Source organism: Antechinus flavipes, chromosome 1 (assembly GCF_016432865.1).
Source record: "Antechinus flavipes isolate AdamAnt ecotype Samford, QLD, Australia chromosome 1, AdamAnt_v2, whole genome shotgun sequence".
Lineage (NCBI taxonomy): Eukaryota > Metazoa > Chordata > Mammalia > Dasyuromorphia > Dasyuridae > Antechinus > Antechinus flavipes.
This window is the reverse complement of record NC_067398.1, coordinates 334,618,630-334,690,718: the sequence shown is the minus strand read 5'-3', so window position 1 is coordinate 334,690,718 and position 72,089 is coordinate 334,618,630. Positions and strand designations below refer to the sequence as shown.

The 72,089-nt window shown below is 37.9% G+C and overlaps 1 protein-coding gene and 1 pseudogene across 1 annotated transcript; both read left to right on the top strand.

Annotated features, from left to right (window-relative positions):
* Positions 1-50,280: 50,280 nt before the first annotated feature.
* On the top strand, positions 50,281-51,485 carry LOC127559760 (phosphoglycerate kinase 1-like; annotated as a pseudogene).
* A 765-nt stretch (positions 51,486-52,250) lies between these two features.
* LOC127542671 (serine protease 27-like) lies at positions 52,251-69,702 on the top strand. The gene is made up of 5 exons (XM_051968431.1): positions 52,251-52,432; positions 52,625-52,787; positions 57,031-57,305; positions 62,796-62,962; positions 63,212-69,702. The coding sequence occupies exons 1-5, from the start codon at positions 52,306-52,308 to the stop codon at positions 63,476-63,478; spliced, it is 999 nt and encodes a 332-aa protein (XP_051824391.1). The 5' UTR covers positions 52,251-52,305; the 3' UTR covers positions 63,479-69,702.
* The last annotated feature ends 2,387 nt before the right edge of the window (positions 69,703-72,089 follow it).

The following is a 72,089-nucleotide window of genomic DNA, read 5'->3' as shown; positions in this document are numbered from 1 at the left end:
ATTTTTAAATTGTGGCTTTTAGGTAGTCCAATGGTTCTTCAATTATCTCTCTTTGATCTGTTTTCCAGAACAATTTTTAACAATGGCTTGTCTAAACTACTTACTGTCCTCATTCATTTCTCTAGAACTCTTCCTATTATTTCATTTTTTATCTCTTGCTTCATTTCTTCTAGGTGTTTATATCAGAAGGGGATGGAAAGAAGAAGGGAGAAAGGGGAAGGGAAGGAATGAGGAACTTACCAAACAGCAGAATAGAACCTTAGGGAAGAGATTTTTACCAGGATGGGAAGATAGTTAACTAGGAGGAAGAAAATATATTTAGCAAAGGAAGTCACAAATTTAAGATGCTCTAAGCTGCTTTTAGGCAGCCAGCAGTTTTCTGTATTGGACTTTTAGAAGTAGATATTATTCATTTCCCCTGGTAGAGGAAGGGAAGGTAAACCATTAAGAATTAAGAAATTCCTCCTCATTCTCTGCTTTCCCATCCTAGAGAAATCTCTAGGTTTTTTCGACATTGACCTTTACATAGCCTTGTGTTTCAAATTTTCCCTTTCTTTCCCCCACCCCCTCCCCTAGATTGCAAACAATCCAATATATGTTATACATTTAAAATATATGTTAAATCCAATGAATGGAAACATTTATACAATTATCTTGCTGCACAAGAAAAATAAGATCAAAAAGGAAAGAAAAATGAGTAAGAAAACAAAATTCAAGTAAACAACAAAAAGAGTGAGAATGTTATATTGTGATCCACATTCAGTTCCTGCAGTCCTCTCTCTGTATGCAGATGGCTCTCTTCATCACAAGATCATTGGAACTGATCTCAATCATCTCATCATTGGAAAGAGTCACATCCATTAGAATTGATTGTTATACAGGGACACTGATACATTGTTGGTGGAATTGTGAACACATCCAGCCATTCTGGAGAGCAATTTGGAACTATGCTCAAAAAGTTATCAAGCTGTGCATACCCTTTGATCCAGCAGTGTTTCTACTGGGCTTATACCCCAAAGAGATACTAAAGAAAGGAAAGGGATCTGTATGTGCCAAAATGTTTGTGGCAGCCCTGTTTGTAGTGGCTAGAAGCTGGAAAATGAAAGGATGTCCATCAATTGGAGAATAATTGAGTAAATTGTGGTATATGAACGTTATGGAATATTATTGTTCTGTAAGGAACGACCAGCAGGATGAATACAGAGAGGACTGGCGAGACTTACATGAACTGATGCTGAGTGAAATGAGCAGAACCAGGAGACCATTATATACCTCAACAATGATACTGTTTGAGGATGTATTCTGATGGAAGTGGACCTCTTTGATAAAGAGAGCCTTAATTGATCAAAGATGGACAGAAGCAGCTACACCCAGAGAAAGAACACTGGAAATGAATATAAACTGCTTGCATTTATGTTTTTCCTCCTGGGTTATTTATACCTTCTGAATTCAATTCTCCCTGTGCAACAAGAAAACTGTTTGGTTCTGCACACATATATTGTATCTAGGATATACTGCAACCCATTCAACATGTAAAGGACTCTTGCCATCTGGGGGAAGGGGTGGAGGGAGGGAGGGGAAAAATCAGAACAGAAATGAATGCAAGGGATAATGCTGTAAAAAATTACCCTGGCATGCGTTCTATCAATAAAAAATTATTAAAAAAAAAAAGAATTGATTGTTATAATAATAATGTTGTTAACGTGTACAATGATCTCCTGGTTCTGCTCATTTCACTAAGCATCAGTTCATGTAAGTCTTTCCAGGTTTCTCTAAAATCATCTTCCTGATCATTTCTTATAGAACAATAATATTCCTTAACATTCATATGCTATAACTTATTCAGCCATTCTCCAATTGATGGGCATCTACTCAATTTCCAGTTTCTTGCCACAAGGAAAAGAGCTGCCACAAACATTCTTGCACATACAGGTCCCTTTCCCTTCTTTAAGATCTCTTTGGGACATAAGCCCAATAGAAACACTGCTGGATCAAAGGGTATGTACAGTTTAATAACTTTCAAATTGCTCTCCAAAATGGCTGTATCCATTCATAATTTCACCAACAACATATTAGTGTCCCAGTGTCTGATGAATTATTAAGTCAGTAACCTACTATTTGAGAGAAATTCCCTAAGTTACTCAGAGAGGTTCCTGAATCTGGCTATAATGTAAAAATTGTGACTGCACAATTGCTTGCCAACTGTGACTATTATGTGCTCTCATGCTGAAGCCTGAAGGATCAGTTTTGATGCTATTATAATCATGCCCCTGCTTTTTCCTCTTATAGCAAATTTCTATAGAGTATGCAGTCAATAGAATCCATGAGCACAATTCAAGTATATATCTTTCTGCTTTCAATCTGAAAATATGTAATCATTATATTTTAATAATGAGGTAAATGAGTATTTGGCCTAGTCATCTATCTGTTACTAGATGTATACAACTCTATGAAATAAAGTCTTTAAAGGTTTTAAAATAAGGTTAAAAATAATTGATACAACTGTCTGTGGGACCTAAATGTTATTTTATTGATTATTAAAACTAAAGCTGAAACATCTAATAGTATGTAGAAGAGAATTTTAGTATATTCAAATTGGCTTAGAAGAAAGTAATTTATGGGATGTTTTGTTATATCAATGGGAAAGTCAATTTTATTTGAATTTGTTACTAATGTGGGAATAACATTTGTTTGTACTATGCATCCTATGACACAAACATGTTTCCGTTTAAATAAGTTATTTAATATGAACAGCTACTGGTCAATCTATATTAGCCTCTCCATTTTATAGCAGTCCTTTGTGGACTGGTCTTTCTGTCTCAGACGATACTAACTCCTGCTTGTTAGGTTTGTTTTATTCTAGGTTTTAGTCAAGGATAGCTTCAGAATTTATTTGGTAAGCTTCAACCAGCTTCAGGGATCTGATTCAACCCACTGGATGCCTCAATCAGCTCCAGTTTAGCATCCCTCAAAAATGGGATGCTGCAGAATAACCCAGCCCTATACTCCAACAGACTCCATTGATTTGGGGAGGAACTAGAACTGGTTGGTAAATGGACCTCAAACTGGTGGGTCCTCAGCAAGGAGTTTGCTGATCCTGTAAAGAAAGAGGTTACATAGTATTAATGCTCTTCCCCTGCTACAATAGTGTTTGGGACTTAGAATGGGGAACATCAGGTTAAGATTTGAGTAAATATTACTAAAAAAGGATACCCTACAAACAATTCAAGTTGACACTTGTCAAATTATAGAATGTAGAGACTTGACTGGCCACAGTTGAGTAGTTACAATAAGTGTCTTTGTCCTGATGGAGAAAGAGGATTTTATAGAACTGTTTATCCAATTTGGAATAATATCTGGCTTGCTACAAGAGTCAGACATTTAGAAAATGTGGATCAAAGAGCAAGTTGAACATGTGGTTTGGGAATAGATATAATAAAAAGGGGATAGATCTCTTTAAAAGATTTAAAATCATGGTTATTAAACCCTAAGTAAAGTCGAGGATTTAAGATAAATGAGAGACCCCAGTGCCTGGGTAGAATTGGCAAAGTACCTGAAAAGTCTGAATAAATGCAATTTCAATGCTTGTGCTATTAGTTGCCCCATCACTCAGACAGTACCATTCCCTTTCCGTGTGGAAGAATATGTAAAATTGAATTCAAGTGTGTGGTCCTTTTGTTTCTGAAATAACATTCTTGGGGAAAATTGCAGTGCTTTGTTCTACCTATCCCCTTCTGTGAGGGAATAAACCAGGCTATACCAGCCCCTCATCCCAGCTCTGGAGATCACTCAGTTTGTCTTTCATAGCACAAAACCTAGGAACTACAGTGGCATGTACCCAATTCTAGTATGTAACTGAGGTATGTAAAGCTCTGGCAATTTCTCAAGGATTAACATACCGCCTTGGTAGTTGATGAATTCAAGGCTAAAAACCAAGTTAGTTCTAGATCTGGGTCATTCTGGTAGTAACTATTATGGAATAAATTACATTAGAGAGGCAGCTGGCCAATTGGATGCTACAAGCAGGATGGCTTGGGAAAACAGTATGGCCTTGAACATGCTTATATATCAAACAATACTGACCCCAATGGTGCTATTACAAAGGTTTTGCAGAGGCTCAGTAAGAAAATATCACTAACTGGTTAGAATTCTGGTTTGAGGAATGGTAATATTTATCTTCAACTCCTTAATAGTAACCTCAGGAATCCTCACAGCTGTGGAATATTATGTAATCCCTTGCATTAGAGAATTAGTTCAAAGACTAATAGAGACTTACCTTAAAAAGGTGACATTAGCATGCCTGTTCACCAATTTGCAAATTTTGGTCTTTTCAAGATAATGTTCAAAAGAGCACATGGTCTCTGCTTCAGCATAGCTTGGCACTGGACTATTTATTAGATGAAGGAAGAGTTGTTTGTGGAAAATGATCTATCAAATTGCTGTTTGAAAACGGAGGATGATGAACAAGTTGTAAAGGAAATCACCAAAAAAATCAGAAAAATAGCTATGTACCAGTTCAAAAATTGAATAGTCTCTTTGATACATCTTCTTGGTTTAATTGGTTTATGGGACTGTGGTGGAAACAGGAGCATTTTTGTTAATAGCTTTCTTGATTCTGTTAGTTCTATGTATACTCTGTTTTATGCAACTAATTATGAGGACTGTACAGAGTATGGGAGATACACATTTTAGCAGAAATGGAAAAGTCAAAATGATGATCATAAAGTCCAATGATTAAATCATCTAAAGGTGAATGTGAATGAATGTTGAAAAAGATTTGAAAATAGGAAGGAATGTGGAAAACAGAATCCCCGTTAAGAAAAAGTGGAGGGAATTGTGAGAAACTAAACAGAAGATATGTCAATGTTAGAACTTTAGGAAATGACCAAAGCTAGGAGCTAGAAAAGTAAGGAATAAATAAATCATAGACCTAAGCTTAGAAGAACCCCAAAAAGAAATGAATACAAAAATTAAGACCCAGGGAGGTTAAGTGAGCATCAGTAGCAGCATTTGAACCCAGGTATTCTTACTTCAGAATCAATACTCCTACTACACATGGCAGATCCCTTATAAGAACAACGAAAAAAGATTTTCTTAGAAGTCAAATAAAAAGAGAGTACCCAGAAGGAGGAAAGAATAATATCTGGTATGCATATAATCATTTAAAATTTGCAAGCCATTTACCGCTTTACAACATTCTTGTGAGGTAGTATTTTCTCCATATTACCAATGAGAAAACTGAAGGTCGAAAAAAAAAAGTTAAATAACTTGCCCAAGACTATACAGTTTAGAAAATGCAATGGGATTTGAACTCAGCTCTGACTTCAAGTCCAGTCTTACTTATTTCAATCAGGTCACAAATGTTGCAGAAAGATCAAGCAGGATATAGACTAAGAAATCATGAGCTCAAGACTACCATTAGTGATTTTGATAAAAGCATTTGGGAGGTAGAAGCCAGAGTGCTGGGGATTGAGGAAGAAAGAATATATGGAAATCAGAAGCTGTAGAGCGATAAGCAATCCCACAAGAATCAAGAAAATATACAAGGGACCCCCAAAAAAATTAATTTCAAAAATAAGGAAAGAGATAGAGAGGAGAGAAAGTGAGAGATAGAGAGAAAGAGAAAAATAAAATGAGAGAAAGACATACAGAGACAGAGAGACAGAGAAAGAGGAGAGAGAGACCAGAGAAACGTGAAGATAGAAAAGCAGAAAAGAAAGGAGAGGAAAAAAAAGGAAGACAGAGAGTAAGAAAGAAGGAGAGTGAAAGGTGAGAAAGAAAGAGGACATCATCAAGAGTGAAATATTACTGTGGATTATGATAAATGAAGTGATTATTGATTAACATGGCTGATCAAATTCAACATCTGGTGAGCTCTATGCAACCAGTCACCTCTCCGAACTAGAGGAAACTAAACAACTGTCAGAAGGACTGAAAGTCATGGAGGAAAAGAATGATGTGAAGGTTCAAGAGGGTCCAACAGTTCACTCACCCAAGAAATTTCTTGCCTATAAATACACACATATACATATATATATATATATATATATATATATATATATGCACATATATGTGCAGGTACATATGTGGATACTTGTATATGCCTATGTATGGGTATGTACACATACATTTTCTACCCTCCTTCAGGAAAGGCAAAGTGGTTGAGAAGATAGTTTCAAAACCAGGATGAGCTGGGTTCCAGTTCTACATCTGACACATACTGTCAGTGTGACCCAAGAAAGGCTTTGAACCTCTCAGTGCTTAGGTCGGCTCTCCAAGACTGCATCATTCAGAATGCACTATTCTGCATTAAAAAAGGGAATTTCATCACACCGGAGTTTCCAATACTAAAGAAATAATGGGTCTTATCCATGTTACTGTGTATACTTTTGCACCAGATTTAAATTTAACTTAGTGAATTGACTCAGGTTTGATTGAAATAGCAGAGTCACCTTCAAATTTTGGCGATAAGTATCCCATAAAGGGTGAAAAAGAGAGCTAACTAAAAAGAATTGGGCACTTGATAAAACCCTGGAACCCAAAATAGTATTGAAAGGATCCTGATAACATAGAATCCAGAGATGTTATTACATCCTTAGAATGTAGACCAAAGAATGTCAGAACAGTAAGAATTATTGAACACAAAAGAGAAGCCATTAGCACTCTGAGATCTTAAATTAGAACACAAAACATTCAGAGATAAAGACCTTATATTACAGAATTCCTAATATGAAAAATTCCTTAGAGATTAATTTTCCTTGCAGTGGCAAACTAAAGTCTTCAGAGCTTAAATGACTTCCCAAGGTTACAGGGTAAGGCAGTGTCCAAGCTCCAGACTAGAATGCAGTCTGTGTATTTCCCAACCAACATTCTTTCAGCTGAAGCCTAATGGCAGATGTTAGTTAAGGGTATGCAGGATGGCATATGAGAATAGCTTGAAGGTTCAAAGACATAGAAAAGTCCATAGAGACAAAGGGACTTTTCTTAATAGTTGTAAAAGGAAGAACAGGGAGAGTGATTAGACAATAAGGGGCTATAGGGACTTTTTGTTTTCCCCAAGTCTTTCCCTGATACACATACACTAACCAAATAGGCTTGTGAAATTACACAATTCATGCTCAATGATGTTTTCACAAGGATAAATTTGGCCCATCAGTAAATTTGTGTGACATCCTTTCTATCACTCTTATGGAAGAATGGGAATGGAGAAAAAGAAGTTCATTGTATTAGGAGGTTCCAAGACATTTTCTCTTAAGCCTCCCCACTACCCTGACCCACCCCAGGAACCTGATAGAAATCTATCAGAAGGGCCAAAAACAATTTTCTTGGGGAAGTACTCATGGCCTGGCCCTATTTATTTCATTTCCTTGAACTAAGATTCAAGACTTTGGGCAACAGAGTGCCATTGTTTGCCACATAGGAGTCTGGATAAGAAGAGAAAAGAAGAGATTGGGGGGGGGGGGGAGCGCTATAAATAAAATGGAGATAGTTGAATACATATAACTTTTCATTGCCTAAACAGATCTGAAGGGTCTCACCAGCCTTCCTTTGCCCATATAATGCCGCAGAAATTTATAGACTATTGGAAAAGGAAGGGGCCTGAAATATTGTCTATTCCAACTTACTCATCATACAAAGAAAAAACTAAGATTCCAGGATGGGGAATGATTTAGTTTTACAAGATCAAATGCATAAAAGCCCAAGTATTCTGATTCCATATTTAGGGTTTTTTTGTCTATAGGGATCCCTCTTGGTGGGAGGAAAGGGACGGACTCATTTCTTTGTTGCTCCTATAACATCTCTTTTATAGAGGGAAGGACTGCATATAAGCATTACGACAGATCCAGGAACATTTCTTAGCTGAATTCTGATAAACCCTATGTAAAGTTCACTATTTGAGTGGCAGCTGTCATAAGTAGCCTTGAGAAGTCTAAGGAAAAGCTTTGGAGAGCTGTCCAGGAAACTGGACTGAGCCAACTGGCACAGAGAAGAACTCACACAGCATCTAAGTAAATAATGGGTGAATATAAATCACCTGGCTGAGTGAAGACCAGAAAAGCACTTCCAGCCCAAAACAGGTAAGCAAGAAATGGGGAAGAGCATGGACCCTTGGATCAGATGTGAGCCCAGAATTTGGGGGGCTGGTGATGTGAATAGGGATGGGACTTCAATACCCAGCTCTAAAGATATCAGAGCTTTCAAAGAGCTGAAGGAGATAAGAAGCTATGATTCAAGGAAGGTTTAGAAAGATGAGACAGAATAGGAGAAAGGAATTTGAGTCCTTTGAAATGCTAAGTGGTGCAATGGGTAGAACTCTGGGTGGGGAGTGAAAAAATACCTGAGTTCAAATCCTACTCTAATCCCTTTCTAGCTATGACTCTAGACAAGTTATGTAAATAACTTCAGCTTCTTCATATGTAAAATGACGTTAGATTTTTACTGGCCTCTAAGGTCTCTTTCCAGCTCTAAATCTATAAAATCTATAAACCTATATAATAGATATTCTTTTCTCTCTACAATCATTTCTCCTCCTTTCCTAGCTTTCTCTTCAGGCTTGATCTCTAAGCCTCACCTCTGAGGAACCAAGGATGGAATCCTAGCTCTCTGCAGCTTACTGCTTGTTTGACATCGGACAAGTGACTTCCACTCTGTTGGCTTAATTCTAGATTTCTAAGATCCCTTTCAGCTCTAAATTCTATGACATACTTTCCGGCTCTTGGCAGACAGGTGCAGGAATACAGCTGCAGTACAAGATATATCTTTTCAAATGTCACTAAAATATTGCTATATTTAATTTGACTCTACTTATTACAAAGGAAGGCTTGGAGTTCAGTGCTGTAGAGGAGGTCATGGCAGGGGAAGGGACAATAAGTAATGACAGGCAAAAATATATATATATATTTCTAAATATATAGAAGAAAAAAAACTTCCTGAAGGATAATGAACAGGGTGATTTTATTACCACTTTGTTAAATTTAAGAGCCCTGCGAAGAATAAATATGTGGAAAAGGTACATTTGAATTCAAGATTTAACATAACATTTTTGTTCTTTTTATATGAAAATGTTTGTGCTTATTGACAGGACTTAAGTTCATGATTTGAAAACAGGAAATTTAGAAAATCAGTAAATAAATTATATGGCTTTATGCTTTTTTTATGCCATCATATCTTCTTTGCAGACCATGAAATTCTTCCTGGCCCTTGTCGCCTTGGGAGGAATAGCCTGCAGTTTCCATGGTAAGTCTTGATTTGGATTTCTTGGATTTCTGTAAAGACATCTTATTCTGTCCACCCTCCACTCCTACCCATCCACTGTGTGGATCATGTGACATAGAGCTTGACCTAACTGTAACAGGGATTTCTAGATAAATTTGCAATGCCCTACCAACTCATGTCCCAAGAAAACTTAAAGTTCTCCCTATGTGGAAAGCAAAAGGGCAGCCATAACTGGGCAATCATCATTCCTTTGTTTCCCAATGTTCTAGAAGAACTTGGCACTAGAATTATACCTATCACACATCAGATGTTTGTAGAGTAAGGGAACAATTGTTTTGTTTTGTTGATTCCAGGATGTTTTCCAGTACTTTCCTTGATCAGGGAAGATGAGGATACTTGGAAGCAATTTCATCTCAGATAATACTAGATAATACTAATGCTAGATGGCATAGTGGATGGAGTGCCGGCCCTGGAGTCAGGAGGACCTGAGTTCAAATTCGACCTCAGACACTTAATATTTCCTAGCTGTGTGACCCTGGGCAAGTCACTTAACCCTAATTGCCTCAGCAAAAAACAAGAAAAAAAATAGGTTAACCTCAGCCAGTTTCACTCCCCTCTTACCAAACAGTTGTTACATAATCAATCACAGATAGCAAATACTCATTTATTTAAAGCAAACAAGTAAAATGGAAATCTGGGAAGCCATCCAAAGTAATTCAGGTAATATAAAAAACAAGCATAAAAGGGGCTCTGAGAACTCAGGAATGAATTGAAATATCAGCTCAAATGGGGAAAGAAAAATCTCACCCAGTAAGTCCATTTTCAGCTAGTACTAGGAATTAAGTGATGTGTTGGGGTTCCAGTTCTTCCTCACCTGCCTATGGTTCTGGGGGCCACTTATTCACTATTCAAAGTTTCCATCTTGTCTCGTCTCTCCATAGTCTCTCTTCATTCCTTGCTTTTTTTCTCAAAAATCTCTCCATCAATCAAGATTCTCATCTCCTCACATGTATGCAGCAATGCAAGGCTATCCTTTGAAGGACTGCCTGTGGGTGGGAATACACTAGAAAGCATCTCTGTTTTCTCCCCCTCCTTCATTTATTCAGATCAGCTGTCAACTCAAATCTGTTAAGAGTTCTCAATTGTCTCTTGTAGCCAACCCTTCCTTTCCATCCCTACCACTCCCTTTATCGTTTCTCAACTGGCAATAGCCATTTGACTAATCTCCCTGACTCCATTCTTTCACCACCTCCTGCATATACTGTCAGAATGATTTTCCTAATGCACGGCTTGAGCCACATCCCTGCCCTTATCAAAAAAATGTGCTTACCAAAAATTAAATAAATTCCTTATTTAGGGGTTCAAAACCATTCACAGTCTGGTTTCAGTTTATTTTCTCATCATTGAAAAGTCTCCTCTTCACACATTCTGGCTTGGTCACCTGAGTTACTAATCATTACCAGTCTTATTCTTGACTCTCTACACTCCCTTAGACTGCTTTCCATGACTGACACTGACTTATCCCATGCTCATCTCCCTACCTCTCCTTTGAGACCATGCTCAGGTACCTTGCCTGATAGCCCCGACAAGAATTCAGCTCAATTAAACAATTCTCTATAAAGTGCCTACTATGTACACTCTCTCTTTCTACCCTCCAGAGCTCTCTATTAAGTAGTTCCTGCCCTCAGGAACTTTATATTCTACTAGTATTGACTTGTTCCTTGAATCTCTCAGGTTTCTCTGTTGAGCTTATCCTAGACATTTGAATCATTTAAAAATATGGATTTTAGTTACTGGTGGGCACGTCTCTTCCCCTCCTGCTAGACTATGATACCCTTAAAGGCAAGGAACATTTACTGTTTCATCACAACATCTACTTCAATGTGCTGAATGGGATGGAATACAATTGAGCTCAGAGGGTTTCTTCAATGTTTCTAAGTTTAAGGACACTTCTTGTGTATCAAAAACTATCCCAAACGCCTCATGATAGCTGTACCTGAGAAACATTTAATGATAAAAAAAAAAAAGCTTATGAGACTTTGACCCCCTATATATACATAGAAACTCTTCAATCCCTCTCCGACTTCCCACACACATCACACATAGTCTCTGACCCAAAATTTGAGAACCATTGTTCTAAGATAAGCAGGCATGTGGATAGAAGACTAAACTTAGAATCAGCAAGACCTAAAGATAATCTTTGACACTAATTGGCTCTGTGATCCTGATCAGGTCACTTAACCACCATCAGCCTCTATTTTCCCACCTGTAAAATGGAGATAATAATTATACCTGTCTCCCAAGATTATTGTGATGATGAAATGATATAATATTTGGACAATGATTTGCACACCTCAAAGCACTATATGAATTCTGGATATTGAAAGTTTGAAAAACCATGTAGAGGACCTCATAATTTGTCTGTTATTTCAGGAATGGGATAGATTTAGAGAAGATAATATTTTAATGGTAATAAACTAGAATAGGGGTGATATAGAGGAAAGATTGAGTTTCTTGGCTTTGTCAGTTCAATCTGAGAGCTTTTTATTGAAACTGTATGAAAGTATTTGCTTTCTCTGAGCTTTATTCGTCAATAAAATAAAGGGATGAGACTCAATGATGTCTCAGATAATTTCTGGCTCTTGAAGCCTACATTCTAAAAATTATTGGTGTTCAGTCATGTCTGACTCTTTGTGACTCTATTTGGGATTTCCTTAGAAAAGACACTGAAGTGGTTTGCCATTTCCTTCTCCAACTCATTTTACAGATGAAGAAACTGTAACAAACAGGGTGAAGTTACTTGCCCAGGATCACAAAACTCAGGGCCCTCTGACATAATGACAAGAAGAGCTGTTCAAACTGAACAAATGACTCTGCAATGTGCAATTAAGTTGGTCCCGTAGGACCTGTAACTTCCCTCTATTCGGCTTAGTGATGAAGTAAATAGACTGCCAGACCTGGAATCAGGAAGATCTGGATCCAAATTCACCTTAAGAAACTTAATAGCTATGTAAACCATGAGCATTTCATTCCATCTCAGTCTGCCTCAGTATTCTCAACAGTAAAATGGGAATAATGGCACCTTCATCCCAAAGTTGTTGTTAGGATTAAATAAGACAAAAATTATATATCATCAGCACAGGATCTGGCAATTAGTAGATGCTTACCAAGATTTTGTTCCTTCCTTTCTTCTCATTTAGTGCTTCTCGTGAATATTTCTCTTCTGTCATCTCTTCCTTAGAATCCTTTGCATTCGTAGAGCACTTTGTAACTTTGAAATTGATATGATGCTCATTGATTCATTTGATAATGGTAGCTCTACTAATATGCCCCTGTTTAATTACAGAAAAGGTAAGAGGCCCTGAGAGATAGGCTGTTGAAGAAGAGATACCTGGATATGATAAAACTTATAGGAACTCAAAGAGTTGAGATTTCTGTCAGGGCTAAGCTAAAGGTCATAGCTCAAGTCTTCAAAAAGCATTGTAACACTCTGGCTAATGAGAGCATAGTGCCACCCACACGAGCCCCTTGCTAAAAGGTGTGGAAGATTGCTGCTACCCAAAAAAGACCAAGCCTAGAGAGTCCAAGACTGAATGACCCACCTAGGTCAGCCTAGCAGTAGCTGTCCAACAATACAGCAAACTAGGGTTTGCGGGGTTTGCCTGGTTTGCCTGGCCTAGCCTACAAGTAGCTCTACCCAGTGTCCAAACTACCTGCCCAGTCTAACTCAGAAGAATATTGCTCCAAGAATCTGAGTAATTGTACCTCGAAAGAAGTAACCCCAATTAGATATCACACCAGTGGAAATGACATTCCCTGCAAGAAACCAGGTCACCTGAACAGCAAAGAAACCTAACCATCAGCATTGTTTTTACACAATGATTTCCTGATAATTAATTTCATTTCATATAGATCTTGTTGTGTTTTGTCTTATTTTTTTGCTGAAAGCAGCCCTCTCCACATTTTTAGTACAATAGAAATCTGTCCCAGTCATATGTCAAAACTTTAATCATTCCCTAATTGATGAGCATCCCCTCAGTTCTCATTTCATTGTCATCACAAAAAGAGTTCCTATGAATATTTTTGTACATATATGGCCTTTCCCTATTTTTGATCTCTTTGGGGTTCAGATCTAGTAGTGGTATTGCTAAAGGTATACACTGTTACAGCCCTTTTGGCAAATTGTTCTTTGGGTCAAATTATTCTCTAGAATAATTGTGCTAGTCCAACAACAATTTATTAGTACACATATCTTTCCTCATCCTCTCCAGCATTTCTCACTTCTGATAGGCATGAACTGGTACCTCAAAGTCACTTCATTTTGTATTTCTCTCATCAAGAGTGATTTAAAAAAGAAATTTTTCATATGACTATAAAAGGCTTTGATTTCTTTTTCAGAAAACTACATGTTTCTACCTCCATATTCATACTTTCGTGTTATTTAAATTTCCTTTCCCTTGTTTTTGAAGGTCTCTCTTCAGACTTCTTATACAACTTCTTTTTTAATTGAATTGTTAAATTTAACCAAATTGTGTTTAGATGTTTGCAGCCTTGAGGTTTGGTTTTTTGGGGGGGAGCTGAACTGCAAATTTGTTTCTATTGGTATTTCATTTTCTATATTCAGAAATTCTGGGAAGTTATCTTATATTATTTCCTGAATTGTTGAAGTTTCTTAGTACTATTGTGTTTTCTGGGAAACCTGTGATCCTTAGATTGTTCCTACATATCTTGTCTTTGAAATCAGGATTTTTTGCTTGCATATTGGGCACATTTTCTTTTAATTTTATTGGTTTTTGCTTCTTTTCTTCCAGATGGTCTTTCATTTTTGTATATTTGTATTGCCAAATCTATTGTTCTCTCTTTTGTTTCTCTGGTGAGACTAGCTATTACAGATCCCACTTTTTCTATTCTGCTTATTAATTTTTCATTACGTGCCATAAAGTCTTCTCTTTGAATTCTAATTTCTCTTTTGAACCATTAAGAACATGTTGTGAATCCCCATTCACATCATACTTTACAGGGTACTCTGTATCATCAGATTTTCCTTTCCTTTGCAGTATTTATTCATAGATGCTTCAACTCAATTACTAGATCTGGAGACTTTTCTTCCTCTTGTTAATGTTCTTCCTATTGATTTGGTTATGACCAAGGTTTTTAAGTTTTCTTCCTTCTGGGATTTTTGATAATTTCATTTCTTTTTTTAATCTGATTTTCCTCTATTCACTTTCTGACTCTGTAATGGACTCTTACACTTTTGATGGTGATTTCCTTGGTGAATGGAACTCAAAGTGTTCTAACCTCCTCCCATGCTGGGTAATTCACAATTCACCAGATTATATTTCTTTCCCTGATGACTTTTGGGTGGTCAGAACTTGCCCCAGCCAGATGTTATGTTCTTTCTCTCTGCCTTAATGGAGTGATCCACAGTCCAGCACACACATAGTGTCCTATCTCACTCCCTCTACCCTTGTTCTTTAGCCTGCCACTAGCAGTTCAGAAAGCTACTTTCCATATGCTATGGGATTATCTACCCTACCATGAACATCCATGGAAATAGCACCTCAGACTTTTTCTTCAGTGGTTCTATAAGATTGTGTCCCATAGCATGTTTTTGCTCTGAGGGGTTGCCACTGTACTGACTACCAATTGCAGCCCAAGCCAGCTTCTGCATTTTGGAGCTGGCATCTCCTCAGCACTAAAAAGAGGGAAAGGTATGAAGTGTGTGATTGGGTTTTGTTGCTAATGCTCAAGTCCTTGGATCTACTAATGCAACCTCACTGCTGGTAGCATGGATGATGGGAATGGAATCTAAGTGAGCTCAGGCTTAGTGAGCATCAATTCATGGATATGGGGGAGGGATTACCTTCTTTTGGATGCTGGGTGTCCTAGACCATGGAGAGAGCTGAAGGTGCTTTATTTTTGTTGCATAATCTCTATTTTGAAAAGGTTTGAGAGATCCCAAAATGCAGCAAAAAATGACTAGTTCTCCATCTTATTGCTTATGAGATCCAACTATTAATAATATTATTGTTAGCAATATCATTATCTCAACTCCCTTGTAGTTCTAAATCTAAGTTCCATCTTGAGTCCATTAAAGTTTCATCAAATAATTTGCTCCACAGGAACTGCCTAGAGTTCCTGAACTGTGAGTTGTCTTGGCCTCCTATGTTCCTCATAGCGATCTCTCACATCATCCTTATGGAGGGAATCACCTTGTACCTACCATTCTTACTATTTCCTTAAGCCTTTGCTAAAATACTAAGTCTTTTTTTTCCCTTTTTTTGATTATAGCTTTTTTATTTACAAGATGTATGCATGGGTAATTTTTCAGCACTGACAATTGCCGAATCTTTTGTTCCAATTTTTCCCCTTCTTCTCCCCATCCCCTCCCCCAGGTGACAGGTTGACCAATACATATTAAATATGTTAAAGTACATGTTAAATACAATATATGTAAAATACTAAGTCTTTAAGAGAAAGCTCACAGGGGAAGCTTCATCTGTGGGCATTCAAAACAAGCCATTCCTCTTGATGGAATTAGGTCTCTCTTCCTCACTGCCCCAGAAGCTTTATCTTCTTTCAAGGCTCTACTCAGCTGCCACGTCCTTCATGACTTCCTTGACTCCCCCATTTGTTGAAGTTCTCCCCCACTTTAAAGTACCTCCTGTTAAAGTACTTCAGTATATGTGCCATATATTCCTGTGGTCCATCCTTACTCCCACTCCCAGTAGATGTCAGTTCCTTGAGGGTAAAAACTGTTTTGTTGCCTGTATCCTCAGTATCATGCACTAGTGGGCCTAGAAAAATAACATGCACATAGTGGGCACTTCATAAATTGACTCGAAAGAAATTTAATCCTCACTGGAAGCCTGTTGGGTTAAACCTGTTTTCCAAGTTGGCTCTCAGAGAACTAGAGGGACTCACCCCAGGCCCACCCAAATGAGCTACAGCAGTGACCACTTGGAGATCTCGGAGATCTCTAAACTCCTAATGCTCCTCCACCTGTCACACCTCAGAGCAAAGTTTCTCTTCTTGCTGTCCCTTCTAGGGGTACATTCTTACCAGTTCTACTCTGGAAAAGGCTATTTCTCCATTTTTAAGAGCCCTGAAGAGAAAATTGAGGGTCTTCAACTCTTCCTTGGATCAGTACTTGGCCTCTTCAAAGGGTAAGTAGAACTCTTGGGGTCCTCAGGCCTCTGCCACCCATGCCCCACAGCCATGAGTCAAGGGCTTCACTGTAAAGTTCCTCTGCTCCAGCCTCCACTCCTTGTCTACGGTCCACCTCAGTCTTCCGACAACAATATAAACAGAATTTGGACGAGCAATGAGCACTGAGAGTCAGGAGACCAAAGTTCTGGCCTAGGAATCCCAAAAGTCCCACTAATTTTCTGTGTAAACTTAGAGTAATCATGATTTCTCTAAGTTTGGGTTTCCTTGTTGCTCTAATGATGATGGGATTGTATTAGATGCTTTCCAAAATTCTTTCTACTTCTTACATTCCCAGAGTCTGTTCCAATACTTTAGGTCTTTAGGTCCAATATTCTATGTTCTAAGGTTTCTTCCAGTTCTGAGGCTATGATTCCAAGTTCTTAATGGCACAAGATTCTATACTGAATTTTGCACATAGGACCTCTGCCTTCTGAGGACCCCATATGTCAGTGTAGATATACTGACATAGAACATGACCTGCAGAATTAAACCAGGGGTTTAGCTGAGGAAGGTTTTACCAATGGGATTGACTAGGTGGAAGGGCACCTGCATAGGGAGACAGACTTGAAAAGCCACCATTCTCCCCGTTTTCCTGCCTGTCTACTCCCATCCCAAGACCCACAGGAACTCCAACTTTAAAGAACCCCAAGTTCAGGGACCATACCCCTGCAGTGTCTAAAATCTTAGATACTCTAAGTGTCTTTTGCCAGGAAGTTAGGCTGATCTCTCACTCATAGGCAGATAGCCATTATTCTTAGCCCCATTTCTAAAGTCTCAGGTTCTCACTTCTCCTTTTCCATATTCTTCATCCCTTGCCCAAGCCATGAAGGAAAGAATGAATAAATGAATTAATGAATTATAGAATGTCAATTATAGAATTATAGAATGTCATCACTGAAAATAATTTTAAGATCATTGAGCCCAGCCCCTTCACTCTACAGATCATAAGATCTAGAGCTAAGAGGGACTTCAAAGCCCTGCTAGTACAACTCTATTCCTCATTTTGCAAATGAGGAAACAGAGATATTGCTGGAAGCCCAAAAAGGAGGCCAAAAAAGTAAAGTTCCTAATTCAAATTTAGTTAGTAAGCTGAAGGACCAAGATTAAAACCCAACTTCACTGGCTCTAGATCAATTTCTCTTTTCTCAATACCATCTGGTCTCATTGCCTCAGAAGAGGAAGGACTTAGCAAAAGATAGATGGTATAGCAAAAAAGAATAATAGGATGTTCCTCCAGAATATCATTTCAATAGTAATCTATGGTTTGAAAACTTTTTCTTTACACTACACTGTGAGGGGAATAGTGCAGTATTATCATCCCCATTTCACAGATGAGAGAATTATAATCCAAGGAAGGTATTTCCAAAATCACTGTTTATTCAGACACACAAAACTAATAAGCATCACACTCTAGGACTTTTGACTCCAAGTCTACATTTTTATTATTATCCTGGGGTTGTTGAATATAGAGAAAACTCTCTTTTTTGAACCTGGTAATAAGATGAATTGTCAAGAAGGCTGGCAGACCAAATTCAGGACAGATATCAGAGATCCACTAGGAGAACACCCTGCACAGCCAAGGAATAGGTCATGTTATCTATGGCCCTCCTAGATATTTTCTATTTGCTTCGGAGCAAGTCAATTCATGTCACTGGTCCCCATTTCCTCATATGTAAAATGGGAAGGAAGGAGGGCCTGAACACTCTGACTTCTATGGTACTTCACAGCTCTGAATCCATTGACAGAACCATCAGGATTTAGCAACTACACCTTAGAAGGGATTGTCACATAGAAGTCCTCGGTGAAAGTTTGTTACTAAGAGTACTGTAGATCCACCCAATGCCAGAGCCTGAAGAGTCCCCAGAGTATGCAATGTCAGATCTGGGAAAGCCCTTAAAACATAAAACGGAACATAAGGGCAGCAATAACCCCTAAAACATATAGGAGAGAATGTGAGAATGGGGATAAACCTTTAAAAACATAGTATTCAAACCTCACTGTCTAGATGGGAAAGAAGTTCATTTATAAAATTTGTCTTGATGCTGAACTGGAAACAAGGAAGTTACAATCCATATTTAAAAGTTTGTAAACTTTTAAGTTTACAAAGTGTTTTCCTCACAAATCTGTGAAGTACTACAATTTTTACTATCCCTAATGTTACAAATGAGGAAAATGTGACCTAAAGATCTGAAGCCTCTTACCCAACATCACCTATATAATAGAGGTCAGATATGACCTAAAATATGAACCATGATTTCTTTGCTTCAAGTTCATAATTCTTTCCACTACAGTGTCATACAAATACCTCTACAGAGATAGGACATTATAAAGAATTTCTGGCTATTAGACATGCAATGGAGGCTATAAGATATGCTTTGCCAAAGATTCCAAAGAACAGAAAATATGAAAAACATGCAATTTCACTCCCATAATTTAGTTTCAATTTGGGGAAGTGTTTCCCTATCTAGAGACAATAATTGAGGGAGATAACTTAGGTCCAAATGAATTTTAAAACTTTCCTTTTCTTTCAGTGTAAAACTAAAAATAAATAATGAATGGACTCTAACACATGGATCCAGAAATGGAAAACTTGAGGAATTCATCCTCTGGGAAAAGGAAAATATTAAAAAAATAACAACCTTTAGTAAGCTGTGCATCCGTGGTATAGAGATAGAAACTGATGCTGGAAGAATTTTTACAGCTGGGAATCCAAATGGGCAGAGGTCCACTAGCTTTCCCCCTAGGGAGGGGATGGTATTCAATGGCATCACTGGTTATTCTAGCCTTATATGTATCCAAAAAATGACATTTCACTGGACACACACTCCTCAAACAACCCCCAAACCTAACACCCCAGCTGCACCTGCTAAAACCACTCCAGCTGCACCTGCTAAAACCACTCCAGCTGCACCTGCTAAAACCACTCAAGCTGCACCTGCTAAAACCACCCCAGCTGCACCTGCTAAAACCACTCCAGCTGCACCTGCTAAAACCACTCAAGCTGCACCTGCTAAAACCACTCCAGCTGCACCTGCTAAAACCACTCAAGCTGCACCTGCTAAAACCACTCAAGCTGCACCTGCTAAAACCACCCCAGCTGCACCTGCTAAAACCACCCCAGCTGCACCCGCTAAAACCACCCCAGCTGCTCCTGCTAAAACGACCCCAGCTGCTCCTGCTAAAACCACTCTAGCTGCACCTGCTAAAACCACTCAAGCTGCACCTGCTAAAACCACTCAAGCTGCACCTGCTAAAACCACCCCAGCTGCACCTGCTAAAACCACCCCAGCTGCACCAGCTAAAAGCACTACAGTTGCACCTGCTAAAACCACCCCAGCTGCACCAGCTAAAAGCACTACAGTTGCACCTGCTAAAACCACCCCAGCTGCACCAGCTAAAAGCACTACAGTTGCACCTGATGAAACCACCCCAGCTGCACTAGCTAAAAGCACTACAGTTGCACCTGATGAAACCACCCCAGCTGCACTAGCTAAAAGCACTACAGTTGCACCTGATGAAACCACCCCAACTCCAACTGCTGAAAACAACCCAGCTACAACTACTGGAAACACCTCAGCTGCCCCTGATGAAACCACCTCATGTGAACCTGATGAAACCAACCCAACTGCAACTGATGAAAACAACCTAGCTACAACTACTGGAAACATCCCAGGTGGAAAGTGAGCACGAATTTCCCAAAGTTCTAGTGAACCCCTATTGAAGACACCTCAACTTAACAACTGCACTGCTTAGCATCTTACAACTATTGGCCACTATACTAAGTCATCTGTCCCTTCTAGGAAAAGATCTAAAGCTGTAGTTATTCTGAGTTGCTTTTTTAAAAAACTATATATACCATGACCTGGACTATACTTCCAAAGACCTGGAATCAGTGGCTGGCCTAAGGATCTTGGAATCTAGAAGGAGAGAGAGTAACCATGACCCAGGTGATGTGACTCCCCAAGAAAATGCTGGTCTAAAAAAGTAAAGGGAGGAAAAAAATTAAGACTGTGAAGAAAATCCTGAGGGGATTTAAGAGTCTAATCAATCAATAAAGCTTCTGCAAAAGCTATATCCCAGTTTATAAACTGTGTTCTTTGTTGGGAAATGAATCTGGGAGTAATGAGAGCAGATGTGATAACAAGCGAAGCTCTCACTGGGATGTAAAAAATCCTTAAAACAGGGAAAATTGAGACTGTCACTGTAGAATGGGGAATTGAGTAAGGTGAGGAATAGTAATGCTTTGATTTCTTCTTGTGGGAACAACAAAAAAAAACATAAAAGGTCAGTGTGCAAATGTAAGGAACATCGGGGTACTTTCCACATGTCTATTTTCCAAACCTTGAAGTATTAGAGCACTGAGCAGAGAGTAAGGAATCCTAGGTTCAAGTATTATATCCTTACCTATAGATGCTCTTAAAAGCATTTTTTCTTTTCTTTTGCATTTCTGATATCTTGGGGTTTACACTAGATTTCTTTTATAAGGACCAGGCCTTAACCCAAAACCAATTTTCATTGACCACCAATAGGTCCTAGACCAAGCCCCATTTGGTCATTGTTTGGGTCCTGGTTGGTTCAGATTGAATATAAATAGCAGTCATTTCTGCTTTGGCCAGAAACTCTGAGGGTCTTCCATTTCCACTTTCATTCATTCATTCATATATTTGGACTTGGTGAAAAAGGAGATTCTTTGCCTCAATTGCTATTTAACCTTAATCACTGAATGGGTTGCCTCAGTCAAACTGAGACCTGTGGAAGACCTCAGCTTTAAAAAGGCCAGGGTTTCCCTGTAATATCCAGGGCCATCTCTAAATCTATATCTTACCATTGGACCCAGATGGCTCTGGAGGGGAAAGTAAGGCAGATGACCTCCCTCACTTAAATCCATTTCACTTGCAGTCATGGCATCTCTGATATCATATCATCAAGAATGAAGGGCAAACAGCAATAAACAACAACTGATTTTAACATTTTCTAGAGCTATGTGGCCAGGTAGACTGACTATAATCACCCTATCCCACCCCGGCTCAGTTTCCTCATCTGTTAAATGAGGGAGGTAATTGTGCACTGAGTTACCTCATAGCATTGGGAAGACAATGCTGTGTAAAATGCGAATGCAAATGAGAGCAATGATGGAAGTTAATGACCTCTTTGAAATACATCATGAGTCCCCTTCTATATTCAAAGCTATCTAAGTTAAGAACCCTGATCTAGAAGAGGGCTTCTTAAACTTATTCCATTTATAACTTCTTTTCATGTGTGTATATAAAATAGGTATAGAAATCAAATATTTGCTCATAACAAATCATTCTGTGAACTCCACATTCAATTACAAGGCTCAATATGGGGGTATAACCCACAGTTTAAGAAGCTGGGATCTAAAATATGCTTTAAATCATCAAAAATATAAAAATAACTCTGATCTCTGTCCAAGCTGCACCATTTGGTTCTTTTCTGTTACTCCATGAGTCTCCAGCCATAACACTCAACAATTTGTAATGGAAACAATGGGTTTAATTACAAAGAAAGGTACAGATTATGCAGCCCACATTATGGAGGACTTGGGGCCAGCCTCCCACCTCTCACATAGATGTACCAGGCACCCCATTTCTTTCTATTTTTCTTACCTCTCTGACCTGCTCTTAATAATAGCAGATTTAAGATCCCAGAGAACAACTACTACCACATGGTTACAACCAAACTCTCTCATATACTAGACATTTCCCTATTGAGGAAAAATCCACTTTTCCTATTTAATTATTCCAATTCTTGAGCCTCCGTCTAATAACATTTTAATTCATTTTTAACATTCTTTTCTTCTTAAATTTTGAGTTACAAATTACCTCCCTCCCTGAGTTTATGTCCTATTGCAGGGTCAGCAAAGAGTTCCCTAAAATCTTTCTGACCAGTTAATTGAACCCTCTTTTACTATCTCTGGGCTGAGGACACTCAAAGCTGCTGCTGCATCGCTGTGCCACATGTGGAATCAGGATCCAAATAAACCTCCAACCCTGTGTCATAGACTTCTTTGGCTGACCTCTTAAATTTTAAATTTTAAGCAGGGAAAAAAGTCTCAGCCCATCCTTTCAATAGCTCTACCACTCCAAAATTTGATTTGAGGCATTGTTTTCAAAGTGTTTGGAGGTGAATGTTGGAAAAATTTAACTGGGTGCCTGCCTATCATCCATTATCTTAGCTCTGCTCTCATTTTGTATGCTTTCTATGGATACTGCTAGTTATTCACAATAATAAGATTATCAGATTCTGAACATAACCATTTACTTAATAAGTCAAAAAAGATAGCATAGACTAATTTATTAAAATGGATGCTTAAATAACAAAATATGTATATAAACCCAAATCACACTCTCCCACCAAGGCATTCAATAGTTTTCTTTGATGGATGAGTACATATTTACAGCAATCTGGTAGGAAAAATAAATGAAGAAAATTTATGTGCTTAGTATAACTCAACTCTAGACTGTAGGTTTCAATGTTCTTGGTTTGTTCAGAAACCACACAGTTCTACTTCTGAGTTTCTTGATACAAAAGGTTTCTTGGTTGAGGAATATGATCATAAATGTGATCCATACTTTGGTATGAATATTTCTAAAAGTTTAATTGCTATGTTTAAAACCTTCTTGAATTCTTTTATGTGGAATTGGGTATTCTGTATAAGTTTAAATTGATTGCATTAGGTCATCCTGAGGTTATTTAAAAGGTTTCTGAAAATAGTAGTTTTTTCTTTGTCCTTTTGAAAATGTTTTGTTATGGACAATATGCAATTTGGGATGTTTTTCTGTGTATTGGGTATTTTAAAAGCAAAATGATTTGTATGTATAATGTTCATTCATATAACATCTACTTAGATATGATAATTTTTCTAAGTTGTGAACTTACTGAGACAAAATTTCTTTCTGTTATTACTATAAGGTTATGGTAAATCTTTGTTTAGGAGTTATCAGAAATTTGATTAATGGCATCTGTTATTGGAGGTAAACTTTCTTGGGTTTATAGTTAATTAGTTAATGCTATTTGGGAGTTTTAAAGCTCCACCTTTGACAGGTAGTGGGATGATTGATTGGAATAAAACTGGGTTAAAGCTATTTTATTCTGTATGTGCTGAAGGTTGAGTTTTAACTATTTATGTTATGTTATTTGTCCTCACCAATCTTCAGCTAAATAAATCTTCTCCACTGATACTCAAATATAGCCTTTAAAGCTTTTTCAATTAGCCATCATCCTTAAAAAGGAGTTTAGAAAGTGTTAGCTCATGGTCAATAGTAGTTCTCTTTAAACCAGTTGCCCAGATCTTCAATCTGGCTGTGTCTAAAGTAGATAGTCAACCCAAGAAATTATTCAGTCATCAGGATGCTACATTGTTTAATAAGAACAGAATTCACAGCACCACAGTTCAAGTATATTCTTTCAGCCAGTTCACCAGAATACAAAAACAGCTACAAACTTCCCCTCTGTTTTTCTTTTTTTTTTAGTCATAGAGCATGTCTAATGTGCAAATGAGGGGAGGTATCTAACTTGCCTCTGTTCCAAAGTCTCCAAAATAGTCTGGTTTTTTTGGCACCCTCAAAATTATTTCTTCATATTCACATTTCTCTAGTTTTTTCATACATAAAAGAAAATTATCTGCCTCTTCATAACATTCACTTTTTCCTACATATATTAGGTATCACTCCACAGTGTTAATATGTATCACAGACCATTTCTTCCCTAAACTACCGAAAATTCCAACTAACAACTGTTTTTTTTTATATTGGTTTGTTGGTTGTTGCCCTTTATTCTTGAATAGGACCAAAATGACATGACTAGGTTAGAGTCGAGTTACCGTGTTGGACTATGGCTGATCAGACCAATATAAGCTCAGAATGCTTTGCCACAGATCGGACACAAATAGTCTTTATGAATATTCGGGGTGGACTCTAACTTTGTACATCTTCCATCTCTTGTGAAGTATCTGCTTTGCTGATAGAGCACAGTACCTTTTCTGAGGAGGGAACACCATGTTAGATGGTCCATTGCTGTGTCTTCCATATCATATAATAAATTCTAAATTTCTTAAAAGAAAACTTGGGAGTGCCCTTGTATCACTTTTTTCTGACTATCTTGTGAGTACATGCTCTGTGTGAGTTCTCCATAAAACAGTATTTTTGGCAAGTGTACATTTGGCATTTGAACAATGTGGCCAGCCCAACTTAATTGCGCTCAATTACTGTACTGCTGTACTCTGCAGTAGAGTTTAAGTGCTTGGCAGTTTAATTCAAAAAGGGACCTCAGTGTCAGGTATCTTATCTTGCCAAGCGATCTACAGAATCTTCCTAAGACAATTCCAGTGGAAGTAACTCATTTTCCTGGAATGGTATTAGTAGACTGTTCAAGTTTCACGGGCATACAACAAGCACAATGGCTTGTAGACTGATTTGGTAATCAGTCTAATATCTCTTCTCTCTCACACTTTCCTTGGGAGCCTCCCAAACAAAATGCATGTGTCAATCTCATTATCAATGTGGACATCCTTGGAAAGTATACTGCCAAGGTAAGTGAACTTATCTGCAGCATTCATAACTTCACCATTTGCTGTAACTGATGGTTCTACATATGGATGGTGTGGTGCTGGTTGTTTTCTTGGTGTTACTTGTTAGGCTGAAATTAGCCCAAGCAACAGATAATGATCCATAGTTTTTGAATATCAGCTTTGGAGGCTGCATTGAGTGCACATTCATCTGCAAACAAAAAATCATGTACCAATACTCCCTCCACTTTAGTTTTGGCTTATATTCTTTTCAAGATAAAGAATTTACCATCATTGTAACAGTTGATTTTGATTCCACAATTGTCTTCATTGAAGGCATTTGCCAACATTTCTGAAAACATCATGCTAAAGCATTGGAGCAAACATAAAGCCTTATTTCTCTTCATTGGTGACTGGAACACCTCAAGAGCATTGTCCATTTTCCAGAACCTGGGCAAACATGCCATCATGAAATTGATGTGCTATACTGGCGAACTTCTCTGGGGCACATTTTGACATAATTTTCCATAAACCTCATGACAGATAATATCAAAGGCCTTGGTCAGATTTATAAATATTGTATACATACCTCTGTTCTGCCTCTGGTATTTCTTCTGGAGCTATCATGCAGTAAACACCATATCAACTGTTCTCAGTCCCTTCTGAAGTCACAATGACTTCAGGTAGAAGATCTTTTTCCAGGTGTAGGATCTGTACTCTGGCAGAACTCTGCCAGAACTCTGGCAAGAATCTTGCCAGTAATGATTAAGAAACAGACCTCTATCCCCCATGATTGTCTCAGGACAATCTATTCCTTTTATAAATATGAACAATAGAGGCAACCTTGAACTCCTGAGATATATAACCTGCTCTTGTCAGACAATAAATTTCATTCAGCTTTTGTATGAACAATGAACCTCCCACCTTGTAAATCTCAGCTGGAATAGAATCAGCATCAGGTGCTTTGCCACATGAAAAGAGTCTAATAGCATTCAAAAATCTCTTCTTCAATAGGAACTTCAGTTAGGAAGTGATTCATTTCAATCTGAAGTAAACCTGTCAATGGCTTATCATTGATTTATGATGGTCTGTTGAGAACTATGGAAGTGCTCAGTCCATCTCTCTAGGATCATGTCCTTTCACTAATTAGTGTGGCTCCATGAGTAGTTGAGATGCACCGTAGATCTTTGGCCTATAAATAACCTTGCATTGAAATAGCCCAGGCAATAAAATTAAGACGGCTATAGTAATTCATAATTTAGAAGTAATTTATTTGTAACTGGCCTAGATGGTGTGCATGGCCAGGACAGACCTCCAGTAGGATTCTGGCATGATTCCGTGCCCAACTGAAGTAGGGACAGCCTTATAAGCATTCTTGTTCACCCTTGCTGGCACCTTTGACATTAAACAGTAACTGGACTTTACAGGAAGAAAGATACAAAGGCAGATGTTTTAACATAGATAGGGATCAGGGTTAGGTGACCACCCTCATGGAACAGATGTCCTTGGGAGCATTGTTGATCTGGCACTTTGAAGTGCAAAAGAAGTCTCCTAATCTAGCTGAGCAGACCTTTTTCTGTGAGCCCCAGGCCCTAAGACTGAAGGAGGGAGGAGAGGTCAGTCCTTTGTCCATTTCACTCCCCCCTTTTTATGCTCATAGTTGTGACTCATCTGAGGCCAACCAGGAATAAACCACCTTAAGAGCGAAAAGTTCTGTATGCTACCCTGAAGAGATGAGGCACTTTCTTATGCAGGGAGCTATGAGGAGGAGGAAAAGGAACAAGAGGACTGGGCCGGTACCTCCCGAGGAGGGTGGTCAGCCAGTCATAGAGTGACTGCTTGAAGCCTCATGATTGGCCTCCATTCATCTAACTGCTTATACAGGGAAGCAAGAGATTCTCTAATGACACCCAACCGATTTGCATAGAAGCAGCAAGATGTTCCCAGTGCCATGCACAGACCTCTTGCTTCATGGACAGTGGATCTAACCCACGGCGGGTCTGTAACATAACTCCTTCCAGGGAGTCACTGACCTTCCTAGGTGAGTAAGGAGACCCTCTAGGGTCCTAATGTCTGCATTGACCTGAGAACTAACAAGGCAAATGTAAGCCCGGAGAGACTGAGGTAAGACAGAGACCAGAGAGCTCCCAACATTCTATCAACGGGAGAGTCTGATTGACTGGACGGGACTCTCTTCTCAAAGTGTTGAGTGGTTAATGTGAGTTCTCAATGACGTGTATACACACACATGTGGCACAACCACAGCGGTAAACCAAGTCGGGGCAGAGTCAGAACACAGAGAGTGGGAACAGACTATGGATCTGGTTCTGATAGCGTGGTGGGAGACACTGGACATTCTGATAGGAGCCAGGAAATTTGGACTCCCCCTTATCTTGAGTCTCACATTAACATTTGATAACCTTAGAGCAAGTGGCCCTCAGTCCTTAATGAACCAGAAGCAGGGTTTGCAACTAAGGGGAATCAGGCAGAACAGTTAAGGAAACTTGAGACAGAACAATTTAGGGAAACCAAGGCAGAACCAATTAGGGAAACTGAGTCATGACAATTAAAGAGAATTGTGGCCCAACATTAAATAAAACTAGGAAAATGTAAGGACAAGTCTCTCCCTGATAACCCCAGAATTAACAGCAGTACAAGGCTCCCTGTTGCAAGTATGTCAGGTCCTCTATAGTTGAGGCACCATCTCAGCCAGAGAATCCAGTTTGAGATGGACAGTTTGCTGTGAGTTAGGTCTGTGGTCATTTGTGCACTTAATTCAGTCTCTGCTGAAATTGAGCAGCAGGGCTCAAGGTCTCAAGCCCATTCAGAGGGGCAGATCTCTCCAGGGGAGAAGGGTGAGGCTTGGAGTAGCTCCACCTGTCCCCGACCAGAGAAAACAGACAGGGCTGCAGAAAGGATCAGATTACAGAGCAGATTATGCACAGTTAGACCATCACGGCAGGCAAACCCCAAACTTTTAGATGCCTGATATCAAACAAGGTCCTTTGAAATGCTGAGGTACTAATTAATGAACTGGGGTTACAGGACTGAAGAAAAACAGATCAGAGAGACTGCCAGTCCCAGGACAGGTGTCTGATTTCTAAAACTTTTCTAAAAAAAATAAATAATAATCCCCAAAACTGAGTCTGCCAGGGTAATTTTATTTTTTTTTTAATTTTTATTTAATAATTACTTTATATTGACAGAATCCATGCCAGGGTAATTTTTTTTTACAACATTATCCCTTGCACTCGTTTCTGTTCCGATTTTTTCCTCCTCCCTCCCTCCACCCCCTGCCAGGGTAATTTTAACAAAATAAGGGATTCTAAAACTAAAGCATCCAAATTCAATCTGATCTAGTGAGATGGGGGGGTGGGGCAGAAATGCCTAAGGCAAGTAAATAGGAGTTAAGGGTTCCCATTCTTTCAGGTATTTTGAAAAAAATACACCAGTTTTCCCAATGTTCTATCTCTTCCTCCCCCCTTTTTTTCCTCACGGAAAGGAATTATCAAATGACCATTCCACACATAAATCCCAAGAGTGAACCAAAATCCCTATACATAACAGACTAGTACAGTAGCATTTCCTAAAAAGCCCTCAAACATAATAGTTTTAACAAATCCCATCCCAAATCTTAAACACACAGTAATAGATAATCCAGGCAAGGTTTAATAGTCAATCATCAACCATTCCCAAGGTCCCTCATATCAGTTCAAAGTACACTCGATGCAGGGTGCAGTCCATGGTCTCATGTACAAACTGCTGCTTCAGGCTGTGAAATGATAGGAGGCTCTCATTCCATGCAGAGAGTGGATATGCCATGCAGACAATCAAAGCTGATCAAAGCTGATCCAGGTTCCAGAAGCAAACCAATACCTGTAATTTGACCAAAATCTAGAACAAAAAAACACAAATCTAGCAAATAAAGATTAGATCTGTCTCAGATAGAAAGACTCAATTCACCAGACTGCTGCAAACTATGAGGAGGCAAAAATAAATTGGCCAGCAGTTTCCTATATGAAGAGATGAGTTTGCTTTACAGGCCAAGCAAGGGGCTGCAGTCTTACAAATATCCAGTAACAGACAGATGACCAGGCGAAATAGTTGCCCAAGCATTTAGGACACAATGATTACATATGACCAGACTGAAAATAGCAAGGCATGACATAATTGAACTGTATTAACAGTTTCTATTGACCATTGCTCTGATCAGAGAGATCAGTTACAGAAGGAAAAAGGCAAGAACGTAACTATAGTTAAAACTCAACCTTCAGCACATACAGAATAAAATAGCTTTAACCCAGTTTTATTCCAATCAATCATCCCACTACCTGTCAAAGGGTGGAGCTTTAAAACTCCCAAATAGCATTAATTAATTAACTATAAACCCAAGAAATTTTACCTCCAATAACAGATGCCATTAATCAAATTTCTGATAACTCCTAAACAAAGATTTACCATAATCTTATAGTAATAACAGAAAGAAATTTTGTCTCAGTAAGTTCACAACTTAGAAAAATTATCATATCTAAGTAGATGTTATATGAATGAACATTATACATACAAATCATTTTGCTTTTAAAATACCCAATACACAGAAAAACATCCCAAATTGCATATTGTCCATAACAAAATATTTTCAAAAGGACAAAGAAAAAACTACTATTTTCAGAAACCCTTTAAATAACCTCAGGATGACCTAATACAATCAATTTAAACTTATACCCAATTCTACATAAAAGAATTCAAGAAGGTTTTAAACATAGCAATTAAACTTTTAGAAATATTCGTACCCAAAGTATGGATCACATTTATGATCATGTTCCTCAACCAAGAAACCTTTTGTATCAAGAAACAAATATTCACTCAATTAACCTAAAAGTAAGCATGTTCCTTTAAATCACAGTTTGCTGCACTGGCTGTAATCAGGTAAGGAAAAAAATGGCAGGAACATACTCAGGGGGTGAGAGGAGGAGAGGATTCCACATGGCCACCCTTCCCCCACTCCTGCCCCCTAGAAAAAACTTCCCTCAGGTTCCCCACTCAGAAAAAAACTTCCCTCAGGTTCCCCACTCAATTTCCTACATGGGGATCCTTTTCAAGATTTAGCCCATCAGTTTCCAACATCCGGTTTCTTCCCAAACCCACCCATTTCCAACTTTCTCTTTCTCCCTGGCTACATACTTGAACAATCTCCTTAAAGAACTTTCCTATCAGATGCTCCTTTGGTAAAGTAGCAGAAAACAGTGGGGGTAGATAGCTCCTTCCCCCACCTCTTCACCTACTCCCAAAAGTCTTTCTTTCACCTTCCTAAAACCATGCAAACCTCTAATTGACCCTACAAATCAGTCCTTCCTAAATTACCTGCATGCCTCTTTCCTTTTTTCTTCAAAAACCTGTAAGATTCACACTATAATGAATAGCCCAAACCTCCACAAAACCCACACGTGTCCAGCAGAGCTGGATTTAAAGTATAACTTACGTTAACAAATAACTCAACATATTTCAAAAGGTAACAAACTCTGAACCAAACTAATACAGGGCTCTTACAAATGCTTTTTTCTTATTCTACCTGAGTACTGTCTGAGTAATTAGCATCTCCAGGCAGAGCTTCCATGACCGAGACCAGGCTAAATTGGAATTCTATTCTCTTTTTTTTTTCTTCTTTCTTCCTTTGTAGTAAGAAAGTTATCAATATTCAAACAAATTCCAAGATCTTATACTCAGAATAAACAAATCTAGCATGCAAAGACTATAGCAAAATCATTTCTCACAATTTTTTTTCAGAATCATCCCAAAATTCTCAATCAAATTCCTTCCGGGAAAGACTTAGCTAGTTCCATTCACTTTACAAATTAAAAACATTTAATATCACAAGCATGTTTTCAAACAACCAATTCCCAAATTTCTAAATCATTGTTCTTAAAAGGCTTTTTCCAGGACCTCCACCCCCAGAGAGAAGTTTGTTTCACCTTGAATTCCCCTTTTCCCTTCCAAAATCCAAAGGGGTTTCTGTGAACTTGCAAGCCTGTTTAGTGCTGTTCTCTGCCTTCACAGAGAATGCATAGATATTCCATTCAAACTTCTTTTCTTTAAATGTTAGCACACTGCTCTTCTCTATATCTATCTATATCTATCTATCTATCTATCTATCTATCTATCTATCTATCTATCTATATATATATATATATATATATAACGGCCATAGTAATTCATAATTTAGAAATAATTTATTTGTAACTGGCCTAGATGGTGTGCATGGCCAGGACAGACCTCCAGTAGGATTCTGGCATGCTTATGTGCCCAAGTGAAGTAGGAACAGCCTTATAAGCATTCTTGTTCACCCTTGCTGGCACATTTTGATATTAAAAAGTAACTCCACTTTACAGGACAAAAGATACAAAGGCAGATGTTTTAACATAGATAGGGATCAGGGTTAGGTGACCACCTTCATGGAACAGATATCCTTGGGAGCATTGTTGATCTGGCACTTTGAAGTGCAAAAGAAGTCCCTTAATCTAGCTGAGCAGACCCTTCTCTGCGAGCCCCAGGCCCTTTAACCTAAGATTGAGGGAGGGAGGGGAGGCCAGTCCTTTGTCCATTTCAGCATCATTTTTGGAATTCAGCTCCAGTGAAAACTGAGAATGTGAATCTGAAATGAATATCCAAGGGCAGATGAAAGATATCCTTTGCAATTTCCGTTTATTAATCTAAGAGCCAGGATTTAGATACTTTTTAAGCTAGTGTTATATTAACACTAGCTACCTCCAGTGATACCATATATCTTCCAGAGTTAATGCACAAACCATACTTTGATATTTTAGTTCCACACTAACTAGCAATAAGAAGATATCTATCATAACAGGGTCATAAATAACAATAACTATTAATAACAAGGAATTTGTCAAAAGAGAGTTGTAAATAGCATAGTTGTACTGCCTTGTTCCTGTCACAGGCATTCTCCATCAAGATTATCCCAAATTTATCTAGAGTACATCTTTCATTCATTGTTAAGGAGATGGTGAGCCAATGCCTCAAGCTGAGCCCTCAAAGAGAACAGGTGCCAAGCAATATCTGGACCGGACTCCTCCCATTCATGAACCCACTCAATACTGGCCTTCTATACATCATAAAAGTTCTTGTTACTATCAGCATAAAACTGAATTTCCATTGCATTCTTATTGAGTCAAGACTCCTGCATCCCTCTAAGCTTCACTTGTACTTTATTTTTGATGGAGTCAAATGTTACCTTCTTAGAGATGGATGGACTATCCTGCTGGTACACCCTGTACAGTTTTTATTTTTCATTTAACATCTTCTAAACTTCTCCATTATTTTTCATCTAACTAGTCTTGATGTTTGCTAGTATTCTGACCCAGATGAGCAAATGCAGTGCTGTACACCAAATCTCTGAAAGCTACCCAGCGCTTTTCTGCTCGGCAGTTGCCAACTATGTATTGGTTCAAATTGCCCTCCGGTCAGCAACAAATTCTTTCTTCTCAGAGAAGCACTCTAATCTGTTGACATTAATTCTTCTGGTATCTTTTTGCCTTGGGTCTGCTGCTTTTGTTGAATGAAAATATTCAGTTTGGAGAGGATGTCTATGATTAGTCCAGCACACATTGCCTTTGTCATTCTCACATCCTGTCTGTCTCTTCTCCTTACAATCACAAAGTTTATTAAATGCAAATATATTCTCCTATGAAGTTTTATTATTTTTAGGTAAATAGAATACACTGTTGATGACAAGAAGGTGATGAGATGTAGAAGTCTTCAGCAGAAAGTTTCCAAATCCATTCCTCCCAAAGACTCCCTGCCATGTCTGGTAGTCTGAGCCTACTCTAGCATTAAAGTCACCCAGAATTATGTTTGTTCTCTTTTAGCACTTTGATGATAAAGGTTTCCAGGTCTTCATAAAATTTTTCTTTGACCTCATCAGGATTTTTCATTGATGGAGCATATGCACTGATGAGAGTGACATAGCATTTTCCTACAAGGGACAATCACATTGTCATGAGCCTGTCATTCCCTCCTTTTGGAAGACTATACAAGCTTGTTTACTAGATTGGCTTTGGTTGCAAAACCTACACCAACTTCACAATGCTTCTTTGCACTGCGGCCACTCCAGAAAAATGTATATCCAGTGCAATTTCAGCAAATTGGACTTCATTCTGTCAATCTTGTTTTATTCGGGGCTATTATCTGGATATTATACCTGTTGAGTTCTCTCTCCACAAGAGCTATTCATCTTTCAGGCCTATTGGATTCTTGTCTATAATAAATGTACATATTCCATTTATGGATGATGAGTGGAATCAACTTTGCAGAAGTTTTTGTACATTTTTTAGTGTATTGATCACTGAGTGGAATCCCCACCTAAATTAGGTCTTATCTGGGGGGAGGGGGATAATTAGGCCAGAGCTGGGTAAGCAGACAGTTTTTAGGACATCTTTTCTAGCTCCTTCCTCACATCTGGAGGTGAGCACTGAGAATCTTAAAAGACTCAGACACCCAGGGAGCTGCTTAATTTCACTGCTGCTCCCACTGAGAAAATGACTATAGGGTCTGGGCTGCCTGTGTGCAGGGCTGTGACTACAATTCCCAGTGTATATGCACCTGCTGCTTCATCACTCACCATCACCACAGGACTTTGAGATAGGTAGAAATGGTAAATAGTGATGTCTTTTGATTGGTGTGTAAATTGGGTTTAAGTAAGGCAGAGTTGCACAAAGTGGGTCAGCCTCACTCTCTCTTCCAGAGTCATCACTGTCTAGTATCAGTACAGTCAAGACAAGTGGTGATGACTCGAGACGCAGGGGATGACCTTGATGTTTTCTGTGTCTAACCAAGCTCTATGTGCTCCACAGCACTTGCTTCACTTGCCTTCACATGGCCACTGGAATAAATTGTTCTCATCCATCCATTCCACCACGAGTCTTTACATTCTTGGAGTAGACATCCCACTAACCCACCATAGGGTTTGAGACTCCTTGTTACCCTCAACCTAGTTTAGCCCATCTATCAAAATGGTTTGCCAGGGTGTGGCCACCATGCATACTACAGCTTCTTAGAGCCACAGGTGAGAGTTAGGTGGAACAAGTAGTACAAAGATCCCCAAAAATGGGGTGGCAGTCCTCATCCCAGAGGTAGTAGTCTTGCTAAACACACCCTATATCCTACACATATTTTAGGAGTATACATTAAAACAAAATTCTTTTTCTACTTAGATGAGGTACCAAAATGTTCATCCAATAACAGTGACAATACCTTACATTTTTGTCAATGTAAATATCTTCCTTTACCAAAAAAACCCACTTTTTCTATCCTTTTCTTCATTGCCTCTTCCTTATGAAGAGGTGCTTTCAGAAACAGACTTCTTGGTGACTACATGATTTAATAAAACAATTAGGTAACATACAAACCCAACCCACTCTCCCAACCAGTAACAGGGGTGATAAAGTAAAGAGGGAAGAATGGGACAGCTTTTAGGAATCAGTATTTCTTTACTACTTCTTCCTGCCTGTTTTAGATTTTCAGTTTAACAAAACTCTCTGGGGCTCCTCTACCATTGCGCTTTATGAACAATCTTAGTTTTCAGTACTCTACCCTGATCATTTTAGATGAGGAAAGAGAAGTCAAGTATTCTCCTCTTTTCTGTCCACTCAAAAGGAAAATTCAACATAAAGTTCAGCCTCAAAATCCTATGAGACAATCAAGAAAAAGGATCAAATCCTCTTTTTCTGTAGGTATGATTCTCCCCTCTCCCCACTTCTCACATGCAATCTCATGTATTTTTAAGCCATTTTGGAAAAAAAGGCAAACCTTACTATAACTAATTATTAGAACTGGAAAGGACTTTAAAGATTATCAAGTTCAATTCCTATATTTGATGTGGATAGATCTCATGGGGTTATTCCCATCCTATCTCATATTTGCAAGTTGTATCTTCTAAAGGATGACTACTTTAAGGTTTAAGATGATCTATAGTTCTATACTTCTAAAATAGAGCTCATAAGCTTCCATTGATCTATTCTTCTTTACTATTGAGCCAAATCTTTTAAATTTCTAGTTCTTTATCTCTACATAGAGAGCTGCTACAGATATTTTTGTACATCTGGGTCCTTTTCCTTATTTTTGAATCTCTTTGGGATACATACCTAGTGGTGATATCACTGAGTCAAAGAGTTTGTCCTTTGGGCACAGTTCTAAATTGCTCTCCAGAATGGCTAGACAAGTTCAGAATTCCACTAACAATGCTTTAGGCCCTCTACAGTTACACATCCCCTACAGCATTTATCATTTTCTTTTCTGGCACATTAGCCAATAATAAGTGTGAAATGATGCCTCAAAATTGTTTTAACTTGCATTTTTCTGAACAGAGCTGATTTAGAGCATGGTTTTTTATCTGACTGTTGATAGCTTTGATATCTTCTGAGAACTACCTGTTCATCTTCTTTGACCCTTTATCACTTGGGAATGAAGAGAAGAAATTAAAGGTAAAGAGAAAAGAACCTATAGAAATAGAGTTTCCTTAAAATAGACTAAGCAAAAATAACAATAATATCTTTAAGAAGCATGGATTTTTTTTTAATTTTAATTCAGAAAAAGAAAGCCATATTAGAAACAAGGATAAAAATAAAACTTAACTCATAACTTTACATGTGAATAGATTAAATAATCTAATCAAACAAAAGTTAGAAATTGAATAAGAAAACAAAATCCCAAAATTTGTTATCAGTATTGTTTAGAGAATTTTTTCTCCTTTTTTTTTCTCTTTTATAAAATTGTCATATATGGAATGGTTTCGTGAAGAGAAAGGGTACTAGAAGAAATTAAGCAATAAAAACCACAAATTATATCAATAAAAATTTTAAGAATGCTTAAAAACTAATAATATTGAGCCAGACTAAGCAAATAGATCAAAGCAAATATATTTAATTGAATAGTAAAGAAACAAAGCACTTTCCCCAAAACACTTGGAATTCTCCAATGAATATAGATAATATCAATGGAGATGTACATAATACATAAACATAAATTTTCTAAGTAAAGAGGCACATACAAAAGTCACATGAATTCCACATAAGGCATACATGCAAGGAAGCCTTACATCTCTAGCATGGTGTAGCGTCTCTGATACACCTTTGCAATGTCTTCAATCTCCTTTTCTGGGGGAGGCAGCTCCCTTGAACTTTCTGGACTAGTTCAAAGCCCTATAAATCTAGTACTAGAAGGGACCTCAGAAGCCATCTAGACCAATACTGCTCTTTCACCAGTAAAGAAAGTGAGGACTAAAAAGATTCCACTGTATAAGGTCACAACTTATAAGTCTTAGAGGCTTGGGTACCCAACAACTCTACTTCCAGAACTAGTGTGTTTTCAACCATATTAAGGCTACCTCACCTACCAGTGCTTGACTGTGGTTTCCACCATTAGACTAAACTAAAATTCCTGGCCTAGAATACTATTTAAATTTTCAGAAATTAAAAACAACAACAACAACAAGTTACCAGTATTGAAAATGAAAGGGATGAAGTCTCTACTGATGAAGAGGAAATTAAATAATTATTAGGAGCTATTTTGACCAAATCACATACCAATAAACCTGAAAATGTAAGCAAAATGAAAGAATATTTGCAAAAATGTAAATTGCTCCAATTATCAGAAGCAGTCAATAATCCCATCTTAGAAAAAGAAATTGAACAAGCCATCAATGAACTCCTAAGAAAAAAGACCCAGGACCAGATGGATTCACAAGTGAATCTACCAAATATTTTGAAAACAATTAACTCTAATAATACATAAACTGCTTGAAAAAATAAGCATAGAAGGAGTCCTGCAAAATGCCTTTTATAACACAAATATGGGCTGAAATCTAAAATAAGAAGATCAAAAGCAGAGAAAGAAAAATATAGGTCAATTTTCCTAATGAATATTGATGCAAAATTTTTAAATAATTTACAACAATTTATCAGCAAGGTCGTACACTATGACTAAGTGGAATTTATACCAGGCTGGTTCAATATAAAAAAACTGGTGATATAATTGACCACATGAATAACAAAACTAACAGAAGTCATATGATAATCTCAATAAATATAGAAAAAGCTTTTAATAAAATATAGCACCCACTCCTATTAAAAACACTAGAGAGCATAGGAATAACAAGAGTTTTCCTTAAAATGATAAGCAGCATTTGTCTAAAACCATCAGCAAGCATTATTTGCAATAGGGAAAAGCTAGATGTATTCCCATTAAGATCAGGGATGAAACAAGGATGCCCATTATCACCACTATTGTTCAACATTGCACTAGAAACGTTTGCTTTAGCAATAAGAAAAGAAAAAGAAATTAAAGGAATTAGAATAGACAGATATAAATAGATATCTAAAAATAGATAAAACTATAACTCTGCAGATGATATGATGGTATACTTACAGAATCCTAAAGAATCATCCAAAAATCTACTTGAAACAATTAGCAACTTTAGCAAAGTTGCAGGATATAAAATAAATCCACATAAATCATCAGCTTTTCTATATATTACTAATAAAATTCAGCAGCAAGAGACAAAAAGAAATTCAACTTAAAGTAACTGTAGATAAAATAAAATATTTGGGTGTCTATCTGCCAAGACAAATCCAGAAACTATATGAACACAAATACAAAACACTTTTCACACAATTAAAATCAGATCTAAACAACTGGAAAAATACCAATTACATGAGTAGACTGAGTTAATATAATAAAAATAACAATTCTACCTCATTTAATCTACTTATTCAGTGCCATACCAATCATACTACCAAAAATTATTTTATAGATCTAGAAAAAATAATAACAAAATTCATCTGGAACAACCAAAAGTCAAGAATATCAAGGGAATTAATGGGAAAAAATACAAAGGATGGTGATCTAGCAATACCAGATCTAAAACTCTTATAAAGCAGCAGTTATCAAAACCATTTGCTAAGAAATAGAATGGTAGATCAGTGGAATAGGTTAGATACATATGACCCAATAATCAATGACTATAGTAATCTAGTATTTGATAAACCCAAAACTCCAATTTGTGAGATAAGAACTCACTAGTTCACAAAAATTTCTGGGAAAACTGAAAAAATAATATATCAGAAACTTGGCATAGACCTACATACCAAAATAAAGTCAAAATGGGTACATGATTTGGGCGTAAAGGGTGATTCTATAAGCAAATTAGGACAGCAAAGGATAGTTTACCTCTCAGTCTTTGTAGAATGGAGGAATTTATGACCAAAGAAGAACTAGAAAGCATTATGAAATGTAAAATGGACAACTTTAACTGCATTAAATTAAAAAGTTTCTACACAAACTTAACAAACAAGAATAAAAGAGAAGCATAGAGCTGGGGAAAAGTTTTTATAGCCAGTATTCCTGATGAAGACCTCATTTTTAAAATAAAGAACTGTATGAAATGCATATGAATATGTTATTCTCCAATTGATAAACACTCTAAGGATATGAATAGACAATTTTCAGATGATGAAATTAGAGCCATCATGTGAAAAGATGCTCTAAATCACTATTTATTAGAGAAAAGCATATTAAAATAATTCTGAGATACCACTTCACACCTATCAGATTAGCTAAGAAGACAAGAAAATATAAAGATAAATGTTGGAGGAAATGTAGGAAAACTGGGATACTAATGCATTAGTTCTTCTTTAGCAGTTCAGTGATCCAAGGCAATCCCAATAAACTGAATAGAAAACACCATCTGCATCCAGAGAGAGATCTATGGAGACAAAATGTAAGTCAGCACATGCTCAATTCACTTTTTTTTTTCATCTGTTTTTTTTTTCTTTCGTGGTTTTTCCCTTTGGTTCTGATTTTTCTCTCCCATGATTGATAAAGAAATGTGTATTTTTAAAAATTAATGTATTTGTATATAATCAGAGGAAAAAGAAAAAGGAAAAAATATTCAGTGCCAGCATTTACATCTCAGAAACTGAAAAATACAATATAATAGGGTCTGGTTTCTTGTTTTATTGATTGTTTGGACTTAAGAAATTTATGGAGAAAATGTAAATAATGCAGATTAAACTTAAAATGTCATGCATGCTTTTTTTCTCACAGTCAATTGTTAAATATTTATCAGCATACCCCTGAGGACAATGTTTTCATTTTTAAAATAAAACTTAAACCACAAAAGTTAAAGATTTGCCCAATTCACATAGGCAGCATGTAATACATGAAGAATTTAAACTTAATTGCTATTACTCCAAATCCAATTCTCTCCAAAGGGGAGAACTTGAATTAATTGGTAAAAGTTAAAAAGAGGCAGATTTCAGTTCAAAATAAGAAAGCATATTTTCTATAAATTGAAACAATTCTAGAAGGTATCACCTCACACCTATCAGATTGGCTAAGATGATAGGAAAAAATAATGATAAATGTTGCAGGGAGTCTGTGGAAAACTAAGATACTAATGCATTGTTGGTGGAGCTGTGAACTGATCCAGCTATCCTGGAGAACAATTTGGAATTATGCCCAAAGGACTATAAAACTGTGCATACTGGGTCTATATCCTAAAGAGATCATCAAAGAGGGAAAATTAACCACATGTGCAAAAATGTTTGTAGTAGCTCTTTTTGTGGTATCAAGGAATTGGAAAATGATTAGATACCCATTAATTAGGGAATCACTAAATAAATTATGGTATATAAATGTAATGCAATACTATTGTTCTATAACAGACTGATTTTAGAAAAGCCTAGAATGACTTACATGAACTGATGCTCAGTGAACAGAGCAGAATCAAGGAAACATTGTAGACGGGAACATCAAGATTGTGTGATGATCAATTATGATATACTTAGTTCTCAGCAAGTCAATGATCCAAGGTAATTCCAATACACTTTGGATGGGAAATGCCATCTGCATCCGGAGAAAACTATGGAGATTGATCAAAGTATATTATTTTCACCATTTTTTGTTTGTTTTCTTTCTCATGATTTGTTCCCTTTTGTTCTGATTTTTCTTTCCCAACATGATTCATATGCTAAAAAAGGACTGCACATGTATAACCTATAACATATCACTTCCTAGTGTGAAGAAGGAGGAGATAAGGGACAAAGGGAGGGAAAAAATTGTAACTAATACTCTTACAAAATAAAAGTTGAAAACTATCTTTACTTGTAATTAGAAAAATAATATATTATTAAAACAAACTTTTAAAAAAGTATATTTTCATAATCATAATTTCCCAACAATATAACCAGCTGCCTTAATAGTCTTCCCTGTCACTGAAAATATTCAGGAAGACTACCTCTGTTAGTGACATTGAAGAGAAGAGTTGGGGGTGGGAAAGTGGCAGTGTGAAGAGAGGCTAGATGACCCCTGAAGTTCCTTCCAGATTTGAGATTCTCTGGTCCTATGGATGTTGGGCTGAAGGTTTCAAATTATGAATTGAATCCTGGATCTGAGACTACACCAATTCCATATTTGATATGATATGGAAGTTCCTCCAAATACTCTTGGTTCTCCTTGTCCATGGGTGTTTTCGGCCTGACTGCCATGATCGCTATATAAAGCTTAAGAGATCCTGTGGTCAGGAACACTTCTCAATTCCTTGAAGGGTCCCAGAGCAAATTATTCTTAGTGGCATTGTGGTAAATATCTAACAACCATCTTTTGGAGGCAGGGAAGGAAACTGTATGCATAATACACATTGAAATTTAACCTGCATTATTAACATTTTCTATAGAGGTCACAGTTAGTGGGGAAACTCTGGGTAAGGTGTAAGACCCTCCAGCCCAGAGGGAACCTGCTGACAATGTCTGGTTCAGCTCCCCAGCTCCCCTAAGGGCTCTCAGCCTGCTGGAGAAGTCAGGGGGTGGTGACAACCTGTGTTGAGATTGAAGCACAGTGATACCAGGTGGCAAACTACGTACAATAGCAAGTTGTTTTTGTGGTCCTATGTGAACAGTGTTGTTTTTGTTACCATATATAAAGGGGATACTCCTTGAAATAAATGGATTCCATTTTTCCACCATCCTCAGGAGTCCCGCCTCATCACTTCTCCACTAGGAAGGTATATCATAATCATCCCAATGTGGGGGATCTAGAAAGCAATGGCACATTTTGTCACCCCAACTTGGGGGCTCTAGAAAGCAGGACACAACAATTTTCTACGTCATTTCCCTTAGTCTTGTTGTTGTTGTTTTGCTCAGGTCCTACTCTGACCCAATTTGGGGCTCTCTTGGCAAAGATACTGAAGTGATGTGTCATTTCTTTCTTCAACTCATTTTCCAGAGGAGGAAACTAAGGCACACAATATTAAGTGACTTGCCTATAATCTCACAGCTAGTTAGTGTCTGAGGCCAGATTTGAAGGAAGGGGAGCCTTCTTGACTTCAGGTCTAGCCCTCTGTGCACTGCACTCACTTCCCTTCCTTAAGCCTAGACAGTCAATAAAAGCAATCAATCAAGCACCGATTTGTAGTGTTTGTGATTTACTGTTCACTCACACTGAATGGTTACTTTTCAATGGCAGACTCTAGCACACCCCTGGTCATTTTCCATCTTACCATGAGGTGGTGCTAACAGTTATGACTTCCTATAAGGAATAAATGGAACTAGACAATGGATTACCAAAGAAGGAGGCTGTGGCTGGAAGGATAGGTCAGGCTCTGATCTTTTTGACAAAGTGGAGAAACAGTGATCATTGCTATGGAGGATTCCAAAGAGGTACCCTCCTCCAAACTTCTCTTCCTCTCTTCTCCCCTCCTCCGCCCCCACCCCCACCTCCTACCCTCACCACCAACTCCAGTCCTTAGGGTCCCACAGTCCCGCCCTCCTAGTTCTCCTTCCCTCTTAAACCCCAGTCAGGAAATCAGAGAAAGATAGTGAAGGAAGGCAAAGAGGAGACTTCACAAGTGTGGGCTGGACTGCCACTAGTTCTGTGCCCAGAGAGTGCAGGGGATTATGAGATAATAGATGTATTGCTGGAAGGAACTTTAGAACTTTATAGAGTTGGCAGTAATCTCAGAAATCTTTTAGCTTAACTGTTTCCTAGAGAGCTGGAGAACTCAAGTGACTTGTCCCAAGTCACACAGGTAAAAAGTATCAGAGCAAGGATTCAAACCCAGGTTTCCTAACTCCAAACCCAGAGTTCTTTTTACCAGAACAATGGAAAGTGTGCTGGATTTGAAATCAGAAGGTCCACATTCTAATCCTGGCTCTGTCAGCTATGAGTGAACTTGAACAAATTAAGTCACTTTATTAAGTCATAAAGAGTTAGGTAAAACTGAAATGAGTGACCAATAAACCTTATCAATTTTACCTTTATGACATCATGATTATCCTCTTATCTCTTATGACACTGCCAACACTCTAGGGCAAGGATTCATCACCTCACACGTGAACTACTGTAAATTGTCTGCTGCTTATTCTCCCTGCCTCACTCCACTCCACTCCCCCACTCCAATCTATTCATCTGTCAAATTAGTCTTTTTAAAGCAGAAATCTAAAAATGCTCACACACACACATTAAATAACTCTCGTGACTCCTATTGCCTCCAGGATCAAATATAGAATCTTGTTTGACATTCAAAGCCCTTCACAACCTGGACTCTTCTTCCTTTCCAGTATTTTCACACTTCCCTTCCTCAACTCCAGCTCTATTCACTCTGCAATCTAGTGGCTGGCCTCCTTTTGTTGCTCTTTGTTCAAAATACTCTTATCTCCTAACCCCAGGGTAGTTACACTAGCCTTGAAATGTCCTATGTCTTCAATGCTCTTACTCTTCTGTTTCCTGGTTTCCCTGATTTCTATCAAATTCCATTCTAAAATCCTTCTTCTACAAGAAACTTTTCCCAGCACTAATGTTTTCCCTTCATTGGTCCTCTCCAATTTCATCCCATTTAGATCTTGTATGTAAATAATTGTTTTCATATTGTGTCCTTCAGTAGACTGGGAAAACCTCACGATTAAGGACGATTTTTGCCTTTTTTTGTGTGTGTATCCCCAGAGTTTAGCACAGTACATAGTATGTCATAGGTATTAAAAAATACTTATTTACTGACTAACTGAAGCAATTCTGCTTCCACAATTTCTCCTAACTCTTCTGGGATCTTTTAAGAAGTAGAAGTAAGCCAAAGGAGCTTCTTACTTCCTCTTGCTCCCTAACATTAACACATCAAACTCCCAGGTGTCTAAAAGTAGATTTTCAATGTAATCCCTACTTTGGGAAGCTTCTTTTTTCCTTCTCAGGCTCCTGTGACACACCCAAATGACAGCAAAAGAGGACAAAAAAAAAATGCAGGGGATCAGAGTAAATTACTCCAAAATGTTTATGTAAAGGCAATGATTAAAAGATTTCTTAAAAAAATAATAATAAGTAGAGCAGAGGGTAATGTTTCTTGTTGCCCCATGGAGCAGGGTCTTTACTTGATGTCCTAAGGGATCCTACTTGTTTTATGATAATTGTGTCAAAACACCCTGGCAGGTAACCCCAGAAGAATGACATTTAGGAGACAGATTGCAGAAATAGTGAACTCACAGCACCCTTGAAAGAGTCATGTTGCCTCCATCCTAGGGAGGAGAGAATCTTACTCACTCTCTTTTCTTTCTCCCAAGTAACAATGAGTCAGAATCTATGAACTGCTAAAAATTAGTGTAGCAACTTAAAACTAGTCTGAAGCCCAGAATGAAAACGGGAAAGACTGAGGCACAGCATGGACAGAAGAATCAGGACATGAGTTTCAGAAAGTTAAAGAAAACTGGGGAGAGGGAGGGAAAGGAAGGAAATAGTTCATAGTAATGTCTAAAACCTTTAAATTCATCTATGATGCGCCAGTTTGTCTAACAATTGACTAGAAAGGAAAGATTGCTTCTTAAAGAGGCAGAACTAAGGGGCAGCAGCTAGGTGGCAAAGAGGATAGAGCACAAGCCCTGAAGTCAGGAGGACCTGAGTTCAAATTTGACCTCAGACACTTAACACTTCCTAGCTGTGTGACCCTGGGCAAGTCACTTAGGAGGCAAAAAATGAATGAATGAATGAATGAATAAATAAATGCTTTCTTCAAGATTTAGCCACCTTATCATCTTCTTCATGAACCCTTTCCTGGTCCCTCTGCTCACTTCCAGTGGTTAATATATCCCCTCTAAAAAACAATCAAACACTCATTTTGTATATGTTCTACATATCAACTTATATGTATATACATTGTGCTCCCCATTAATTATGTAAGCTTCTTAAGGGGAGGGACTGTTAAACCTTTTTTCTTTTCCAGGATTTAACATAGGTTCTGACATTTAGTAAACCTTTAATAAATGCATGTTGATTAAAAGAAATACAAGAGCTGATAAAATTTCCACTCCTCAAATTATATTATAAATGATAATCTTCAAAGCTGTTCAGTAATTGGTTAAAAAAAGTTTTAATACACTATTGGAACAAAAGTGGATACCTTTTGCAACTAGATCTGAAGAGAGAATTACTGACTAAACAACGGATAGTGGATACTAATAAAATACAGAATGGACAATTTCAGGTATGTAAAATTTTTTATTTTTTGCACAAAAAAAAAATCAATGCAAATAGAATAAGAGAAACTATGAAGTAAAAAATCTGCATCAAACATCTCTAATAAGTCTGGCATTGAAAATATTTCAGTAATTAATAAAAATACATAATCCAAAGATACATTCCCCAGTTGATATGTGATCAAAAGAAACGAATAATTTTTATTTACCTCTTTAACTGCTTTCTTATTTATTTTATGGTTTTATTTATCTAGTTCTGAGAGAGCAAGGTTGAGATCTCCCACTACTGTAGTTTTGCTGTCTATTTCTTGTTGCAGCTCTCTTAACTTCCCCTTTAGGAATTTAGATGCTATACCACTTTGTACATATGTGTTAGTATTGATATTGCTTCATTATCTATGCTACCCTTTAGCAAGATACAGTGCCTCTTTTAATTAGATTAATTTTTGCTTTTGCTTGATCTGAGATCATGATGACTACCCCCTGCTTTTTTGACTTCACCTGAAGCATAGTAGATTCTGCTCTAGCTTTTTACCTTTACTCTGTATATATTGCCCTGCTTCAAGTGTGTTTCTTGTAAACAACATATTGTAGGATTCTGGCTTTTAATCCAGTCTGCTATTCACCTCCTCTTTATAGGGAGCTTATCCCATTCACATTTATTGTTAAAACTACTAATTCTGTATTTCCTGACATCTTATAAAGCCCAAATTATGTTTTTCTCTTTCCTTTCCCCTTACCTCCTTCCCCATATTAAACTTGTGAGCACCACTTGTCTCATGAAGCCCTCCCTCTTTAGAATCCTTCCCTCCCCCATAAAGTCCCTCCCCTTTTCTTAAATCTTTCCCTTACTATTTCTATATTCTCTTCTATTTTAGCCTATCTCTTCCCTTTTCCCTTTTCCCTTTTTCCCTCCCACTAAGAAATGAATAATTTTTAAAATAAGAATTATAAATTATCAGTGACTATATGAAAGATGCTCCAAAACATCAATAAGATAAATGCAAATTAAAATTGTGATGACCGCGTTAGCACCCAGAACACCCCAGAACAGCCGGAGTCAGAATAAGCAAAAGTCCCTAGTCTTTATTCTTTGTCTTTAGACACAGGATTGAACAGGATGGAAGCAGAATCTCTGCAACCACCTTCTCCCTCATCTACCGCCAAAGTGTGACTCTGGCTAGTCTTACTCCACCCCCCAGTACCTCCTACAATCCTCTGTATACACCAATCATTGAGCCAGCCTAGGATAGTAGGAAGGACCATTGTCCAAGCATATGCCCATAGAGTATTGTCCAACCAGTAGTTAGCCTCAAGTGTTCGGCAGTCCTGACCTTAGTGAATCGATTCAATAGTTTCAGCCCTCTACATAAAATAACTCAGGTTTCAAAATGACTCAAAAAAGTGACAAAGATGACAAAAATTGAAAACAGGCAGCACTGAGGAGGGTACGGTACAATAGGCATACTAAGTACATCATTGGCAGAGCTTTGAATTGATTGAACCATTCTGAAAAACAATTTGGAATTATCTGAGAAAAGACTCTCCCCTGTTCATACCCTTTAACCCAGCAATCCCACTACAGAGTATGTATCTCAAAGAGGTCAGAGACAGAACAAAAAGGCCCATTTTTGATTGAAGCAGACTTCTAGAAACAAACTGGATACCCATCAGATGAGAAATAACCAAATACATAACATGTGCATATAATAGAATATTATATTCACTAAAATTATTTATATGAAAAATCCAGAGAAATATGAGAAGATTGATGTAAATTAATGCAGAGTAAAAATAAACAGAATCATTCAATAAGCATTTATTAAGTGCTTACTATGTACCAAGCACTTGCTAAATACTGGGAACATGAATAAGGGGGAAAAAATGTAATGCATGGTAAAATTTAATAGAATTAAATTAAAATTAATAAAATTAAATAGGAAATCCCTCCTTTATAACTGCAATGGTATAACTTCCTTGGGCAATCTATTCAGAAAATTTATTCCCATACAAACTTTAGTAGAAAGTTGGGTGGCTTCTGCCCAAGACTGAGGAGAGTTAATTCAATCTCATTATCAATAATGTCCTTTAAGAAACTTAACTTTGATATAGATTTATAAAAATAGGAAACTCTAGATCTCCTCAAATCAGTTTATTAATAATCATTTATCTTAGAGCTCAATGCCCCTTAGGAAAAATAAGTTTTAGCCACTCCAAGTTATAATACTATATCCTGTCAATTCCAATTTTATGTAGCAGATGAGAATTTATGAATCTTAATGGAAAATAAGAGAAAATGCAAGACAACCTTGATGAATTTATGAAATATTGCATGTGAATGATTTTATATTTCATCTTCTAAGCCAAGGAATTAGAGGAGCAAAGGGTTTAAAACACTTCTTAGTCACAGGGCAAAATGCCTTCTGCCATGGTCCTAGGATTTTACATTTTTAAAGTTTTAGTTCTCTCTAGTGGTCAGAAGGAAAATTGCACCCTGTTAAAGAGTGGCTAGTACCATGAAGGTTGCCTTGAGGATGTCACTTGGTGGTTAGTTCAAATATTTCATTTTGTGTTCATTCGATTTTTGCCTATGTGGTCACAAATAAGAATCAATATTCCAAGGAAATATGATATAGATATTTGTGTTGTTGTTGATGTTATTGTTCAGTCAGGTCCACCTCTGTGACCCCATGGACCACAGCACAGCAGATGTTCTCTCTCAAAGTCTGTCCAAGTTCATGTTCACTGTTTCCATGATATTGTACATCTAGCTCATCCTCTGCCAACCCCTTTTCCTTTGCCTTCAATCTTTCCCAATATCATAGTCTTTTTCAATGAGTCCCATCTTCTTCTTATGTTGCCTAAGTATTTAAGCTTCAGCTTCAGTATTTGACCTTCCAATGAATAGTATGAATGAATTTAAGTATTGACTGATTTGATCTCCTTGCTATCCAAAAGGTTCACAAAAGTCTTCTCCAATACCACAATACAAAAGTATCAATTTTGTGGTGCTCAATTTTCCTTTTTTTTTTTTTTACCAGGAGATTCTTTTAGACTTAGCTATAAAGAATAACCTAAAATGTGCCTATCAGTGGACTGATCTATGGTATGCTAAAGAAAACTTTATGATCAGATTTTTTTTCTCTTTTTCTCTTGTGCATATGTATATGCCATGGGGCTTTCCTTATAATCCAACTCTCACTGCCATACATTGCTACAGGAAAAATTATAGCTTTGACTCTACAGACCTTTGTTGGCAAGGTAATATCTCTGGTTTTTAGTATGCTGTCCAGATTCATCATAATTTTCGTTCCAAGGAGAAAGTGTCTTTTAATCTCATGACTACAGTTACCATCAGCTGTATATTGTCAATTTATTTAACTTATTTGGATGGTATATCATGTGAAATCAGATCAGATGAATTAAAAGTCAGAAAAAGGTGCTAGGAGAAATATCAACAATTTCAGATATGCAAATATCCCAAACTCCCAGGAATAAGATAACCAAAATATAGAGTATTCAGATCAAAGAAAAAATACAGCAAGCAGCCAGGGAGAAAAAGAATTCAAATTCTGAGGAGTCACAATCAGTTTCACACAAATGATTAAGCAACTACCATAATAAAAATGCAGAGAGCTAGTAATACCATACACTAGGAAGCAAAAGATATAGGCCTGCAGTCAAGAATTACTTACCCAGAAAAAAATTGAATATAATCCAAAGGAGGAAAATGGAATTTTAATGAAATGGATGAGTTCCTAGCATCCCTGATAAAAAGATCTGAGGCATGTAGAAACTATGACATTCAAACACAAGAGTTAAGAGAAATACAAAATAATAAATGTGAACATATAATAATAAAGAATTAAACAAGGATAAACTATTTATATTCCAGTATGGAGTGGTGATGTGAAAGAGAGAGAGAGAGAGAGAGAGAATCTCCCCTGTGAACCTATCACCCACCATCAGGGATCACAGAAGGAGTCTAATTAAAGTCCCGAGAGTAAGTCACTTGTGTCTTGCTGATTTTAAATGAAGAATAAAAAGAAAAGAGAAGAGGAATGCATTTGCCTTTCTAAAATCATCATACCAAAATATGGAATGGATTAAGTACATTTAAAAACACAGTAAATAATGTAAACAACATGAACACTTTCAATTTTTGTTTCTATAACACCAGTTTCAATTGCCTATCCCACAGTCTGTGGATGTAGCTTTAAAAAATAATGGTACTCAGGAAATAACAGTTGAACTATTATTCTGTAAAGTTACTACTGTTATTGTTTCTCTTTTGTTTTCAAAGAGGATCAATGACATCACAAGGTGATGTCTTGACTTGCACATGAATTGTTTACAATTTATACAATACAATTCATTACAATCACTCTTTCTTTGAAATCCAATGACATAAGTAGGGATGACTAGTGATGTTCCAAGGATGCAATAGATGATCTTCAATGTCTGACCAAAATCTAAAGCTCTCCACAGCACCTGCTTCAGCCACCTTCATGGCCACTGGAACAAAGTGTTCTCATCTCACCTTTTCCTCCAAGTGAAGTCTTCCCATCTTGGTATAGCTATACTCCTAATTCACTGACACCAGTTGGTTATCTTCAACCTGGTTTAGCCTATCTACTAAAATGATTTTACCAGATTTGTACATACTACAGTTTCTTGGAGCCACTGGTGAAAACTAGATAAAGGTAATCACCAAAAGTGAATGAGCAGCCCTTAAAAAGAGCTCACCAAGTGCTCAGACCAAAAGTACTAGTCTCCCAGAATATCCTACACACCCCAGAGTTAGCACTAATGTCTTGAGTAAGACGGTGGTAAGTCAGAGGAAAGAACTAAGACAATAGTTGTAACGGTTATCTTGTGAAGGGACTTTACAAAAAAAGATTCTTGAAAGACTTTAGTGTAATGCCGGAGAAACTGAGGCAAGATAGAGATTAGAGAGTACTTAATATTTTATTTAAAAGGAAGAGATTTACTGGGAGTAGATGGATCCATGGTTTGGTTCCAGGGCTGAATAAGACTAGCATCTCCAAGAATCCAGCCAACAATCTGAGTTCTCAATGACCTATATACACATGGCTCAGATTCAGGGGTAGATTGAGAAAGGGGCAGAGTCAGGAGCTGAGAGCAGGAACAGAGACTCTGACAGGGTGGGGTGAGCCACTGGAGATGGGGATGACATAATCAAGGGGAGGCACCCCGGACATGGGGAGTGGCATCTTGATAAGACAGTATATCTAACATTCCGGTAGCTTGGGATGGGGAGAGGCATTCTGATATTCTAAAACATAAGATCTTTTATCCTTATCAAATATTCTGATAAAGGGGAAGGGAGGTTTTGCAGGACTGAGCTTTGAGCTGACAATTATAAACTGAAGCAGAACAATTAGAGAAACTGAGTCAGGACTGGGTCAGGATAATTAGAGAAACTGAGTCAGGACAAGAACTGTGGCATAACAATTAGAAGCAGAATTGAATGATGCCAGAAATTATAATAATGTTTAGTGTGACTCTAGCTGTAATCTTTCACATTCCTTTATTGTATTGGTTGTTATACCCCTAAAATTGGATATATAGCTAATAACCTTGATGTTTATTTAAATCTAGATTATGAGATTTAAGGAAGAGTGTGAGACAGAGACAGAAAAATAAGCAGTTGCTTATGAGAAAAGGAGGGTTTTTTATACACTGATGTTGGTGAGCAAGAACAGTTCTTACCTCAGGAGCCTATGCTCCAATCACAGCCACATTTTCAGACACAGAGCACCTGATCTCTTCACCACCAACATGTCTCTTTCCAACTAACTGACCTTCGAAAGGGAAGGAAAAAAAGGGAAAGGTTATCCATGAGGGTGGGTTTTAATATTCCCATGAAAAACAAAGAGATAACCAACAACCAGAGAATCAAAGCTGCTCCTTCTTGCATCAATTACTGCTTGGATACTGGAGCCAAGACTGTTGTTCTGATGAGCCTCTTAGGCTGACCTGATGGTATTCCTATGCCTGAAAAATTCTCCTTGGAGTCCGTGGCTACAGAGCTCAAATCTTTGCTGGGCAAAAACATTCTGCTCCTGAAGGGTTTTGTGGGTCCAGAAGTGGAGGAAGCCTGGGTTAAACCACCTAGCAGTTCTGTCATTTTGCTGAAGAAACTTTGCTTCCATGTAGTGCAGGAAGAAAAAGGCAAAGATGCTTCTAGGAATAAGATCAAAGTAGAAGCTTCCAAGCTCCAAGCTGGGGAACATCTATGTCAATGATGCTTTTGTTCACTATATCCACAGTTTCATGGTGGGTGTAAATCTGACCCAAAAGACATGTGGCTTCTTTATGAAAAAGATCTGATTTATTTTGCCAAGACCTTGGAGAAGCCAGGGAATCTCTTATCCAGCTTGGGTGGAGCTAAAGTCACCAACAAAATACAGTTATCAATAATATGCTAGACAGTCATTGAGATGATTATTGGTGGTGGGATGGGTTTCACTTTCCTCAAGTGCTCAACAATATGGAGATTGAAACTTCTCTTCTTAATGAAGAGGGGAACAAGATTGTCAAAGACTTGATGGCCAAGGCTGAGAAGAATGGTATCAAAGATCCCTTTGCTTGTTAAATTCATCACAGAGTTCAAATGTGATGGGAATGCCAAGACACATCAAGTCACATTAGCCTCTGGGCATCCCTGTTGGTTGGATGGGTTTGAATTGTGACTCCAAGAGCAGACAGAAGTACACAGAAGCTATGGCCCAGGACAAACAGGTTGTGTCAAACAGACCCATTGGAGTATTTGAGTGGAAAGCCTTTGCTCAGGGTAGCTAATCGATATGGTGGCAGAGGCTACATCTGCATCATTATCATAGGTGATGGGAACACTTTTCCATTTGCTGTGCCAAATGGAATACTGAGGACAAAGTCAACCATGTGAGCTCTGGGGTGGTGCCAGTCTAGAGTTGTTGGAGGGCAGAATCCTTCCTGGAATGGACACCCTGAGCAATATCTAATGGGTACCACCTTCTGCCTACTGGTTCCCGTGCAAAATCCTTACAACATGATCCTGCAGTGCTCTCTGTTTTGTTCCTTGGCATTGGGCACATTTCTTCCTCAAGACTCTAGCAGTGATCAGAAGATGGGGCAATGAGAGCCCCAGAATCAGTTCAACTCAACTCTGTATTTTCTGGATGTGTCCGTTATCAGATTTCACTTGAAGTTATTTAGGATGTCTAAACCATTGTGGTGATTGCTGGAGTAGATAGATGCCTTTAGAAAGAAAGAAAAAAAGCTAAAGTCACTGTTAACCATACTCTTTTAAAATATTAAATTTCTCACTGATTTCAAGTATTATTCTTGAGAGAGATGGTACAATGTTAGTATTAATGAGGAAATATCAGAACATGATACTGTGATAGCTTTAGAACCTAAGATGAGAACGAATAAGGAAAAACAAGGCAATAGCAAATAGAGAGAAAGGTGATGACCCCACAGAGCCTAAACACAGAGGAAGAGAGGGAGTGTTGACCCAAACCCTGTTACACCTGTGTATTTAAATGTTTTTACTGGTGGTTACCAAATAGAATACATTTTTTAAATAATTGGAAATTTTTAAGTTAAATTTATATATTTTTTTCCTTTCTTCCTCAAAAAACATTGAGCGCCTATTAGTCTGTCTTAGATTTTATGATTTTATAGCAGTAAAGGCCAAGAATCCAACTTATCTCCACCCTGACCAATAAAGGTGGAGCAATCAACAGATGTCATTTCCCTAAACTCTTGCCCTGGAAGCCTAACATATAACTTAACATAAGAAAGTATTAACACCTAAGAATGGGTTCATGCAATGAAGTTCTCCTGCTGCTGCCCCTCTTGCTGGGGGTGCTGAGTGAACCCCTCACAGGGAGGAACTTTACTTCTTCCTCTTTTCTGAATGCTACTGAGAAAACCATGTCATCAGGTAGGACATTTACTGAGTGGGAAGCCTGGGGAGAGAAGGAAGAGATTAAACTGGAAGAAGAACTGGGGATCTGGGCTGTGAAAGTGGAATGGGAGAAATCCAGGGACCGATGGACATCTGAGTGCTCAGAGAAGAGGGAAAGTCAAAGGCAACCAAACTTGACTGAACTGTCTGTCTACTCTCTTTCTGCAGTGTGTGGACGCCCCCAATCCAAAAGCCGAATTGTCTCAGGACAGGATGCCCAGCCAGGGCAGTGGCCATGGCAAGTCAGTCTTCTTGAGAATGGTGTAGCTGTGTGTGGTGGCTCACTCATTTCTACAACCTGGGTGCTAACAGCTGCCCACTGTATGAAGAGGTGAGTATCCATGCTGGGCTGGAGGAAGAGAAGTATTTTAGGCTGAGTACTGAGAAATAAAGAGGATCTTGGCTATTTCTCCTCATATCCAGAATAAGAATAATCCTAGACTGAGAACCCCTGGATCCAAGCAGGATAGGTTCAACATTCACATAAGACTACATATGGATGTGCCAAGAATATATATAGCAGCCTTCTTTACAGTGGGGCTATCCAGAATCTAGAGCTTTTCAACTGAGAGGCTGAGGGAGAAGCTTTCCCAGTCTCTGGGGACCCAGGTTAATTAATTAATTAATTGCCACCGAGAATTTGCTTTCTTCCATCATTCCCTTCCCATTCCCTTCCCCTCTGCTACTTGTGGGAGGTTCTACTTTAAAAGGAAGAAGGCCAGTCTATTAGCTTCATCATCCCTCCCATACCTTCCTACAATTTCTCTTTTCAACTCTCTCAGCAATACTTCCTCAACAGCAACCCTGTCTCAAACTCCTGCTCCTGCCCCAGCACTTCATGGCCTACAGCTAGATCAAGGGAAAAACTAGTCAACTAGACACTGATTTTCCTGTTTCATTCCTCTGACTTCTTTTTTTCCCCATGGCTCATCTTGTAGTACATGTCTCTAGGGGTCTGGGTAGTATGGGCAAGGAAAGCAAAAAAGAAAAAATGCATGTGTTAAAAGTATATACCTTATAATGTCTGAGCTAGCTCTCTAGAGGGCCTCAGGACCAGTCAGAGTCAGGATCAGAGTGCTTGGTCTTTAGGGGGAGAAGTGAAGGAGGCAGACAAGCTGCCAAAGGTGAGTCCTGTGCTCTGGAGTCGGGAGCCTGAAGTCTCTCTTCTCCTCATTCTGCCGCAGAGCGACTCTGACCTCCCTCCAATCCTAGCCTACAATTACCTCACCACGACACATTCTGCAAGCACCAATGGTGAGGAGAGCCATCACATCACCATCTCATCTAAATATATGTATATAGAACCATTATCTCACATCAAACAGGTAATTAGCCTTAAGTGCTCTCTTGTCTGATTCAAGTACACCTTTTCAGAATTTCAGCCCTCTACCATACCTCTAGCCATCAATGCTTAAACTCCAGAACTAAAATCCCACCTTCTATAGCTAGGGTGGGGAATGCATGACCCACAGGCTGTATAAGGTCTGCAAAATCATTTGCTGAGATGACCAAAGGCAATAATGAGCTACAAGCTAGGTACACCAACTTTCCATTGCTTGAGTTTCATAAGTTATTTTCCCAATCTCCCTTAATGTGAGTGCTTTCCCTCTTGATTATCACCAATTTACTCTGCATATAGGTTTGTTTTTACATAGTTGTTTGCATGTTGTCTCCCCTGTTACACTGTGAGCTCCTTGGGAACAGGAACTGCCTTTTGCCCAATTCTTTGTATCTTCAGTGCTTAACAAAGAGCATAGAATGTTAGCTATCCAGTCATGTCCAACTCTTCATTTCCTCATCATGGAATATAGTAGGAATTTAATAATTACTTATTGACTGACTGGTCTGAAAACATTCACCACACCTCCAATCTAGTGATGACTTCATTCCCGAGTTGTATTTTTTCTTCAAACCTGCTAAACTCAAGTAATTTTTGTAGAGCAATACAAAGTTTGCTGATAAATGTTTAACTGGGCTAGGTGGGGGTGGGAAGAGTGAGAAATTATGCACACTTTTAAATTTATTCTGCAATATTAACACTTCCTTAAGTCTAGACAATCAACTTATAAATAAATTAACAGTTGCTGATTCTCACAAACTGGTCAGAGCTGGTTCCGGCAAATTCCTAACCTTGACTGAACTCTGTAAGAAGTGAAGGACTCTGAAAGACAGAAGAATAAAGGGAGCATTTACAGAGAATTCCTACAGGAAAGTAGCATGTTGCATTCTAGCAACAGGTTTCCCCTGATTAATTCAGGTGTGTCTTCACATAGCTAAAAAGAAGTCAGAAGACACAATTTCTGGACCTTTAAAAAAAAAAAAAACTCAGCTTTACAATTCTTTCATCATCTCTCTCTCATGACAGTTTCATTTCTTTTTTTCCATGTTGCTGTTGTTTTGAGGGAAAGAAAAGTACCCTCCTAATCTTGCATACAATTTGTGTGTTTTTTCTTACATTGTTACCTAACTTTGTAAAATAAAGCATCTCCATATCACAATCACTCTTTAAGCTCTCTCTTTATAGTTTTCTTCTTTTGTATTTATGAGACAGCTTGCTGTAGAGGATTCCCTATTGCCTTCCTTCTGCTGATTATCCTCAAATTATCATATGTATATTTTGTCAGACAAATAGTGTGAGCTTACTGAGAGGAAGGACTGTATTTTGCCATTCTTTGTATTACTAGCTTTTGGCTTAGGAGTAACTGACACTTTGTAGGCACTTATTAAATGTTTATTGATTGACTGATGATGTCAGAGAGACTTCCCAGTTCCAATGCTTATTAAGTCTATTATCCTAAAGTCATCAAGCTTTCTAGCATTTCAGTTTTCTTACTTGTAAGAAAAAACAATTTAAAAATACTTGCATTGCCTCCTTCAGAGAGCTGTTTTGAAAAGTCCTTTTGTAACTCTATAAAAAGTGATATGGAAATGTTAGTAATTAAGTAATGTATTAATATACTGATATTTGACTATATTTCACAGAAATGACAATGATGATGGTTTATGATATAGCTAGTTATTTATGGTTGGCAAAGCCCTTAACAAAGTATTCTACTTTAATAACTAGAAATACTATGGATTACTACTGATAAATCTGTGCTAGGATCAAAACAACTTAGTGTCTGATCAGAAAGCAAATTGACTTTCAGCTTCCTCATCTATTACATTAGAGAAATAATAGCATCTATCTCATAAAATTGTTGTGGGAGCATATACATATTTAAGTGTATATATATATATAGAGAGAGAGAGAGAGAGAGAGAGAGAGAGAGAGAGAGAGAGAGAGAGAGAGAGAGGTAAAACATTCACAAACTTTCCAACATATGTGAATTCCAGTTATTATGCTAGCCTTAAAATTGTATCCTTCTATGAGGATCTATGTGAGATTCTAGACTCATTCAGTCTTTCTTTCAAATAAAGTTCAGTCTTCAATAAAATAATAAAAAGAAGAATTTTAAAAACCAGCCTGACCTTATATTGCTTAGCTTAGTCATAGATTCATCAAATCACTGGATCTCAAAGTTGAAAGGGACCTTAGTGCTATCCATTCAGAACTATAACTAGGAATTTTTGCACCAAGTGCTGGGGAGAACAGGGAAGATTGAAGGGCAGGGATATATGGGGGGAAAGGGAAAACTCATGTGGAATGCAACCACTGAAAAGGAAGAAGCACATCCCAGGACAAGGTGAAATAGGTTAGTGGATAAGAGCATTGTACTTTGAATCAGAAAGACCTGAATTCTAATCTGGTCTCAGCTACTTACTGGCTGTGAAGTGACACTGGATGTATCACTTAACCTCTGTCTGCCTCAGTTTTTTCATCAGTAAAATGGGGATAATAATAGCACTTACTTCCCAGAGTTGTTGTGAGAATCAAATGAGATAATACATATAAAGCCATTTACATGCTTTGACTATATTTGCTAAATATACTTATTAAGTATATTAAATACTTATTTATTTAATATAAGTACTTATATTACATATAAGTATATATAGCATACTTAAAGCACTACATGTTAGTTATTATATTGCTATATAAACAATAAGAATAATAGTAACTTACTTTATGTTTAAGATGACAAATCTCAAAGAGTTATATGAAGTTAGTAATTCTAGTGTTTCATAAACAATAACAGTAGTAGCTAACATGTAGAGGACACTTTACACCAGTCAGTTACTAATTCTTTCAAGTATTTATCTTTACTACATCATTGCTGTTAGACAAATTGTTCTTTGGAGAAATTCTTGTCCTTATGAAGAAGCTTCCAGACTCAAAGTTCTACTGTTCTGCATTTCCTGCCCCAGACAATTAATTTATATTGACCATGCCCTCAGCCCAAACCTGAGAAATTCACTTATGACCTAAGCCTTAAAAATGTTTCCAAAATTAGATTTCCCCGTGATGCTTCTCCCCACCAACTCCAACACACACACACACACACACACACACACACACACACACACACACACATGCAAACCCACATATGCAGCCACTCAAGAACACATACTCACACTCACACATTCTCTCAATCGTCCCAAACTATCCTTTCTTTCCCTCTTTTTTCCCCTAGCTTGCTGCCTCCCTCAGATTACTCATTAGTACTGGGCTCGATGTCATCTTACCCGAATAATGATGATGGTGTACAGATTCGAACAGTGGTCCAGATCGTCCAACACCCCAGCTACGAAAAATATGGATATGGGGACATTGCTTTGGTTCAAATGGATTCACCAGTCAACTTCAACAACCTCATACTCCCCATCTGCCTCCCAGACACTGCAAAACAAATATTCGATGGGAATCTGTGCTGGGTGACTGGCTGGGGACATATTGGGGAAAACCAAAGTAAGAGTGGGCCCAGGGAGTTGAGTCTATGTAAAAATAATTTTTCTACTTTCTCAGGCTCCCAGTCTTTCAGGTAGCACTGCAGTTTCCTCCCAGGTGAAACAATAGAGCTCTGGATCTTAGGCCTTCTGGCCTCATGCAGCTTCCAGGGGAATCCACTTCCATCTTAAACTAATCCAGAAAACTTTTGTCCTTAATATCTAGAACTCACCTTTCACTATTTTTGAACCCTTTAGTGCTTGTTGGAACTTGAAGCACTCAGCTTCCTGACTTCCCTTGCACCTGAATTTGCTTGGCTCTGCTGGGTCCAATCTCTAGTTCCTTATCCCCTTCTCCTGCTACCTACGCTGCTCTTGTGCCATATTTCCAATCTTCGGTTTCTTCTTTTATTTCTTTTCATAGTATTCACACCCTTCAGACCTTAAGTTCATTTTTGAGAGTTTATTTATGGGACAATGAATATATAAATTTTGAAGTAATCTACACTAAAAATTCATTTTCTTATAGCCTTGTACCATAAGAAAGCAGAGGAAAGAGAACTTTCCTCTGAAGTCCATGAGGTAAGTCATCCAAGAGTTAGTCTGCCTGGCTTACAGATGAAGAAAACTGAGAAAGGAGGTGACTTATCCAGGATGACATAACTAATAAATGTCAGAGTCAGGACCAGAGCCCAAAATTGCTGACTCTAAGACCTAATGTTCTTCTCACTATACTGCACTGCCTCACCAAAGAAAAGATGAGAAAATATAAACACAGTGCTCTTCTCATCTCAAAGAGAGAAAATCTTTACACAGTGAATATACACAATGTCATCAGAAGCCAGTTAAAGCTGCCCTGCCAAGCAGATAAACCACAAAGGGTCCTTCACATCTGTGAGAAATTTTCCTCACTCCCTGACTTAAACTGGATTACCTGGTCTAAACTAGTGATGTCCAACTCAACTAGAAATAGATCCCTGCAGGTTTTATACTGACTTAGAAAACTACAAATTGACAGTTCCTATGTTGCATTGTATATTTTGTGAAACATTTCCCAATTACACTTTAATCTGGTTTAGCCAGTTTTGTTGGTCTCTTGCAGCCTATGGCAGTAAGTTTGATACCTCTGATCTAAAAGGTCTTTTTGGACTCTAAAGACTTATGATTCTACAAAGTCCTGATAAAAATATTTCTGTTTACTATAAGTGTGCCCTGGGGTCCAATTGGAATTAAAAAGGAAGTTCTTTATAGTCAAAGCACTTAAAATCACAGCTGTCTAGTCCACCTTTTTCACTTTACAAGTGAAAAAACAAAGGGGGGAAAAAGAAGAGTAGGAGGAAAGGACTTGTACAAAATCACAGGTTAGCTAATGGCAAAGCTAGACCTAAGCAGGGAGCAGGGAGAACCCATCTAAGCACTGTTTTGCAGACATGAAGGATGAGGTAGCCATCTCCATGTCATCTCTTCTGAGTACTTGATCCCATCCATTTCTAGGAACTTTTTTTTCTTTTTAAATTTGTTAGTTTTCAATATTTACTTTTAAAACATTTTGCTTTTCATTTTTTTCTTCCTCCCCAAGATGGCAAATGATCTGATATAGATTATACATGTACAATAATATTGATTATATTTCTACATTAGTCATGTTGTAAAAGAAGAATCTGAACAAAAAGGAAAAACCATGCAAAAATGGCACTCTTTGATGTGCATTTAGATTTCTTAGTTCTCTTTCTGGATGCAGATGGCATTATCCATCATGAATCTTTTGTAATCGTCTTAGATCATTGTATTGATAAGAAAAACTAAGTCTTTCAAAGTTGATCATTACAATGTTGTTACTGTGTACAATGTCCTACAGGTTCTGCTCAGCATTAGTTCATATAAGTCTTTCCAAGTTTTTCCAAAATCAGCCTGCTCATCATTTTTTATAGAACAATAGTATTCCATTCATTCATATACCACAACCTGTCCAGCCATTTCCCAATCGGTGAGCATCCCCTCAATTTCCAGTTCTTTGCCACCACGAAAAGGACTGCTATAAACATTTTTGCACATGTGGGACCTTTTCCAGTTTTTATGATCTCTTTGGGATATAGACTTACTAGTGGCATTGCTGATTCAAAGAGTGTGAACAGTTTAATTGCCCTTTGGGCATAGTTCCAAATTGTTCTCCAGAATGGTTGGATCAGTTCACAACTCCACCAATAATAGTGCTTTTTATCTGCTAATCCTTCCCAGGCTCCTTTGCAGAATACTTCATATACTGACTCCTAAGCATGAGTGTCACCCAAGTCTTTTCTGGGTGCTCTTCTTTTTTCTTCCAGTAGACAATTGGAAAGGTCTCCTGCCATGAGGTCTAGCTCCCTTCAATTCCTGGTTGGAGCCAAATGATGAGTTTCAGCTCCCTCAATTCTCAGTCAGGGAGCCAAATGATGAGGTTCGGCTCCCCTCAATTCTCAGTCAGGGAGCCAAATGATGAGGTTCAGCTCTCCTTGATTCTCTGTCAGGGAGCCAAATGATGAGCTCCCTTCTGATGATGCAGGTCCTTCATAAATGAATTTAAGAACTCAAAAAGTTAAACTGGCAAAAGAAGTTTATTATTAAAGATCTAGCAGAGAAGGTTTCTAGCAGAGAAATCCCAACAGAGAGATGAATAAGGTCTTATTAGGGAAATAGGTGAGACAGATAAAGAGAGAGTAACCCTGAAAGAGAATATCATTTCAGCAGGCAGAGGATTGCAGCTATGCCAAGGGGAGAAAGAGATTCCTTGGCATGGCATGTTAGGTTCTCTGCCAGGAGTTGGGTTGAAGGAAACTTGTTATATGGGCAGTTCTTGGTGGGAGCTGGGAGCAGTTTAAGTTGAAATCAAAATAGAAAATCTTGGAACTGAATCTTGGAATAGACTAATTTTCAACTCAATAGAGAGTGTAATCAGTAGTGAGTATTATCAATGGGGGTGGTGGTATTCTCTCAGGATAACAGAATGAAGCTACTTATCCTGTTTCCCTTAGGCAGGTCTTTTACAAAGGCAAGAATTCAAAGAGACTATCTCCTTGAAGGAGTTTCAGAGAGAGAGTTTTGGGGTCCCCCTTCAGTTTCAGGGTTCTCACATCAAGGGCAGGGATTGTCTTTTGCCTTTCTTTGGTATCCTCAGAGCTTAGGACAGTACCTGAGACACAGTAGACACTTAAATGTTTATTGACTGAATGCTTTCTCTTTCTATCTGTTCTCTCTTGGTTATCTCATCAGATGCCATGAGTTCAATCATCTCTACATAGATGACTTCCAGATCCTTCTATGTAACCCTTATTTCTTTTCTGAGTTCTGATACTGAGTTTCCAGCTACCTGATGGACATCTTCACTTAGCTATGCCATTTGGATTGCAAACTCAGCTTGTCTCAAGTGGAACTCATTCTTTTTTCTCTAGCCCTTTCCTTTCCCTTCCCATCTTCTACTTCCCCCAAATCCCTGAAATCTCCTAACATCTCTATTTCCATGAAGATCAGCCCAGTTCTAACCTAGGTTTTCAAATGTGAAGTCATCCTTGACTTTTTTACTTTTCCTAATTCCCATAAAAAATCAGTTGCTAAAACTTGTAGATTCTAACCTCTAAAATATCTTCTTTCTCCTTCTCCTTCTCTCCACAATCACTCTAGTTTAGGGCTCCATTATCTCTTACTTAGACCACTGTGTTAGTTTCCTAAATTATCTTCCCATCTCCAATCCCTATTCTCTCTAATCTGTCCTCTACACAACTGCCAAATATTGATATTCCTCGAGTGAGATTCTAACCATGACCAATCCCCTGCTCAAAGGGCTTCAGGAACTTCCCATTACCCCTAGGATAAAATATGAGTGTCTTTATATGGCATTTAATTTAATAACATTCACAAACAGGTTCTGATCTACTTTTCAAGATGTTTCACATTATTCTCTTTTCCCTTATAATTTGAGGATTCAATTCATTGAAATAAGTATTAAGGGTTTCCTGCATGCCAGACATAGTATTAGACACAAGAAATGCCAAAATAAACATGTGAACTAGTCCATGCCCTCGGTGAGTATACTGATAAGTAAGTATAAGCATATACAAACTAAATGGAATAGAAGTGAGGGTGGGGCAAGGGAATGGAGTCAGTGAAAATGTTAATTAGAAAAATCAGCGTAGGTGTTCTATGGAATGTAGTACATGAATTGAACCTTGAATGAATCTCAATGTGAGAAGTATGCCAGTGCTTGCAATTACTTTTCACTCACTTCTGTTTTGGGTTGATTTTTAGCAGTTTATCAATTCAGTGGCTCCATATCTTGTTTTGTACATAAGTCATGGCCTTTCTCTAAATCTCTGTCCTTATATAGAAATACAATTCTATAATAGGTTGCTCACATTAAGCATCTACTATGTGCCATCACTATAATAAAAGCTAATATTAACAAACATCTCATTTCCTATTGTAATTCCTATTTTACAGACAAGGAAATTCTGGCTGAGGGGTTTAAGTGCCTTGCCTAGGGTCACACAGCTAAGTAAATGTTGAAGGAAGGATTCAAAATCATTTCTTCCAGATTTCAAGTCCAGCATTCTATTTGCTACCTAGGTAAAAAACACATTGCAAATTCTAATAGGCTTGTTATGGAAAGAGTCATCAGCATCCAGAGAGTGAACTATGGAGACTGAATGGAAGACATCTTTTTGGTTGTTTGATTGCTTAGTTGTTTTTTGGGTTGGTTTTTTTTTTAATCTCATGGTTTGTTTGGCTTTTTTCCCTTCACCTTTTGATCTGATTTTTCATGTGCAGCATGATAAATGCGGAAATACATTTAGAAGAATTACTCATGTTTAACCTATATCAGATTGCTTGCTATCTATAGAAAGGGACTGGAGAGGAGAGAAGAAGAAAAATTTGGAACACAAGGTTTTGCAAGGGTGAATTGAAAACTATCTTTATATGTATTTGGAAAAATTTAAAGCTATTAAGAAAAATAAAATAAAATAAAGATGACAACCTTAAAAAAATACTACAAAATCATACAGAAATTATGTATGCATAGCTTAAAGTACAGATAAGTAAAAGATAACTCACTATCCAGAGAAGGTATAGTGGCAAGAGCCCTGGGCTAAAAAAAACTGTATGGTTTGAGTAAATCATTTCACTTTTATGAGTCTCAGTTCCCTCATTTGCAAAATAATGATAAAAACTTATATTAATACCTCAAAACAATAAGATTATTGTGAGAAAAGCTATAGTTCCTAAGACTGTACATGGATTTAGGGCTAAAAAGGAACCTCAGAGGTCATTTAGTCTGACTCCCCTATTTCACAAATAAGGAAAACAAATCCTATAAAGATGAAGTGATTTGTCCAGGTATTCAATGGGAGTCAGAATTTGAATCCATGTCTATGAAAGTACAAGCACAATATTACTTTTACTTAGCTATTTTCTCCTCCCATCTCACAGATAGCTACTTGTTCACTTATCTGCAACATTTTCTCCCTCTCTCTTCTCCAAGATCTCCCTCCGCCTTTCATCCTGCAAGAATTGGAGGTGCCCCTCATCAGCCACCAAGTCTGTGACATGTACTACCACAAAGGTTCAACTGTCTCTCCCTCGGTGCCCATCGTCCTGTCTGATATGATTTGTGCTGGTTTCCCTAATGGCCAGAAGGATTCCTGCCAGGTAAGATGGCTCACTGGGACTCCTTCCAGGAATCCTCTCCCACTCCCAAGATTCCAAATGTACTATCTCTCTGTTGTAGCTATCACAACTAACCAGGTTACCATAACATGCCTCCCAAGTCCATTTGGTGCCTCTTTCTCTTTCTCTACATGTCCCAGCCCAGCCCTGAAAAGTCCAAAGTCCCCTACTGAACTCTTTCCCTCCAGACTTTCCCATGGTCCAGATTAACTATTTCTCTCACCTCTACAGGGTGATTCTGGAGGACCACTGGTATGCAATATTAGTGGAGTCTGGTTCCAAGCTGGTGTTGTAAGTTGGGGAGAAGGCTGTGCGCGCCCCAACAGGCCTGGAGTCTATACCAACGTCAATGTCTACAAAAACTGGATCCTAAGTATAGTTCCAGAAGCTGGGGTCATTAACTCTGATGCTGCTGAACCCAGGCTGTTCCTCCCTATTCTACTGCTACCAGCTCTAACTTTATTGGGGAATCCTTCCCTTGCCTTGGAGACATGCTAAACTCAAAAGAGAAATTAATAAAATTGAAACTAAGAAAATTATTGAACTAATTTATAAAATTAAGAGTTGATTTTATGAAAAAATCAAAAAAATAAATAAATCTTTGGTTAATTTGATTAGAAAAAAGAAAGAAAAAAACAAATTATCAGCAACAAAAATGAAAAGGATAAACTTACCACTAATGAAAAAGAAACTATTTTGCCCAACTGTATGCCAGCAAGTCTGATAATCTAGTTAAAATGGATGAATAGTTATAAAAATATAAATTGCCCAGCTTAACAGAAGAGGAACTAAATTATTTAAATAGTCCCATTTTAGAAAAAGAAATTGAACAAGTCACCAATGAACTCCCTGAAATGTGCTAAGTATGGTCAGTCTTCCACCTGCCACCCCACCCTCCAACAGCTCTAAATCTCAGCCTTCCATCCCAAGGATTATATACTCTCTCCTGCAGGCAAATTGAGGGGAAAAAACCCTGAAAATCAGTTTTGTAATGTGGATAAAGACCTGATTGGGGTGAAAATGTAATGCCAGAGAAACTGAGGCAAGACAGAGATTGGGTTTTTAATATTTTCATTGTGGAGAATTTGGGCTAGCCAGTGAAACAGGACTCATGTCCAAAAGATGTTCCACCTCCCCAGCTGGCGGCATGGAACTTGTCTCAAAGCGTTCAGCCCACAAGCAATTAATTCCAGATACTTTATATTATAGAGCTCCAGGGAAACAAAGGCAAGGGGAGAGGGGAGAGAATACTGGGTGAGTGAACAAGCCATAATTCCAGGAAAAGATCATAACTTAGTACTGACAAGAAGGGGGTCAAGATAGGAGGGTGGAGGGGTAGCTAGGTGGTGCAGTAGATAGAGGACTGGTCCTGAAGTCAGGAAGACCTGAGCTGAAATTTGACCTCAGATAGTTAACACTTCCTAGCTGTGTAACCCTAGGTAAGTCACTTAACCAGCAGGCACTTAAGACAATCCCCCTGGAAGTTTATGACTCACTGGTATTTCAGGGCCTCCTAATTTCTCCATTCCTCAAGAACAAGGGAGGGGGGCTATAATAATTTTATTAAGGGCATAATAATTCAAGGAAGCTGAGGCATTACAAAAAAAAAAAAAAAAAAAAAAAGATGATTGAGTTCACAAAGATCATGTGGGAACCTAAAAAGCTACATGATCTTTTTGTTGTTGTTACAATTTAATATTTTATTTTTCCCGTTACATGTAAAACATTTTTACACTAGTTTTTAAAACTTTGAGTTTCAGATTCTCTCCTTTCTTCCTTCTATACCCCATCCTCCGCTGAGAAAGCATATGTGAAACTGTGCAAAACATTTCCATAAAAGTCATGTTGTGAAAGAAAACATAGGTCCCCTCCCCCAAAAAAAACCTCAAAAAAACTAAAGTTAAAAAAGAAAACTAAGCTTTAATCTGCACTCAGACACAATTAATTCTCTAGGTGTGGATAGCATCTTTCCTCATAAATTCTTCAGCATAGTCTTGGATAATTGTGTAGCTGGGAATAAAAGTTACGTGATCTTACACTGCATTGATAGAAAAAACAATATCCAGAAAATGAGAAGAATCCCACTGTCTTTAATCCTTATCAGACTACATCTAGAAAGCTGTATTCAGTTCTGGACATTATATTTTAGAAGGAGTCCAGAGAATGGTGTTTAAGAAACTGGAATGCCTAATCTAAAAGAGTATGGGCTGGGATTGGGAGAAAAAATCCCAGTTATCATATATTCAAAGGGCTAGCATTTGGAAGGTGAATTAGATTGGCTATGCTTGACCCTTCAGAAAAACTCAAGTTGAACTGCAGAGGGGACCCTGAAATTCTGAAAATCCTTCAAGGAGAAAATCTCCTTCAACTCTGCCACAGTGAGGGACTTTGCCCTGAGTGACAAACAGTTTCACCTTGTCATCTGGGTCAGTCCTGAAACTCACTGAATTCAATTCAAATTCTAACTCAAGCTGAAACCCAGTGAGGAGCCAACTTGGGACTCCACCCACGAGCCCCCTTCAGCTAAATCTCTCATTATAAAAAGAGCCAAATTAAAACCTCTCTTTGCAGAGGTTCTAGGCATGCCAGCTATACCATGCTTGGCCCAAGGAGCTTCTGTCCACTGGAATACTCTTTCCAGTGCCATCCTCTCTTTACCCTCACCTATTTCCCTAACCAGACTTTATGCCTCTCTGTCCTTACTTCCTTTTCCTTACTTCCAATTTCTATAATAAACTTCTTTTATCAGTCTAGGTTTTTGGGTCTGTAGATTCCTTTACAGAGAACCTCGGTGCACCAGAAAGGAGTTCCTCAAATTCCCTACCCATGCGCTGAATCCCAAGGGGTTACGGGGAGCCAAACCTCTCCATTTGGTTCCCTGAACCCCGAACCTGCCACTAGGCCTTGTCATTTAACTACCTGATCACCAGAGACCTTAATTTCATTGTGGTTCCCTAAATCTAAACCTCATCAGAACATTGCAACAGATTTTGACTTAGAATAGCAAAAAGAAAAGGAAGCTCATTATAGGACTAGAGGTATCCAATGATGTAATGAGCTACCCAAAAATGAGCTGTCTATCCTTAGAACTACATATATAGTCTAGATCTGCACTGAGTGGGCTATTGTTTTAAGTGACCTCTAAATCACTTGTGTTTGGTCTTTTTATTGTCTTTCACACATACCAAACTTATTCTTGCCTCAACTTTTTTCCTCCTAGTGTATACATTCACTCACACACACACCCCATCATTCTTCAATCTAAATCTTATCATCCTCTATGAGACCAGTCCTAATGATTCTGGGTTACACTGATTTCTTCTTTCTCTGGCCTCCTATAGTATTTATTATCAATACCACAGAGGCCCAATCTTACGTTGCTCTTTTATTATTTCTTTCTGGTCATCTGAATTTTAAAATGTCCTTTAAGTCCAAGATCATGGGGTTTTTTGCCTCATGAATGATTGACAAAAATCTGGCCACATAGTAAACATTTCTGATTCTCTACTCAAATAAACTTTGCATTAATGCACTGTATATAGTTGTCTCTGTAGTGTTTATGTCCCTTTTCTTGATGTATACATGCCTATATCTATAGTTTAGTACTTTTAAAACTGCAATACTTTCCCATTAAATGAATTGGCCTGACTGGCTAAAACTGTATCTAGGCAAGGCTGTACCTCTTTAAAAACAAAGGCCCTATTATCTTTTCAAAGAATATGTCTCAAGGTCATTCCCCTTGGCAATGATTAAAGTCATTTGGATATAAAGACACATTAAGATGGCTCATTTCCTACTGGGTTTTTTCCCATTCTGCTTACCTAGGCAATTTATTGCCTGTGATATTTTGCTTTACTGCTGAGAACCGCTGAGATCTTTCCTTGTTTACAAAAAATTAAGATAATGCTCCTCTAGGTCTGAATGAAGTCATTTTCATTTGGCTTTTTTTTTTTTTTTTTTTTTTTATAATTTCTGGGGCTATAGGTAACAAATGTCTGCATCCCAAAAGCAGTGAGCGGTCCATCACTCACCATCCCATCCATTCAATCACTGCCTGAGAGCACCTGAGAGTTGAAAAATCAAAACATAACTGATGCAGATTAGAGATGAGACCTTTCCTATATAAAGTCGGAATGCTGCTGAAACATATTTAGTACCAGGGTCTCCACTGGCTGTGCTGTCATACAACCTTGGGTGTTAACAACATTCCTAAACACAAATCTGCTTTGAGACCTTTGACCTTTGTGCTGCTCAAAAAGGTGGTAAAGATTCACTTTAAAATCCAGTCTTAGAAGAATTTTAGCATTTATGTCCATTTCCAGCCCTCCTGAGACCTTTCCTGTGTACAAAATACCTTTCGATAAATCCTTCTGTTGTAAGTGATGCAGACTTGCTTTCTCCCCTTGCTGGGAAGAAGACCAAGCAGCTATTATCAAGTATAACCAATTCCCAGACTATCCTGTTTATACAGAGTGATTGTATGGAACTCATTTATCAACCTTCCTTGTCTTCCCCCCAATCTCTGTGCATCTTTAAATAATCTTTAGATGTAAACTGTGATCTTTGGAGTAAGGGTCCAGGTCCTGGGTTAGAAATCTCAAACTCCTCTGAGAGAGGCCCCATCCTCCTGTTCAAAAGGGAAACTCCCAGATAGTAATCTCCTTATTCAATTCAATTGGAAATCTTGGCCTGGGGCATAATCACTTCCCTTTATTGAGTTGAAAATTAGTCCCTCAAATTCATCTGGAGATTGGTCCCTAGCTCCAGCCAAAAAAACCCAATATAATCAAAGGCTGTGTGCCCAAACCGTTGCAAAAATCCTAACAGGATTTTGCCCACTGAGAAAGTAGTTTTCTCAGTGTAATAAACCCATTTTTTGCCACAAACCTTGACATTAGGGTTTGCAAATTCGCCAGAAGACCCAATTGGTGTTTGGGTATCTCTCACCTTCATTTCTCACACCTTAGCACTTTGAAATATTGATAAGCATATCATTAGACAGGTCTAGGACCTCATCTGCCAGGTGCACTCCATCTGACTCCTTGGTCTCTCCCTCTGAGTTCCCACCTTTACTTCGTTGAGGAACTTCCAAGATTATATTTTCCCTATAAAAGATCTACTCAGGTTGAAGATCTTTGCTAAATTCTTTCCAAAACTAAGCCCAATCTGAGGCACTCTTTTTCTCCCTCTCACAGTGTCTTCCCTCTAATGACATCTTTTTCATTACTCTAGCTAACTGATTAGTATGCTAAACTCCTTTATGGATCTAACCTGCTAGTCAATAGCATGCTTAGGTCATGGCATATTCCTTTAATGGATTCTTCCATTAAAGGACTTTCCTTGGTAACCCTATTGCTCTCCCAACTCTGTTTCATATCTGCCATTCCTGGTGCCTATTTTACCTCTTATTTTGTCTATAACCTCTTCTTGATTCTTCTCCTAAAGCACAGCACTTGGTGCCACATCATTTGCTACATCAGCCACTTCAGTAAGCAGGTGCTGTGCCTATAGCCTGTTTCTTTACTCGCTGAGTATAACTGAGTTTTGAGTTTAACACAAAATCACTCAGAGAATAATTGCCATTAAATATAGGGGAGACGAGAAAAATCTGGTTAATTCCCCCTTTAAATTATTTCTTATAACTTAGAATGGAAAATGCCAATTGCATCTAGAGAGAAATATATGGAGATTGAATATGGATTGAAGCATAGTATTTTTATCTTTTTGCTTTTTCTTTTCTCATGGTTTTTTTCCCCTTTGGTCTGATTTTCCTTGTACAATATGACAAATATTGAAATATGTTTTAAAAGACTGCACATATTTAACCTATATCAGATTGCTTGCTGTTTTGAGGAGAGAAGGAGGTAAGGGAGGGAGAGGAGAAAATTAAAACAAAAAGTTTTACAAAAACTTTTTTTTTACAAAAAAAAAAAAAGTTGAAAACTATCTTTACATGTATTTGAAAAAATAAAACACTATTGTGGAAAAAATAATAAATTATTTCCTATGGTATCTAAAGATAATTCTGATGGGGTTTGTCTTCTAGGGGAAATACAGCAGTAATCCTGAGGCCCCCTGACCTTAGTGTTCAGCTTAGTGTTTCATTCTCCACCAAATGCAGAGAGTGAAATGAATACCCAAGACCAGAAGGAAGATAATGCTTTGCAGTCTTCATTTATTAATCTGAGTATCAGCATTTATATACCTTTTAGATTAGTGTTACAAAATTACTAGCCTACAGGGCATTTCCATAGCTACCTTAACTGTCACTACCAAGATGATTATCAACACAGAATTGTAAATAGCACAGTTGCGAAGCTCATTAATATCACCAGAATTGTAAATAGTTGTGATATTTGCCAATACAGAGCAGAAATTATCATACTGAAATGGACAAATCCCTCCTTTCCGCCTCAGGCCAGCAGAAGAAAGTTTGCTCAGCTAGATTGGGGGATTTCTTTTGTATTTCAAAAGGCTGGCTCAACAATGCCCTTAAGGGTATCTGTTTCGGATGGGTGGTACTTGGGTGGTACTGGAAACTGATCCTATCTATGTTAAAATATCTGTTCCCACCCTCCTGATGTAAAATGCGAATCACAGATTAAAATGTAACAAGCTGAACAGAAATGCTTATAAGGCTGTCTTTAGTTCTGTAAAGCATGGAATTCTCGATTAGAACTCCGTCCAGAGCTCAGTACCAAATAAATTCTAAATCTTCCTCATTGCGGCTGTCTTGAATTTTATTGCCTGGGCTATTTCAATACTAATGTATTTTCATCAAGTATGTCTTTCATTCATTGTATAGTTAAAATGCTTTTTTGCTGTGCATGCATTCTCCATCAAGATCATCCTGAATTTACTAAGTATGTCTTTACAATTATCAGGGAGATGGTGATCCAATACAGTTTGGAAAGTTCACTCTAACAGAATAAGCCTCCAGTAATATCTGGACCAGACTCTTGCTGTTCATAGACTTATTCAATATGGGCTCTCTACACCTTAGGAGTGCTATTGTTCTAACAATCTGTCTGTTAATAATCCTAAAATCTCCTGGCCTTAGGGATACTATAGCATAATTCTACAAACATTGCTGTCTGTGCCATAAACAATCTGTTGTCAGTAAGAACAAAGTTCCTGAGACAATATGAATAGACCTCCCCTCAGACCTACCTGTAAGCCATAAAACTAGCAAATAAGTAACATGAAGCTACTGATCTAATTTTAGCATGTTGTATCATCATTATTGAGGTTCATAAGGGACCCCAAAAGGTTGGAGGTAGAAGAAATATCTCAAAAGAATTTGCAGACTTGAACCCATATCCAAGTCAATAGGCAAAATTTATCGTAATTGTAACACCAATTGAAGCAGGCTAAATTCCAAAAGAATTTAGCAAGGAACCAATCCTTCATGTCATTGATATGCTAATTTTATGGCCTAGAATTAGAACTGAGAAGTGATCTTAGGAATTTGGTTATCACTGACCAGCAGATTATTATAATCAGCAATGTTTGTAGACTATTTTAAGGCCAGAAGACTTTAGAATCATTGACAGATAATTAGAACAAAAGTAATCTAAGGTCAGGGGACCTTAAAATTATTGCTATTTTCCCTAGAAGCAGTACACTATCAATCATTATCATTTTCTTTTACATAACTATTAGTTGCTTCTATGATTTGTTCATTGGCATACTAGTTAGTAATATTTCATTGTTAAGACTCCTTTGTGCATGTGTCCTTGTTTTGAGGGTGTCAGTGGTTTACTAACTCAAAATACATTAATTCAGTTCAAATTGTATTAAGTATTGTAGAGGGCTGAAACACTGAAAAGGTGTACTTGAATCTAAGACAGCAGAGCACTTAAGGCTAATTACCTACTCAATGTGAAGTCTCTAATTAGTTCATATCCTAATAGAGTAAAACTAGATAGATATATATATAGATATAGATATAGATCATAATGTAAGGAAAAGAGAAAAAACACCTAGTGAGCTGGGAATGGGAAAAGGAAATGAATCGGGAATGGCTTTATGAAGGCTCATCTGAGCCTTGAAAAGATTCTAAAAGGTAAAGGTGAAGAGGGAGTTTATTACAGATATGGGAATCAGCCTGTGCTAAAGGGTAGCGATGGAAGTTGTCATAGACTAAATTAAGGAGACACCAAGACCATAACAAGGAAGAGGATAATTACCCTGTCCCCTACCCTGTGTTCTGTGCTAGAGCACCTCCTAAAAAGGAAGGAAATAAGCATTTATACATTTCTACCATGTGCCAGGTACTGTGTTGAACACAAATATTATTTCATTTGGTTCTCCCAACACTCCTGCAAGGTGGGTGTTTTTATTGTCTCCATTATATAGTTGAGGAAATCGAGGCAGAAAATGAGTGGCTTACCCAGAATTACACAGCTAATAAGATTTTGAGGGTAGTTTAACAACATACTGTTTTGAAGATCAATCAAAGTAACTGAGGAGGTTCAGCCTGGAAGAAAGAAGACTCAGTTGAAGACATGAAAATAGTCTTAAAATATCAAAGAGGTTGTCACTGTGGAAGAGAAATAAGACTTGTTCCCAAGAGGCAGAATTTGAAGTCAGGGTCTAGTCCATTTTTATCTTTGTATCTCCAGTGCTTATCATGGTCATCTTTCAAATAACAAGCATTTAATGCAGCTTTAGTTAAGTTGACCTTGATGTGATTTATTCTCTTCACCTGTCAGGAAGAAGCTGTTAGCAGATAATTCCTAGACTACCTTAGAAAGAACTCTTTAGGAACCCCCACTGTCCATCCTTCAACTTCTGGGTATCTTCAAACAACCTTCTGAGATATTGAATTGAATATCTTTTAGGCAGATCTGGGATCTGGTCTACCAGGTGCATTCCATCTAGCTCCCTCCCACTGAGTTTCCCTTTTACTTTTCTGATCTCCCTAAGAAACCCCAAAGCTATATTCCCCTATAAAGAATTTGCTTATGATTATATGCTAAGTCCTTTTCAGGACTAAGCCCACTATGAGGTTATTTAGTGCCTTCCCTCTAATGACCTTTTTCTCTTTACTCTGACTAACTCTAGTTAGTCTAACTATATGCTCTCCCAGGTCTATTTCATATTACCA

Coding starts and splice junctions, on each gene's coding strand:
- LOC127542671 (XM_051968431.1), top strand. CDS start 52,306: ATGGGTTCATGCAATGAAGTTCTCCTGCTGCTGCCCCTCTTGCTGGGG. Junction 52,433..52,624: donor TGAGAAAACCATGTCATCAG/GTAGGACATTTA, acceptor CTCTTTCTGCAG/TGTGTGGACGCCCCCAATCC. Junction 62,963..63,211: donor GCCAGAAGGATTCCTGCCAG/GTAAGATGGCTC, acceptor TCACCTCTACAG/GGTGATTCTGGAGGACCACT.